Below are 72089 nucleotides of genomic sequence, written 5' to 3'. Positions count from 1 at the left end.
GCTGCCGAAATTCACCGATAAGTATTTCATTCGTCTAACACAGCTGTGGGAACGTAGAAACTCTTTCACGAAACGACACAGATATAAGATAAAAGCTCCATTGGTCAAGGTTACGACGAAAGGATAGAGTTACTATAAGACGCGGTAGCGGAAATGGTCTTCATGATAAACATCTCGCAAAGTATTGTTTCAGGAGTTCTGAGGTCATCTATTATCTGGCGCCATCTTTATTACCCGACCCAACGGTAGCCATTGTGTGATAATGGGGACAAAATCTCCTTCTGAAACAAAGAGAGCACAAAATGCAGACGGCGGCGGACTGGTTCTTCCTCTTTTTAATTTCTTTTCTTAGTCTTATGAACGGCTACTGTCGTCCATTTTAGTATCTTTTCCCGTCGCTCTACCGCCTGATCCTACGCTGTATCAAGCGCGCCGTACCACAACGATGATATGAAGAGCTGTAATCCAAAGCACTTTCCATTTCTTACCTGTCGAATTTTACAATATTGTCGAAGACTCTTTGGGTCGTGCTAGCGAGAAATACATCAGAGGCGGAAGGGGGTGGCAGTATGTGTAAGACAACGGTCACGTATTTATATTTGACAGTGAATGCCAGTTCTGTGGTAGCGTTTTCAGCATATCACCTTGCGAGGTTCCCCAACGAGCTACTTTTCATCCGATTTTTTCTTCTTTTCTCTTTTTCATCGGTCTTCTGGCTTGCATGATGCGGCCCGCCACAAATTCCTCTCCCGTAGCAACCTCTTCGTCTTAGGGTAGCACTTGCACCCTACGTGCTCAACTATTTGTCGGACGTGTATCTATCTCAGTATTCCCCTAGAGGTCCCCCCATAACGTCCTCGCCGGCCGCAGTGGCCGTGCGGTTCTAGGCGCTTCAGTCCGGCATCGCATGGCTGCTACCCTCGCAGGTTCGAATCCTGCCTCGGGCATGGGTGTGTGTGAGATGTCCTTAGGTTAGTTAGGTTTAAGTCGTTTCTAAGTCTAAGGGATTGATGACCTCAGATGTTAAGTCGCATAGTGCTTAGAGCCATTTGAACCATTTTAACCGTAACTGCCTCCAGTCCCTAAAAGATATTCCTTGACTCCTTAACACGTGTCCATGTGTCCTATCAACTTGCCCTTCTTCTTGTGAATGTTTACATGTTCTTCTAGTTGCCAATGCTGCGGATGACCTCATTACTTATCAGTCCACGTAATTTTCAACGTCTCTCCACAGCATCATAACTCAATCCCAGAGTCCAAGATTTAGTGCCATATAGTTCTCTGCATCAAACATACACTCCCAGAAATATCTTCCTCAAATTAAGGCAATTGTTTGACACCAGTATAATTCTTTTCGCCAGGAATTGTCCTCTTTGCCTATGCAATCTGTTTAATACGTCGTACTTACTTTGTCTGTCATGCGCTCTTACAAGGTAGTAGAATTACTTCATTTCGTCTACTTAGAGCTGCCCAATTCTGATGCTGATTCCATCTCTAAACTTATTTCTGTTACTCCTCATTGTTTTCACAATTCTTCTATTTGCTGTCAATCCATACACTGAACTAATTAGACTGTTTATTCTATTCGATTGTTCCTGTAATTTTTCTTCATGGCCATTGATTATAACAATCCTGTCAGAGAATCTTATCATAGATATCATTTCAACCAACATTTTAATACCTCTCCTGTCATTTTCCATTGCTTTTTGATGTGTGATTGAACAGTGCGGGTAGAAGACTACATGTCTGTCTATGCTTTCTAATCCAAGCAGTTCGTTCTTCCTTTTTTTATTTTTCTCTCTTTGTTCTTGTACGTGTTGCTCTTAACCCGTCTTTTCATGTAGTTTACATTTATTTTCCTGAGTGTTTCAATCCTCCTGCACCATTTTAAACTGTCCAAGTAGGTAGACAATCCTATGAAGGTGTCTTTTTTATTTTTTTATTAAGTCTTGCTTCTACTATCAGTCACAACGTCAGAAATGCCTCTGTGTTGACTTTTCTTTTCCTAAAGTCAAAGTGATCATCTAATATACGCTCAAATTTATTTCCCATTCTTGTGTATGCCCTTCTTGTTACCAAATTGTATGCGGGAGCTTTTAAGCTGGCTGTGTGTTTGTACCTTATTGCTTGATTGTTCTCTCATTTACGTGTCCTTGATATCATTGGGATTGAGGTATCAGACTGTCACGGAGTGCTATGGACTTACTGACAGACAACACCTTGACACCTCTGCATTTCCACATACCTGCTAGCAGATGGAAGAATAACAGTGTAGCCTGCCAGTTGGCGCCTAGGACTCTCACAGCAATTTGTCTCCGCACACGTACATTTTTTAAAATGCTCAACAAAGGAAGGCGGGTGGCATCGAGGATGCCGCTAAGCTGGTGGGTCTTAGAAGAACCCCGTACCGCTTAATTCAAGCATGTGCCGATGTCACATGCCTCCGTGATCACGCCATAGTAGGGCGCGAAACTGGAGGTCCGAAAAAGCGTAAGCTTCCTCGGGTGCTTCGGATCGCGTTCAAATTTGGTGCAATGTTTTTGAACGGACCGTCATGGTTCTGCCCTGTACTACAGAGCAAAAACTTTAGTCACACTTCACTCCAAAGGGGTACAATCAAAATGCGTTGGCCAGTGGTGGCCGACCGTAACCTTTGCAATGCAAGTGTTCTGAAACAATTTTCGATGAATCCATAAAAAAACACCTAAATCTGAATAGCCGGTCTGGGACTGAAACTACGCTCTTTCCGTGCTTAAGTCAAATTTATATAAACATACTGTCCAAATTAACTCACCCAACGTTAGTCTTTCATATCTCTTCATCTAAACAGCGGCAGTACAGTGCTGAAGTGCATTAATTCGTGTAACTCTCAACAAGCATGTACACAATATACGAACAGACTGTCAGATTTTGATATCAACGGTGATGGATGCTGATGTACTCGCTGAAAGATTTTGAAACTTTTCTTAAAAAAAAAAAAAATCAGACATTGAATAGCTTGATAATACAATGTATCGTATAGCGAGTGTTAAGAATAAATCGAAGTTAAATTATCAGATATTATTCTGTCCAACACGCCAACAGCCTTGCCACAGGGATAACATCTGTTCCCATCAAATCACGAACGTTAAGCTCTGTCAGGCTTGGCTAGCATTTGGACGGGTCACTGTCCGGGTCTACCGAGTGCTGTTGGCAAGCGTGGTAACTCAGCCCTTGTAAGGCCAATTGAGGAGCTGCTTGGGTGTGAGGTAGCGACACCGAAAACTGTGTGCTGACCACATGCCCCTCTGCATCAGCATCTGGCGACGCCTAAGGGCTGAGGGTGACACGGCGGTCGGTAGGTACCGTTGGGCCTTCAAGGCCTGTTCGGACGGTGTTTGTTATTCTGTCCAATGCAGCCGAGCAGTCAAGGTCTGACAACATACATCGCATTGACTTGTGCCGAAACGTAATTAGTAAGTTCCACCACGATGTTACTGATAATACTAATCTTGAAACTTAGCGTATTTTCGGAATAAACCATTTTTAATCGTGCTTTTAAGGTACAATTCGCAAGATTCAGGACTAGCTAAGACATCCAGCTTTCCCTAGGTTTTTATTTATAACTGTGGGTGAGACTTTGTACCCGTGGAATTTATTTATGGCCTATAAAGCTTCTTTGTATACAACGCTTGAAGTCATTATGTTCGGGGACATAAACGAAGAACTTGTTTGTTTGACTAAAATGGAGAGAGCGGAAAGCAAGTGATACTAAAGTCCACACCCGCAAAACGCAGCGTCTGGTCTTGCGCCTTGTTTAAGGCCATGGCATAATGTTAACTTACCGGAAATGTAAATGTTTGAACTGAAATGGTGAATTGTTAGGAATAAGTGGTTTGGGAATGCAAAAACTCGCTTGCTTGTGGCACGTTCAATCAAAATTTCCACTTCTATGATGTTACGGGGCGGTAAGTAACTTCCAGCCTCTGTGAGTGAAGTGTTCTGAGGAGCACGGTCTCCATCACAGATACATCGTACCTCCCTCCTGGAAGGAGTTTCCAAGCAGCGAATCGAAACCTAGCGTTCTCGAGTCCAAGTCTCGTCTCACGACATTCACTGGACTCTTGAGACCGCATAGTTCTCAGTCTTTTAGCCATAATGGTGTAGTTAGAAAGACTAGATTGTTTTCTATTCATTATTGTGCGTAAACAAAAATAAATCAAAACGTAATGAGTAGGCATCAAAATCACAAAACAAAGTAAATAATTTCGTTTTTCCTAGCAAGGAATATAATAAAACCAGTGGAAAGAAGCAAAGCAATGTCGTTACATGTTCACTACGCAAAGCAAAATCAGTAAGTAAATATATCCTAGGCAAGTAAACTTCCGAAAATATTTCTGTCACTGAGTTAAAAAACACTAACAATTCCATCTATTGGTTCTTTGGTGTACCACGAAAATAACGGCAACATCTATTGGTTCCTTGGCGAACCAACCCATCATGAGTAAACATCCAAACTACTCCACTGTAGCCGCGCGGGGCAGCCACGTGGTCCTAGGCGTCTTGTAATGGTTCGCGCGGCTCCCCCTTCCCCCACCCCCCCTCCTCCGTCGGAGGTTCTAGTCTTTCCTTGGGCATTGGTGTGTTTGTTGTCGTTAGTTTAAGTTAGATTAAGTAGTGTATAAGCCTAGGGACCGATGACCTCAACAGTTTGGTCCCCTAGGACCATACCACAAATTTCCATACTACAATTAACAGACGATTTCAGAACAAATTTTAAATTACGCTATCTTTTTTTTCTTCCAATTTTGGTGAAAAGAAGCCAGTATTTTGCCACAAGCTACGCTCAAGTTAACTGTGAAGAGCCCTTTGAAAATTCGTGTAGTTATTTTGGAGATTCGCATGTTAAAACAGACAGACACGACCATTTTACAGTTGTGATATTTGTATATAGAAGAATAAATACGTATAAAGACGAATAGAAACACGAAAATATAATGTGGACTAGCGCTGATGACGCCTTAGACGCTACAGGACAGCGGAGTGTGATGCTCTTGTTGGTGCATATTATATTAACATAATGTGCAAATACAGATATTATTAAATCTTTGTACTCTTCCAAAATATTTCAGTGACTTGTTAGATCTCTCCAAAACAGAAAAGAAAACAATCTGACAATATACAGATATTGCTGAGAAGCTGCTCAGTCACATACTACCTTGACACAAAAACCACTACTGAGAAACTACTTACCCTGTCCATTAGAGCGGTTGTTTTAAGAAATTGAAGCTTGTTCTTACACTGTTACAGATTTTATCAAAATCGATAGACACAGTGGCAGCGGACATGTCGTTTACTAGTGATTCAATCAAGGCGAAATTTTCTGGAAGATGAAAACTGTGTGCCAGACGCGGTCTCTAATCTAGGACTATTGCTTTTTGCGAGCATGTGCATTACGAATGAGCTACCCCACTCTCGTACAAATTCTGCGAACTTGCGCGATTAGCCAGCTTAGTCGGTAGAGTATTTGCACGCGAAAGGCGAAGGTCCCAGTTTCGGGTCCCGGTCCGCGAAAGAGCTATGATCCCTTCTGTTGATGACGGACACTACTTACAGCCTATCTCTCAGTGTTACGTCACCTTATAAACTACGTTTTTTCCTCACACCCGATTTTGCGTGTGTTCGTTTGTATGCACAAGTAGGGTTAACTCTGAACCATTCTATTTTACAAAGCGATAGAAATATCAATAACTTTTTATGGTTCTTCGAGATCGGGATCTTAGGAATATGTCTCAAAAATTTCAGCCATTTGCTGTGCGTTGTCGTCTTGGAACCCAGTGCTCGGTTTTCGTGTAAGAAATGGGAAAAACTTTATCACGTTCTCTAAGGCAGTCGCTCTCAAATTGTAGGGTGCGACTCCCAGGGGTGGGAGGTGGGTGGGAGGAACGGGTGGATGACGTGCAAGGTTGGCGCAATATATTTGAAAGAAAAAAATAGTATTCTGAGTAACAAACCGTTTCGTTTATCTTTTCTTCGAGCAAGGAACATGCCGTCGATCAAGAGTGAATTTTGCCCGAAATCGTTGTTACGCCAGACGGGTCGATGCTAAACGGATTTTTTGCCAGGAAACTAAATGTTTTATTGTGTATCCAGAAGAACTTCTTTAAAACGACGAATATCACTTCCAAGGCCCTTTTATCCTCTTACTAGATTTCGAACAAGATTGTTAGATACAAGAAACCACACGCAGTTGCAGAGACACTGGTTTTACCAACAGCGATTGAAACCGTCTCAGCAGTGTTTGGTGACTCAACAGTTGAAAAGTGTTGATATCCCTAAAGGCACAGTGCGTAGGAGAATTTTAAACATGACTGACGATTTACTGGAGCAGCTAATCGATAAATTGCGTAACAACTGTTTTGCACTTCAAGTGGAGTAAGTGACTGATATTCAGCAAGATGCTTGCGTTGCTTTCGTTGTGGGGTTAACATTCGAGAGGTACTGGTTTTCTGTGAGTCCATACTGAAAATAGTTACAGCTCAAAGCCTTTTTTTCGACAGTATCAATACTTTTATTTAATGAAAGTGGAATATGTAGGAATAGGTGCACCGGAGTATGCACAGATGTAGTTTTCTCAGTGTTTGGAATGCATGGGGGGTTGCAAGCGTAAGTTAAAGCTGTAGCCAATTGCATCATACAGCGGGAGCCTCTGGCGCTAAGTAACTTTGTCAAACCCTTGATCAACTTTTTCAAACGGTTACGCCTACAGTTAATATTATTAAGGCAAAATTATAAATTCTAAACTTTTTAAATTGCTGTGTGAGGAGACTGGGTGCTGAATACAACCAATAGCTCCTTTTTAATAGTTCTCGAAGGCTTTCAGGAAATAAAGTACTCAAAAGAATTCGTGGAGGTATGTACCGTATATGCAACTAAATGAAGGCAGTTTGTTTGTAGCCATATGCGTTTCGCTTCGTTTATTTGGAAAGCATCATCAGTGGCCTGAAACACGTTTCTTTTGATACATACAATAAAAGTACTATGTGATAGACGTAATACGCTGATACACTACACTTTGAGGTGTTTTTATCTTGCTTTTTAGAATAGGAGCAACATTTATAGCCCAAGTTTCGTATTGTGAATGTATCGGTCGGTGTTACTTACGATTTCCATGTGTGTGTTCCTTACGATGTATTTGTTGGTCTTCATACTCCAGCTGGCCAATTTCTGGCGTTGTTTCATACACGTGTCACATCGCATGTTTCACTTTCACTTCCATTTGGCGATCAACATATGTGTATTTTCGGTGTGTAGTGTTGCAAACTGTTGTGTGTCTGTCTGCCTTTTGCTTTATGTTTTTCATTTGTAGTGTGTGTGTGTGTGTGTGTGTGTGTGTGTGTGTGTGTGTGTGTGTGTGTGTGTGTGCGGGAGAGCGTGAATGTGTATTCTGCATAAATTCATGTTTTTAAGAAAATGAAAAAATAAAAAAAATGAGAAAATAAAAAAATACTAATAATAGATTTGCACACAGGAAACTACACACACCCACACACACAAACTTATAAAAAAATACATTTGCACACAGAAAATTACACACACACGCAAACACATTCTCATGTTTATATATATATAAAAAACAGCAGAATACGCACGCTCGCGTGCGTGCACAAACTCACACAGCAAATGGAAAACATTAAACAAAATGTTGCCCACACTAGTGTCACTCTTAGAGGACACATATAATTCGACACTCCCAATGGAGGTAAAGGCTTGTCTTCTTCATCTTCTTGTAACACTAAAATTTCACTGTTTCAGTGACGATTTTAATGAATTTAACTATAATAAAAATTCATTCAAAAATGCTCTGCAACATCGCGTATAAATATAAAAAAGCAAGAACAAGTTACTGAAATCTGTCGTGATACTTCACTGAAGAGGAATTTTGGGTATCTGTTGGCAAGGAATTCGCAAAGTTGAGCCAAAATACAGTGAAGACACTAGTTTCTTTTGCTGGAGCATACTTGTGCAAGACTGGCTATGAAGTCGAACTACGGCTCAAAATTCGAGTAACTGTTTCTGCTCCTACATCACGTCCTGAGTAATCTCCTCAGAAGGTAGCCCTTCCATCACATCGAAGTTCGTAATTTAAATTTTAAATCTTCTTGTAGTCCTTGTTTGCTGAACTGTAATTATTGTTCATTTCAAAGTTTTTAACTGAATGAAAATTTAATAAAGAATAAGATTTTGTAACGATTTTTGTTTAAAAAATTCTTGTATTTTGTTTTCTTTTGCGTAAGATCCTTGTAAATATAATTTAGTGAAATAAGGCAAATAAATTATTAAAAAATGACTATTTCTATGTTCGAAACAGGGTGGGGTCTGATACTATTTTTCCACGTGAAGGGGGGCCCCAGAGGAAAAATGTTTGGGAACTGTTTTTCCAAGGAACCGCCCATGAACCAATGTTGCCTCCATTAATCCCCTAATGCCCACCATAGGCCACATCAAATGCCAAAAGAGGCAACCGATTTGCTCCATTTATCTAAGCTGGGGTGTGTAGTATTCATTCGTCGACCCTGTGCTGTTGGGTAATGAGACTAAAATGATCCTTCAGTTGGGTATACAAATGGTCCATACCCCAACGGCTATCCAGACTACTTGACCCTACCATCCTATCGCCAACAGAACCCAAAGTTTGAGCCCCAAAGAGATCCCGGTTTTATCCGCGGCGCTTCGGAAAGTATTGGTAAACATGCTGCTGCGTGCGTACGGATTTGGGACGTCATTGCTTCCGACAAGCGGTTGACGAGACTAATTTTGCGAGGGGAATATTCGGTTGAAAAGCGAGACTTCCAGCTGAGAGACGAGCAAAGATGGTGGAGCTGGCTAGAGGTTATTACATGGTATTGTGAACTTGCTGATGCGTTGTCTGGGAGGTGTGTCAGACTAATGGCGTCCTGCAGAAATTAGCTGGGCAACGCTGTGTGAACACGGCTGCGGTGGGGCCCGCGGTGCGGCCCGACCTTACACATCACACGCACACAGCCCGCTCCAGACGCGGCGGGCCCAAAGTTCAGCGGGTCGGGCTGCCCGACAGAACCGGCTCCTCCTTTTCGCCTTTTCTCTTCCCTGCCGTGGGCCGTGCCACCAGACGTGTCATGGTTCTTTATGCACGCGTGGCATTCCGCTCAACGATGCCGCCGTCTCCAACCGCGGACCGGTGCAATGCGGAAGTGCCTGCGGTTTCCGATAACCCGTCACCAGCGTCTGAAGCAGCTGCAGGCCTGAATTCCCCGACTCCTCCCTATGATCTCACTGTCCGGTTACTGGACATATTTCGTAGACTTCTGGCAGTTAAAATGGCCACTCCAGGCAGCAAATAACGAAAATTAATTTACACTAATCAATTAAAAGTATGCGGATCCTTTAACGCACATTAATATCCGCCGGCCAAGGTGGTCTAGCGGTTCTAGGCGCTCAGTCCGGAACCGCGTGACTGCTACGGTCGCAGGTTCTAATCCTGCCTCGGGCATGGACTTGTGTGATGTCCTTAGGTTAGTTAGGTTTAAGTAGTTCTAAGTTCTAGGGGACTGAGAGCCACAGATGTCAAGTCCCATAGTGCTCAGAGCCATTTGAACCATTTGAACCACTAATATACGCTGTGTTCATCAATCACCTTTATGACCTCGATTTCCGATGAGGACACTTTCAGTGAGATGTCTGAATGGGAATGGCAAACAATTCTTCGAGAGGAGAAAGAAGAGAAGATGATGTCCGAAACAACAGACTCCACACATTCACATAATTTAATAGTTCTAGCTGGGCAATGAGTCCACCTTCTTCAGTGCGAATGCACAAATACGCCCGACTTCCGTTGGGAATATCCGAAGATCGAATATGGACGAAATGCACAGGGGGGCTGTGGATAGGTGGCGCTCGATAGGAGTGTGGATCGGCCATGAGGCGCGCCGAGATTACCCGTGCAGTTGTGATAACACTTGTGGCGGTTTTACGAATCTATAATTTTTGTCATCGATGGATTTAATTATTCTTAGCAAATAGATCATGAAAAGGAACCACAGAATACCACCCGCACACAACACTGACGTATGCTACCAGAAATATTTTTCTCCGTGATTCGTGCGTAGTTTAATTTTGGCCTCATACATCAGCAATGAAATCTTGTTCAACAATAAATACCATCAGCACTGTTCTTAGAAGATGCAGTCTGATTCGATTAATTTTTTTTTTTATATAAATAGAGTTCAGTACCACCGGTGCACATTTATTTCTTACACATCGGAATATGGTTTGCAGTCTCAGGTAATTTAAATTTGCCGCTGAGGTAAAAGTTAAGATGGCGGCCAACAAAAGACAGAGGATTTATTTTTTAATTAAGATTTTCCTTTGCTGAATAAATAGTTAATCATTTAAAATGATGCCACAAAAAAATTATTAATACTGTTTTGCAAATTAGTTTAACACAAACCCTTGATATTTCGACCAGAAGTACTGACGAAGTTGCTATATAATCGCAACTAACAATGGTTGCGCTTCTTGCAGCTATGATAAAACAATTAATACAAAATTATAATTAAAAGAGGAAGTCATTTTTCAATAATTAATCATAAATAGTTTTAACGCATTTGGCTCTATTTGTTTTTTACCAACAAATGAACATAAAACTACAATAATTTTACGTTAAATGTTTTTCATTCAACAGACCTCTAATCGATTCATGTCTTGCGTCGGCGACGTAAATCAGAAGAAGACGACAAAAGGGTACAAAACAAAAGAAAAGAATGACATAGATTAACAAAGAATGTGGGACAAATATTGTCTCTGTTTTACATAATTATCATCTTTTTAAGAAATAATTGCATAATTGAATGAATATTTTTGAGTTACGTAATTTTCCACACGTTCATATTTCACTCGTCACATTATAAGTAAAAATATATATACATTGTGAATGTTATACACTGTATTCCGGATGGCCCAGTGGTTACCGCACCTGCCTGGCAAGCAGGAAGTGCCGGGTTCGAATACCGGTCCGGTACACATTTTCACTCTTCGCTGTCGATTCCGCGTAATGTCCCGCTGCACCTGACAGCAGTGATTCTCTCTCTTTCCTTTCCTTTCCATTCTTCTCCTCTCCACCTTCAATTTACACATCCAGCCTGTTCCACTACTGTACCAGCACATATTGCTGTACAATGTGTTCACATCCTTTCGCATTTAGCAGTGTCTTAAGCGCAGTAAGGGGAACACATCCCCATAACGAAACCCACTCCTTCAGTATTTCACCGATGCCACTACATATGGTGGCAGGTAACGTTCTCCAAGCGTCCGTCTAACCCAAATACGTCTATCGGACTATACCACAGGGTATATCGTGATTCGTATTTCCATATCACTCGTTCCAGGTCATCCACTGTCCAGTGACGTCACTCGTTACACCGCCGCAAGTGCTTTTTAACTGCATCGAGTGTAGTGGCGGAAATGAGAACAGCGAGAAACAAAACTGGTGATCGCAAAACAGACGAAGTTAAGGAATACTGCTATCTAGCTAGCGAAGTAACCAGCTATGGACGGAGCAAGGAGGACATACAAAACGGACTAGCTCTGACATAGAGGGCATTCCTGACCAAGAGTAGACAACTTGTATCAGACATAGGTCTTCATCTGAGGAAGAAATTTCTGAGAATGTACGTCTGGGGCACAGCATTGTCTGATAGTGAAACAGGGACTGTGAATAAACCGTAACTGAAGATAATTGAAGAACTCGAGATGTGGTGCTGCAGAAGAATGTTGAAAATTTGGTGGACTGATAGGGTAAGGAATGAGGAGCTTCTGTGCAGAATGTCAAGGAAAGGAATATATGGAAAACAGTTACAGATAGAAGGTGTAGGATGATAGGACATCTGCTAAGACAGCAGCGAATCACTTCAGTGGTAGTAGAGGGAAATGTAGAGGGTAAGAACTCTGGGGGAAGACAGAAACTGAATTACATCCAGCAAGTAATTACTGAGAATGTAGGCTGCAAGTGCTATTCTTGAGATGAACAGGTTGGCGCAGGACAGGAATTCGTGGCGGATCGCATCAACCAGTCTGAAGACATAACTCAAAGAGTCGACTTGGGCAGATACAGATGGACTGAAATGTCTCTCACGCATTTATTACTCAAACGACATCCAGTGACTAGTCAACGTTCGAAGTCACTGATCCCACCAAACCGACCCATTCTGCTGTTACTGTTTTATATAGGGGTGTTTGCCTCTCTTGACATCTGATGGTCAATTCCGCACTACGTATGGGTGCCGGCTATTTTTGGTAAGTATTGTACTGTGCATATGGAATTTAGAAGGAAACTGTATGATTTAATTCTTGATTTGGCCATACATAGCGTGTGAAATTTAGATAAAAAATGTGTGTGAATTCCTAAGGGACGATAATGCTTAGGTCATCCGTCCCTAGACTTACACACTACATAAAATAACTTAAACTAAGCTATGATAAGAACAACACACAAACCCATGTCCGAGGGAGGACTCGAACCCTCGGCGAGAGTACGCAGAACTCACGTCTCTAGCAATTGCATCGGCTCCGAACCAGCCGGGCATCAAATGGAACTCAGTTTGGATGTCAGATACGAACAGTTCATTCCATGTTGCTTCAATTCTATATCAGAACTGGTCAGTAACAGTGGCTGCCGATTGACGTGCACCAGTCTCTAGGCATCCCTTGGTCAATGTTTCCAAACGGTGAGAGACCTGAGGAATGTGTCTGTTGGGGAAACAATCGAACAAGCAACAATCGAACAACAGGTCTATCGAGGTAGGTCAGGATAGTATGGGTACCATGCAGTGCTGTGTTATCCTGTCTGACGTGTAACCATAGTGCAACAGTATTGCGATTTCAACGCGCTGATTAGGGCGCACTAGTTATCAAATGTCTGACATATTTAATACGAATGCACGACTTGTTCAGGGAACATGTAATCCTATTATCAAGTTCTATAACCAAAGAAACGTGAGTTATATCACATAATAGCGAACAGAAACTGGATATCTGTCCAACTATTCTATGTAGCTTACATAGATTAAAAATATTACTTGCTAAGATGCAGTCAAAAATTTTCAGATGAGCGTGCCAAACCAATTCATGACTCTGTTCACTGAGTAATGAAAATTCTCTGCCGATAATGTACCAAAATTTTTGAACACCTATAGTTTGCGTTATAACAGTACCTACAAACCTTGTCACTCTTATGATGGAATATTCGCATCTTTTGTCGTTAGAGATAATATTATTACTTACTGGTACATCAATATAACCGACATAATACTTGGCCACCGAATGACTTAGTGTGATTAACTCTTGATCTGAGAACCCCTCCACCCAGTTGCGCTCACTGCAGGTGTACCAAATCGCAACGTATTCTTTTGTTCTGATTCACTACGACTTCATCTCGACCTCCCTGCCAACGATGCCCTTATGCTCATCTCCAATTCATCTCCTATGCTGTCTCATAGAGCATCACTTGCACCCAGCGTATTCAATTATTTGATGGATGTATTCCGAATTCTGTCTTTCCCTCCAGTCTACACTCCTGGAAATGGAAAAAAGAACACATTGACACCGGTGTGTCAGACCCACCATACTTGCTCCGGACACTGCGAGAGGGCTGTACAAGCAATGATCACATGCACGGCACAGCGGACACACCAGGAACCGCGGTGTTGGCCGTCGAATGGCGCTAGCTGCGCAGCATTTGTGCACCGCCGCCGTCAGTGTCAGCCAGTTTGCCGTGGCATACGGAGCTCCATCGCAATCTTTAACACTGGTAGCATGCCGCGACAGCGTGGACGTGAACCGTACGTGCAGTTGACGGACTTTGAGCGAGGGCGTATAGTGGGCATGCGGGAGGCCGGGTGGACGTCCCGCCGAATTGCTCAACACGTGGGGCGTGAGGTCTCCACAGTACATCGATGTTGTCGCCAGTGGTCGGCGGAAGGTGCACGTGCCCGTCGACCTGGGACCGGACCGCAGCGACGCACGGATGCACGCCAAGACCGTAGGATCCTACGCAGTGCCGTAGGGGACCGCACCGCCACTTCCCAGCAAATTAGGGACACTGTTGCTCCTGGGGTATCGGCGAGGACCATTCGCAACCGTCTCCATGAAGCTGGGCTACGGTCCCGCACACCGTTAGGCCGTCTTCCGCTCACGCCCCAACATCGTGCAGCCCGCCTCCAGTGGTGTCGCGACAGGCGTGAATGGAGGGACGAATGGAGACGTGTCGTCTTCAGCGATGAGAGTCGCTTCTGCCTTGGTGCCAATGATGGTCGTATGCGTGTTTGGCGCCGTGCAGGTGAGCGCCACAATCAGGACTGCATACGACCGAGGCACACAGGGCCAACACCCGGCATCATGGTGTGGGGAGCGATCTCCTACACTGGCCGTACACCACTGGTGATCGTCGAGGGGACACTGAATAGTGCACGGTACATCCAAACCGTCATCGAACCCATCGTTCTACCATTCCTAGACCGGCAAGGGAACTTGCAGTTCCAACAGGACAATGCACGTCCGCATGTATCCCGTGCCACCCAACGTGCTCTAGAAGGTGTAAGTCAACTACCCTGGCCAGCAAGATCTCCGGATCTGTCCCCCATTGAGCATGTTTGGGACTGGATGAAGCGTCGTCTCACGCGGTCTGCACGTCCAGCACGAAGGCTGGTCCAACTGAGGCGCCAGGTGGAAATGGCATGGCAAGCCGTTCCACAGGACTACATCCAGCATCTCTACGATCGTCTCCATGGGAGAATAGCAGCCTGCATTGCTGCGAAAGGTGGATATACACTGTACTAGTGCCGACATTGTGCAAGCTCTGTTGCCTGTGTCTATGTGCCTGTGGTTCTGTCAGTGTGATCATGTGATGTATCTGACCCCAGGAATGTGTCAATAAAGTTTCCCCTTCCTGGGACAATGATTTCACGGTGTTCTTATTTCAATTTCCAGGAGTGTATATCCTCTAAAGGTCTTCTAGTACGGTGGATGTTATTCCTGCCACTAGTTCTTTCATCCTGCCCATTTTCTCGTCAGTGTTCTCCATATGATCTCCTACTCACTCATCCTCCGGATAATCTCCTTACTTTTCAGAAGGCAGCTTAATTTTTGACAACTTTCTAAAGCACCATACATCATACGATTCGATTTCTTCCGTCCCATTTTCCCAAAGCGCTTGATTCTCCTCCACACAGCTCCGAACGTAGGTTCTCAGAAATTTCTTCGTCAAATTACGGCTTATGTTCGACACTTCTAACTTTTGGTCAGAAATGTCCTCTTTACCTTTACTAATCTCCCTTTTCAGTCTTCTTTGCTTCAATCGTCGTGAGTTATTTTTCTTACAAGATAGCAGAACTCCTTAAGTTCGTCTAATTCGTTGTCACCAAATTTTTGTGTTTAGCTTGTCGCTAACCTCATTTCTACTGCTGGTCATTTCTTTCTGTTTACTTCGATTTATTCTTAATCTACATTCTGTACTCGTTTGACTGTTCATCCCATTCAAAAGGTACTGTAACTCTTCGTCCCTTTCACTGAGGATAACAACGTAATTAGTGAATTTTTTCACTGGTAATTTTCCCCCCTATACTGTAATGCCGGTCGTGAAACTTTATTTTATGTATGTCATTGCTTCTTCTATGTACAAACTAACACTATGGATAAACGCTGCATCGCAGTCTGATACCATCTTTAAATCTATCAGTTGGTCATCCACTCTTATCGTCCCTTCTTGTTGTTGGCCCGGAGGTCGAGATGAAGTCGTAGTGAGTCAAAATAAAAGAATACGTTGCAATTTGGTACACCTGCAGTGAGCGCAACTGGGTGGAGGGGTTCTTAGATCAAGAGTTAATCACACTAAATCATTCGGTGGCCAAGGATTATGTCGGTTATATTGATTTTCCCTATAGTTTATATCTATTTCTTTGAGAATTTTTAATTGTCCACTGCATTTTCTAGATCGAAACTTTCTACGAACTCGTCTTGATTTTTCTTAAGTCTTGTTCCACTATCATGCTCAACGTTAGAACTGCATCTTTCGTGCTTTTACCTTTTCTAACTCAAAACTGATCCTCATCTAACAGATTCTGAACATCTATGCCAGTACATCTACCGTGAAGTTAGGTGACGCGTACCATTTCAAACTGGAATACGAGGGCTAATCACGAAGCTTTAATCATGTAATACTATTATTGTTTCTCTGTTTGCAGTTATCTGTCTGCAGTCCTGGTATACACTCAACAACCCATCCCCTTCCAGATCCGTATGGCACCGTTAAAAGATCCAATACACAATGGCTGATCCCGTTGCCAAAGTGGAGTATCGTACAATAGTTCATTTTCTTCATTTTACGGGAGAGAACGTTGCAACAATCCCTACTGAATTGGTGGAAGGGTACGCCAACAATGCAGCATCATATGACACAGTGGTTGGCTCGGTCGTAATCAACTTGGTCCCTACTATTCACTAGCGGTAGGCAGCAAGAAATAGAAGATTTAAAAGCCATCGTCATTAGGTTTTCATAAAAACATTTGACATAAAATAATTGTTAAGTAACTATCATAATAAGATTTAATTTGTTGTGACTCTACTTTATAATTTTTGTGGAGTTACTTCGCTATTTTACACATCACTATTACTGTGGAGACCATGGCGGTTGGAAAGCTTTACTATTAAACGAGATATAAAAGGGGGGGTTGGACATCTGCTAAGACATCAGGGAATAACTTCCATGGTACTAGAGGGAGCTGTAGAGGGTAAAAACTGTAGGAGAAGACAGAGACTGGATTACATCTAGCGATTAATTACTGAGGATGTAGGCTGCAAGTGCTACTCTGAGACGAAGAGGTTGGTACAGGAGAGGATTTCGTGGCGGCTAGCATCAGAAGACTGATGACTTAAAAAAAAAAAAAGGCCGTGGATGAGTGCTGCGGTTGTCACTGTGATAATGAGACAAAGGAACAGAGTGAGCAGCGAAAACATCTCTCTTCAACACTGCCGAAAAAGCCAAACTGATGCTAAATATTTGTTGAGGTTTGTGGATTATACCTATGAAACTCAAACCGTCATAGGTGTGTACTGCCTAAATCTGTTGACGAGGCAGCTGTCAAAATAATTGTCGTGGTGGCATGCTGCGCAAGGGGATTTTTTTTCTCCACGACAGCAGCCAGACTCGTTTTGTAGAGCGGTCACACATACTGTTCCTTAGGGGTGTCAAATTTTGTCACACCTGCTCATACAGTCCGCACGTGGCAACCGGTAATTCCTGCCTCTTTCCTCAAATGAAGAAATTACTATTGATCGAAATTTCCGTAATGATGACGAAATGATCGAGGTCTAGCGTTTCCTGTACAACCAAAATGCAGAGTTATACAACTAAATTCCCCACGTAGTCATCCGTTGAGGGGAAGAATGTTTCTCCTTGGAAGGTGAATAGACGGAGAAGACGTAACACCATCATCAAGATTCGTGGACTCAACTTACTTTCTCTTCATAAAAATAAGTGACTAGCTCAGCAGTTGCGAAGCTCAGACAGTCTTTGACACTGAATTTGTATTCAAGAAAACTGGAATTTAGATCGTCGTCTGACAGTTCCTATTTAGTTCTAAAATGTAAACTTTCGCTGCCGGAAATGTGACAGTTAATAAAATACTGCGAAATGTTATGCAGTGGTCGGTTGGATTTCGCATTAAAACCCAACGTTTCGTCCCCATCTACGGGAGATATTTCCAAGGCGGATCGTAGATTCTTTAATTTCCGATTCACACCCTGGTTCGCTACTAGCATTAGTAAAATTCCGTGTGCTCCTGCTCAGTAGCGTGACGTCACATGCTTTGACTACTCGTGCACAAATTGTTGTTGTCAGCTGGCGTCGTCCGCTGTTGTTTTTATCCCAAGATGGATGACTTGTACACAACTTCTCCTGCAGCACGATGCATATGTCATTCAGCTTCACGTCCTTGTCCTTCCCATTGAGATTTCTGGCCTGTATAACAATTTCTTTCGCTTCTCTATATGGCCTATCATTGTATCCACTTGTGGCTGCCAGAACTTGAGTCCTATTGAAGTGAATGTGGTGGTCTCCAGGCTGGAAGGCATGTTGCGAAGCAGCTGATCTGTCAATTTAATAACTTTTTCATAATTTGGGGGCACAGTCATAATATATTTCTTTAAAGTCAGTACCGCCATTACACTGTTTTCTTATTTGTAGTGTTACATTACACGATCATGATTTCGGCTTTTCGGTATTTTAAATACGACAGTATGCCATCTTAGGCACTGTGTAACATTAAAACACTTGATAATGGCACTTTAAAGCCGAAATCATGATCGTGTAATGTAACACTACAAATAAAAAAAGTCTAATGGTGGTACTGACTTTAAAGTGATCTGTCAATCTTTTCCCTTCAGGAGTTGTCTTTGTACTATTCCAGCCGTTTTTTTGTCGTTCTTCTGTAGTAACCACTTACACCTCCCCACAGCTATACGGAATTCTATAAATTCGTTCTTTTTCCAGCGACTTGCGACCGTCTTTGGCCAGTTTTAGGTGTGCTCGTATCTTCCAGGTGGCTTTGTAGATTACCACGATGTGCCGTATTCTCAAGATTTTTCCTTTGCGGCCAGTAACGTATTTAACGAAAGGCAGGAAACGTTCAATATCACAGGCGCTTGGGCATCGCCACGATTTTTGCGCGGCGGTCTTAACGCTCCTTTTAACTCATCGGACGAATAATTATTCTTGAGCAATGCTTTGGTGAGGTGTTTCAATTGCGCGTCAAGATATCCTATTTTGCGAATGTTCGCTGCTCTATCTGTCAAATTTTTTATGTTACCTCGCTTTAGTTGTTGGTGGTTGTTCGAATCCCGACGTAGGTAACGGTCTGTGTGCGTGATTTTCGGTAATGTGTTTGGCTTAAGCTACGATCTTCTTTCTTGAAACTAGCACATCCAGAATATTTTACCTTCTCCCTGCCCTCTCCAACTGAAACTTCGGATTAATCTCTCTGACAAGATTTTGAAAACGAACTAGTTCCTCTTTGCCATGGATTCAACGGAAAAGACTTATTAACTCTTTGGAACCATATATTCGATTTTTCGTTGGTAGTTTCCAATGTCGCTCCTCGAATTTTTTCCTTAAAGAAATTCTCTGTAACTTTGTTTAAAGAGCTCCAAACCACGGCTTCAGTCTATTCGTAGAACTCGTCGTTCCGTTTAAAAACTTGGACTTGAACTAATTCTGAATTCATATTTCAAATTTACGAGATTTAATGACAGCAGATGATCGGGGCATCCTTCGGATAGCCCACCACCTACTCCACTTGCAATAAAGCACAAAGACCGCCATGTTTCCTTTCTATATTGGACTGACGTTGACTGGACATCAAACAGCGCCTCTAAATAAATTTTGCTCACGGCTCAGTTAGGCAGCTCACTGGGCACCCACGTGCTCCTGTTCAGAATGGAAGGATTACTGGTTTTCGTTGCCTTCGTGTGCTGCCGGGCGCGGACTGCTTTCCGCTCCTCCATCAGCCAGCTGCCGTCGTGCGACAGGTGTTGGGCGAAGCATCGCTGCCCGCGGGACGGAATATTCAGGGCTGTGCTTCGAGGCGCCTCCATAAATTCTAGCCAGCGACCTTGACGACGGCGTGGCTTCACCTCGAAAAAACGTAGGACGGGGCGTTTCCAGTAATGGCACTTGGAAATTTCGTATTTTGATTGAAACTAAATGTCTTAGATATTTGTATTCTCGGGCAGTAAAATAATGTTTCGTCGTTCACCAACACAACAAAGACTCTGAGCAGAATCAACCTAAAAACCAAAAATTATCATGCAGGAACGGCAGTCTTTAACCAGAATTTCTCGTTTTCTGAGGACACTGGCTGCGCGGTCTTCTGCATCATTGTTACGAGAATTTCATAGAGTTCCAATGATTGCTGCACATAGTTCTCTATGATGTCCCGTTCTCATATCAGTGGTCATTTGCAATCTAAGACACTGCACGGAAAACACGTATAACGTTAGGCCACTCCCCGTGATATCCTACTCTTCGTTCCAGTAGAATAAGATACGCGGGGGGAGCTATTCTGAAGATTCGAATGTTTGGAGATACTGGCGAAAGACGTGAAGGAAAAATGTAAAACTTGCCTCGATAGCTCACTACGTAGGTGCGTTTTACGGGAACTGGAAGCTTCCAGTACGATGCCTTTGTCAAGTGGCCTTCAGCAAGGTAGTGTACTTACTGCCAGCCAGTGATGCTTTCAAATTCGACTACCTTGTCAACAGTGTCACTGAACTCTTGAGTGGATGAAATCAGTAGGGAGGTACCAGGCGTTAGGAATTAAAATAAAAGTTAATGAACAGTATCAACATTCGTTAATAACAGTAGTTTTTCTATTTCGGCTCAAGCGGTGCCCTGTTGAAGTAGATTCTTAAAGAATTCACAACGAAATTAATATCTAATAAAGATAAAAACGAATTGTAACTATATGGAACTAATAGTTACTTACTTGATAAAAAATGTGTCAGTAAACCTCTCTTCCGAAACTGCCCGCCGCCTGCCCCCCCCCCCCCCCACACACACACACCAAAAAAAAAAAAAAAAAAAAAAAAAAACGAACACTGGCTTTGTGTCTGCTCTGGCGGTTTTGGGACTGTTTCAACCACCAGGGAAGAATATTGCTGTCGTCTTTCAGAATATAAATTAGTAAATTTTGTTATTACTTCTCCATTAGCAGCAGTATCTCATGACAAATGTCGACTGTCACAGACTCTGACTTAACGCAATCCAATTCCTCGACATATGTAACGAAAAACCATTTTACGTGCGACTTCAGTATCTCGCTATGAAAGTTTGATTTAAACAACTAACTTTAGAGTGACAACATCCTAGCCAATATTATCGATCTAACCGGCGTTGTGTTTGCATCACTAGAAGCAGAATGCATAATGCTTTCACTGTACCGAGCGAGGTGGCGCAGTGGTTAGCACACTAGACTTGTATCCGACAGGACGACTATTCAGATGCGCGTACGGTCATCCTGATTTACATTTTCCGTGATTTCCCTAATTGCTTCAGAAAAATGCCCGATGGTGCATTTGAAAGGGTTCGGCCAACTTCCTTTCCCATCATTCCCTGATCCGATACGACCGATGACCTCATTGTTTGATCCCCTCCACAAAATCAACTAAACAATCAACCTCCATTCACTGCTTTGATGCCAACTGCTGGTGCATTGCCTTTAAAAGTGAAGTTCTGTTATACCTAGTTTTTATGAGTAAAGATGTCGAAATTAAGTCTGCAGATCGCTTTTCTTTATTTTGAAATTACCAATTTCGTTCCAGCGACCCACCTTCTGTTCATTTTCCACAGTTACAATGTAAACTGTTGATACAGAACTGCAAGTCATAACTGCGGTGACAATGAACTTGCAGTTCTGTATCGACAGTTCGCTATGTAACTGTAACAAATGATCTGAAGACAGGCAGCTGTCCCAAAACCGGTAATACGAAAATAAAGAAAAGAAATTTCTAGACTGTGATTGGACATTTTTGCACAAATTAAGTTCACTGGCACTTCCTAACAACGGGCATGTTTACTTTTGATTAATACTTTTTATGAACGGTAGGACTCGTAGAGTCCTAGAGCTACATGATTCAAATGGTTCAAATGGCTCTGAGCACTATGGGACTTAACAGCTGTGGTCATCAGTCCCCTAGAACTTAGAACTACTTAAACCTAACTAACCTAAGGACACCACACACATCCATGCCCCAGGCAGGATTCGAACCTGCGACCGTAGCAGTAGCGCGGTTCCGGACTGCGAGAGCTACATGACACAGATCATAAATAAAGAACGACAGTGGAACTCGAAATCTCGAATGTTATGGATGATGAGACAGGACCACTACCCATAATGGAAGAGCCAAAAAAATGCAGTACTTAAAGTGAAAAACGGGAAAAATAGGTTCAGATACGAAACTAGACGAAATACTTTACCCAAGAAGGAATGCAAGGAATATTGAACTAATGCAACAAGGTACATAACAACGACAAACGGCCAGAAAAGCTTCCTGCAGTGAAAATGATTCCTTTATTACAGAAACAGGGAACCGAGAAAGCCCGTAAGCAACGAGCGATTAGTCACACGCAGCCGAATTTATGTTAAGGATCACTAATGACGGACTGGAACGAGATAATGGAAGAAAATTTGGCTCAGGAACAGTTTGGTTTTAAAAGAAATGTAGGCACAAAGTATGCAACTTTTGGGAGAGAGGTTTACTGAAAAGCGAAGAATGTAGGCATGTATCATAGATATCGAAAACACTTTTGATAATGTGGCCAACAACTATAAAGAAGAAAGACGAGTGGACTGGAAAGCAGGAAATTTATAAAGATGTTATGTACAACGAAGCTGTGCAGCACTATATACACGAACTACACTACTGGCCATTAAAATTGCTACACCACGAAGATGACGTGCTACACCACGAAGATGACGTGCTACAGACGCGAAATTTAACCGACAGGAAGAATGTGCTGTGCTATGCAAATGATCAGCTTTTCAGAGCATTCACACATGGTTGGCGCCGGTGGCGACACCTACAACGTGCTGACATGAGGAAAGTTTCCAACCGATTTCTCATACACAAACAGCAGTTGACCGGCGTTGCCTAGTGAAACGTTGTTGTGATGCCTCGTGTAAGGAGGAGAAATGCGTACCATCACGTTTCCGAATTTGATAAAGGTTCGATTGTAGCCTATCGCGCTTGCGGTCTATCGTATACGCGACATTGCTGCTCGCGTTGGTCGAGATCCAATGACTGTTAGCAGAATATGGAATCGGTGGGTTCAGGAGGAAAATACGGAACGCCCTGCTGGATCCCAACGGCCTCGTATCACTAGCAGTCAAGATGACAGGCATCTTATCCGCATGGCTGTAACGGATCGTGCAGCCACGTCTCGATCCCTGAGTCAACAGATGGGAACGTTTACGAGACAACAACCCTCTGCACGAACAGTTCGACGACGATTGCAGCAGCATGGACTATCAGCTCGGAGACCATGGCCGCGGTTACCTTTGACGCTGCATGAGAGACAGGAGCGCCTGCGATGGTGTACTCAACGTGTACTGAACGACGAACCTGGGTGCACGAATAGCAAAACGTTATTTTTTCGGATGAATCCAGGTTCTGTTTACAGCATCATGGTGAGCGCATCCGTGTTTGCCGACACCGCGGTAGACGCACATTGGAAGCGTGTATTCGTCATCGCCATACTGGCGTACCACCCGGTGTGATGGTATAGGGTTCCATTGGTAACACGTCTCGGTCACCTCTTGTTCGCATTGACGGCACTTTGAACAGTGGACGCTACATTTCAGATGTGTTACCACCCGTGACTCCACCCTTCATTCGATTCCTGCGAAACCCTACATTTCAGCAGGATAATGCACGAGCGCATGTTGCAGATCCAATACCGGCCTTTCTGGATACGAAAATGTTCGACTGCTGCCCTAGCCAGCACATTCTCCAGATCTCTCACCAATTGAAAACGTCTGGTCAATGGTGGCCGAGCAATTGTCTCGTCACAATACGCCAGTCACTACTCTTGATGAACTGTGGTATCGTGTCGAAGCTGCATGGGCAGCTGTACCTGTACACGCCATCCAAGCTCTGGTTGACTCAATTCCCAGACGTATCAAGGCCGTTATTACGGCCAGTGGTGGTTGTTCTGGGTACTGATTTCTCAGGATCTATGCACTCAAATTGCGTGAAAATGTAATCACATGTCAGTTCCAGTATAATATATTTGTCCAATGAATACCCGTTTATCATCTGCATTTCTTCTTGGTGTAGCAATTTTAATGGCCAGTAGTGTATATCGCCTCACAAAACAATGAAGGAATGTAGAAGGGGAAGAGGAAACGAAATGGAACTTCAGGATGACAGAATAAGTGATGTTGAAATGGCTCTGAGCACTATGGGACTTAACATCTGAGGTCATCAGTCCCCTAGAACTTAGAATTACTTAAACCTAACTAACCTAAGGACATCACAGACATCCATGCCCGAGGCAGGATTCGAATCTGCGACCGTAGCGGTCGCACAGGTCCAGACTGAAGCGCCTAGAACCGCTCGGCCACTCGAGTAAGGGATGTTATTTCCTTGATTTCCTGACTGAAATTTACAAAATTTATCAGCATGCGTCCGTTTTCAGTATAATGTTATACCTCCTCGGTCTGGATTTAGTTGGAGAGGGCCTCATAAAGCCGTTGTATCCTCTCCAGGGGCAAGCTGTCCCACAACTGAAGATGTCCTACATACAGACAGACACTGCGATGGAGTTGACACTCGAAGTGGTCCGAAATACGTTTCATCACTGCAGATCTGGCGATCTCGCTAGCGACGAGAGTGCCCGAACGTCAGGCAGGCAGTTGATAGAGGTACGCACTATGTGTGAACGAGCGTTGCCCTGTTGAAAAGTAACACCACGATACTGGCGACACGTAACAGTTATGGCTTATGGCAATGTTCGTTTATTTGAAAAATACCGAGTTTCTCTGAGGTTCGGAGCCGATTTGATACAGTAGCCACTACCCTCTACGCCCCCCTTCCTCCCGCCCTCTCCGTTGTAGCTTTCTGGGTATGTCAGTTCAAAGGCGCGGAGCGTGTAGCACCTCCAGTAGGCACTACTCTGCTCAAACCAATCTTCGGACTGATGACAGTTTTACTATTTTCAGCATCCCAACAACTCAAGAATTCCAGACGCTCTTATACAGGGTGTTACAAAAAGGTACGGCCAAACTTTCAGGAAACATTCCTCGCACTCAAATATAGAATATGTTATGTGGACATGTGTCTGGAAACGCTTAATTTCCATGTTAGAGCTCATTTTAGCTTCGTCAGTATGTACTGTACTTCCTCGATTCACCGCCATGGTTTCATACGGGATACTCTACCTGTGCTGCTAGAACATGTGCCTTTACAAGTACGACACAACATGTGGTTCATGCACGATGGAGCTCCTGCACATTTCAGTCGAGGTGCTCGTACGCTTCTCAGCAACAGATTCGGTGACCGTAGGATTGGTAGAGGCGGACCAATTCCATGGCCTCCATGCTCTCCTGACCTCAACCCTCTTGACTTTCATTTATGGGGGCATTTGAAAGCTCTTGTCTACGCAACCTCGGTACCAAATGTAGAGACTCTTCGTGCTCCTATTGTGGACGGTTGTGATACAATACGCCATTCTCCAGGGCTGCATCAGCGCATCAGGGATTCGATGCGACGGTGGGTGGATGCATGTATCCTCACTAACGGAGGACATTTTGAAGATTTCCTGTAACAAAGTGTTTGAGGTCACGCTGGTACGTTCTGTTGCGGTGTGTTTCCATTCCATGATTAATGTGATTTGAAGAGAAGTAATAAAATGAGCTCTTATTTGGAAAGTAAGCGTTTCCGGACACATGTCCACATAACATATTTTCTTTCTTTGTGTGTGAGGAATGTTTCCTGAAAGTTTGGCCGTACCTTTTTGTAACACCCTGTAGATTTGACATCTGACAATACCTTCACAACTACTCTTTTGACAGAGTATTGAATATAATGGACCTAATACGAACGAGCAAATATATGTTAGACTTCTAGTGCGGTCAGTCAGTTTTTAAGACCACGAATTTCGTCCCTACCCTCTGATAAATGGATCGCTCACAGAGGCATATCTCATTTCCATACGGGCATAGCACAGGTAACACAACAGCTCGAGCGCGCTGCGTTATATATAGTACGGATGCATCCCCACCTCTCAAAACTGACTCGTTACGTACACCAGGCATTAATTACATCGGAGTTCCGCCGGCAACCTTTCGAAGCGTTGGCATTCCGAGAGACTCCGTGCCGTAAGCAGATCTCGGGCGCTATTATCTGTACGTAGCGTTACTCTGGGGAATCTCGTAATAATGGCCAGATTACGTGCCAAGCTCTCAGCCATCAGGCGGTGTGGAAATATTGCACAGAATCCTCTCCAGTGACGAGTTTCATCTTCATACCAACGTCCCTGGCTACATACCAAACTACTCTTTTGCGAAACAGATCAAACTCTTCGGACTCCTACGGTTGTATAGTAAAGGAAGAAAATGGACTTTTTTGGAGCCGATACAGGACGCTGTGTTCTTTCCGGAAAACAGCCCATTTCCCGCTCTTACACAATTTCCACGTGGTACGTAACTCTTGGTGAAACTACGGATTCAAAATAATCGTGTATTTTCGAAAAAATAATTAATTCTTCTTCTTTCGTATAACCAGACAACAGTCACTGACTTTACTTTTCACTTCACACCACTTTTCGTCAATATGCTTTTTTTTTTATTTATTTGTGGGAAATCTACTCTAGAGCTGTGCAGGGCATTGTACTAACATCTTTTCTTTCAGAACTCGTGAAGTAACTCTTTATGAAGGGAGGCTGACTAAGTTTTTCAGTGAAACAAGTAGGAAGTTTCAAGAGACAAAACATCGTCGCCTTGATCCCGATGTTAGCTGATAGTTTGTGTAGTGTTACATTGTAAAATAATGTGTGTATAGTGTTTGAAGCGTGTATGGTCATCGGTACTAAGAAATGAATGAACTGTGTAACGCTAGCTTTTTACATTGTTTAATTACTTCTTCGTAAAAAAGGTATTGTACAATAGGGATACAACGATTGATATTGTGCTCTTTTAAAAAGACTGGACTTGTATTCAGAGGATGTAAAAACTGCCATCTCCATATGGAAATCTAGTATTCTTTTACAACTGACCCAAAGATCTCCCCCCCGTCGGAGGTTCGAGTCCTCCCTCGAGCATGAGTGTGTGTGTTGTCCTTAGCGTAAGTTAGTTTAATTTAGATTACGTAGTACGTAAGCCTAGGGACCGATGACCTTAGTAGTTTGGTCCCATAAGACCTTACCACAAATTTCCGAACATTTTGATCCAGAGACGAAGAAAACTACTACTACTATTTCTGCTACTACAGCTATAGTTATAAGTTTCAGCTGATGTAGCGAAGAAGTGTGCTAACACTGATCTGAAGTTGTCAGTCAGTCACAGCTGAAAACTGTGATTGTAAAAGTAAAACTAATGACTTTTAAGTAAAGTTGTGGATACTATTCACATTTCAAGTAAAGTAACTTGTTTTCATACAAGGAAACGTGCGAATTGTTTTTCTGTTGAAGAGAAATTAATATATAAATATCTTTTTTTGCTAAATTATTTCATTACCGTTCGACTAAATGTCCGAGGAGACAGCAGATTTTAAAAATGCCTGTAACAAGCGAAAACGAATGCAACTTTAGTATTAAATATTAATGTTTCATCAAAACAAAGCTGTACGGATTACTAATATTGCTGAGACGATTCTTTGGTTGTCATTATACTGCTTCTTTCAAGGGAGCTGATAAAATGAAATGTGTGTTCGTTCATTTTTTCAGTTTCCACGGACATGTCTAACCTGATGCAAGAAATGCTTGGCGAACACAATACCTCAGGTGATCGTTTGACTAAGTCTTTGGTCTTGGTCGTCTGTGTGTGAACGAACCTCACCAATTCCATTAGAAAAAAAATATTGAAATTTTTCAAGTAAGAACCTGTCGATTTGTCATGCGCTTGTTTTATAAGCTTCACAGTAGCTCTCAAACTTCAGCTGGAAAGGTTACTATAAAGGCATTACGCATCACGAGGTGCCTAATTCACAATGTACCAGGATCCGTGTTCCAAATCATACCACCTACTGAATCGCGCGGGAAGACCGCAGTGCTGTAATTATAAAAATCCTGGCTCATAGAAAGAGATAGTGACAGTCTTTTTTTTCGCTGTACGCGAATGTAATGTGGACGAAAAAATGACACTAGGATACACAATAATGGCGGACAAGTGCTTTGCCGACTGAGCTACCCAAGTACGAATCACGACGCTTCCTCACAGCATTACTTCGGGAAGTACTTCACCTCCTTCCTGGCTGCGAAAGGCAAAGGTCTCGAGTTCGAGTGTCGATCCGACACACAGTTTTAATATGCCCGGAAATTTCATATGAGCGCACACTCCACTGCTAAGTGAAAAATTCATTTTGGATACATCTCCAAGGTTGTGACGAATCCTTGTCATCGCACTATGATTTCTTCCAGGAATACTGCTACTGCAAGTTTCCCAGATCTTCTGTGAAGTTTGGAAGGTAAGACACGACGTACTGGCGGAAGTAAAGCTGTGAAGATTGGTTAGGAGAAGTACTTGGGTAGCGCTTCGGTAGTGCTCTTGCCTGCTAGAGATAAAGCTCCTGAATTCAGTTCTCGGCCCGGCAGACAGTTTTAACCTACCAGGAAGTTTCATATAATCGTCCAGTTTGCAACAGAGGGAAAACTCATTCCAGCCTTAGATGTAGATTGTGACGTTGAAAGTAGTTGCTACACCCAAATTCGATCTGTAAATTCCTTATCGATCACCACCGCAGTGTCGATTTTTAACGTCATCGGTTACAAAAGTGGAAGTAAATGGAAGATACTGACAAGAATATCTTATTTGGTGTCAAATTCATTGTTTTACAGTCCATAGGAGCAGTGCTCAGCATTCAGGAACGAGATCCATTAACTACCACTACCTTAGATGCGCGGTTAAAAGTTCACTCACGAACTCAAGTACTTATGCTTCCCAGTCAATAAGTGGCACTCCTTTCACCTAGGTTAACGAAGGAATGAAGTGAGTAACACTGTTTCCAATGCAATATGGAGTAGCTGTTCTCGGAGCGTTTGCTGGCAGGATTCCTCCGACATTAAACAGAAGCCGAGTGTCGCATAGTAAGCAGTGTTCGTCAAAGTGGCGCTAATTTTATGCACTGGCGTCTAGCGATTTCAGCAATAATCTGCGGCAGATGTTGGATGATACTAAAGACTGGAAATGCCAAGAGGCGACGCAGCCACTTTGAAAGTAATAACAGACCAAGATGGAGCTTCGGTCGGAAAGGTTAGCCGCCCACTCAGAAGTAAATCAAATCGCTCGCCGCCAGTATCAGAATAGCATGCAAACGGTAGGATCCGGCGTGTTTGCGTAACGCACGCCTCAGACACAGAAGACTTAATAGACATTCTCTTTTTTGATGGATGACGCGGTGCTTCGCAGTAATCTGTCCGCAATTACCTGCTATACACACTGCCTTCAAGTTCGTACATAAAATGCGGAGTTCGGATGACGACCGTGGAATAATGTCTACCATCTGTTCTTGCTGCTGTCTTCAGTAACACAGGAAATAACATGAGGAAAGCCGATTGCTCTTCTGGTATTACTTAGTACAAACTGTTGGAAGCAGAGTAAGACAAATCTGGGTCGTTCTCTGTGAAAATAAGTACAAGGAAGGGTTCTTAGTACACCAACAAACTGCAAAAGTCGAGTTGGTTTCTTTGAAATTTTAGGGTAAATATATTACTTTTCCAAGAAACGAATGAAGATATAATGTGAAATATCAGTAAGATGATAACATTAACATTATTGTTAACGCCAAGAGGTCGAGATTGAAAAATAAATATCTTATTGACAGTCAAAGATTATAACTCTTTTCGTCATTAAGAACTGTTCACGACATTAATATTCTCCTCTCAGACAATTTTCACTATAACATATCAGTTTTGGACAATTGACAATACACAGGGAGGCGATTGATAACGATAGGCAATGTGCAGAAGGGCAATAGATGACCTGTTTAATGAAATGAGATCTTTGGTGCAAGGTTTTACTTCACACAGGAGGTCTTTCGAATTTGGCTAATATGTTTATCTTTTAGTCTTTATATGTGCTGACTGCGACATGAAAAATCTAGATACTGCATTTACATGATAACTACACTACTGGCCATTAAGATTACTACACCAAGAAGAAATACAAACGATAATCGGGTATTCAGTGGACAAGTATATTATACTAGAACTGTCATGTGATTAAATTTTCACGCAATTTAGGTGCATAGATCCTGAGAACTCAGTACCAAGAACAACCATCTCTGGACGTAGTAACGGCCTTGATACGCCTGGGCATTGTCAAACAGAGCTTGGGTGGCGTGTAAAGGTACAGCTGCCCATGCAGCTTCAACACGATACCACAGTTCATCAAGAGTAGTGACTGGCGTATTGTGACGTGCCAGTTGCTCGCCCACCATTGACCAGACATTTTCAATTGGTGAGAGATCTGGAGAATGTTCTGCCAGGGCAGCAGTCGAACATTTTCTGTACCCAGAAATGCCCGTACAGGACTTGCAACACGTGGTCGTGCATTATCCTGCTGAAATGTAGCGTTTCGCAGGGATCGAATGAAGTGTAGAGCAACGGGTCGTAACACATCTGAAATGTAATGTCCACTGTTCAAAATGTCGTCAATGTGAACAAGAGATGAGCGATACCATCACGCCGGGTAATACGACAGTATGGCGATGACGAATACACGCTTCCAATGTGCGTTCACCGCGATATCGTCAAACACAGATGCGACCATCATGATGCTGTAAACAGAACCTGGATTCATCCGAAAAAATGACGTTTTGCCATTCGTGCACCCAGGTTCGTCGTTGAGTACACCATCGCAGGCGCTCCTTTCTGTGATGCAGCGTCAAGGGCAACCGGAGCCATGGTCTCCAAGCTGATAGTCCATGCTGCTGCAAACGTCGTCGATCCGTTCGTGCAGATGGTTGTTGTCTTGCAAACGTTCCCATCTGTTGACTCAGGAATCGAGACGTGGCTGCACGATTCGTTACAGCCATGCGGATAAGATGCCTGTCATCTCGACTGCTAGTGATACGACGCCGTTGGGATCCAGCAAGGCGTTCCGTATTACCCTCCTGAACCCACCGATTCCATATTCTGCTAACAGTCACTGGATCTCGACCAACGTGACCAGCAATTTCGCGATACGATAAACCGCAATGGCGATAGGCTACAATCCGACCTTTATCAAAGTCGGAAACGTGATGGTACGCATTTCTGCTCCTTACACGAGGCATCACAAAAGCGTTTCACCAGGCAACGCTGGTCAACTGCTGTTTGTGTATGAGAAATCGGTTGGGAACTTTCCTCATGTCAGCACGTTGTAGGTGTTGCCACCGCCGCGAACCTTGTGTGAATGCTCTGGCAAGCCAATCATTTGCATATCACAGCATCTTTTTCCTGTCGGTTAAATTTAGTGTCTGTAGCACGTCATCTTCGTGGTGTAGCAAATTTAATGGCCAGTAGTGTATTTCAAAATCGACCAATTGTTTCGTGATTAACGCAGATAGCTGAATGGAGATAATCTATGGTACAAGGGGCATTCTACAATTAATGCAACACATTTTGTTCTCGGTCTAATTCTGTTGAAAAATTGCAGAATTGGCTGTGGGATATCGTGGAATATTACCGCTTCATATCCTATAGTCATATAAAATTCCGACAGGCGGTGGCGCTATACAAAGCCTTCAAAATGGCATCTGTAATGGAGGTCAATTCCATACAGGAGTTGTCACTGAATATCCTTTGGCATAGAAACCCTTTCCGAACGTCTGCGGTGACCTGGCAGTGAACAAATGCACGGCGAGTCGTTGGTCGAGGCGTCTGTCATCATCGCGACGTCGCATTAACCTGTCCGATCTCCCACGTGCCAGCTGGCCGCACACAGGTGTGACTCCTGCAACGTTGGCATGTGAGGACACTCTCATTCGATGTGCTCAACGGATCACAATCTAACACTCTCTCTGCTCAACTGGACGTCTCTTTTGGTAGTGCTGACACATCGTTCACCTGTTGGTTTACTCAAGGGAGTGTGCCAGCTGGGTTCTTTGCCGCATAACGGAAGACCATAAAGAACAACAAAAGAATTGCTTGGGCGTTACGAGGCTGCTGATGACAATATTAGGTCGAGCGTCGTCACAGGTGATGAAACATGGGTTTATAACACGAACCGGAAACAAAACTGTAATCCTTGGATTGGCACCACACTGCCGCTGCTTCGAAGAAAAAGTTCAAAGCCGCGCCCTCAGCAGGTAAAGTCACTGCGAGGGTCTTCTTGCGCTTTGAAGGGTTATTCTGTTCGATGTCCTCTCTCACACCACAACGATCAACCCGGACGTGTATGCTACACTCAGGAAACTGAACAAACTTGTTCAGAATGTTCGTCGCCGCAAAAGTGCAAACGAAACTTCTGCTTCTCCTTGACAACTCAAGGCCCCACGTAAGTTTGAGCACCCAAAAGGCGCTCACAAATCATCATACGGCTTTTCTTTCTCATCACCATAGAGCCAGGGTCTCGCACCTTCCGTCTGTTTGGCCCAATGGAGGATGCACTCCGCGTAAAACAGTACGAGGATGATATAGAGGTTATTAATGCAACAGGACGACGACTCCCACGTCAATTGGTAGAGTTGTACCATGAGGGCATCCAGACCCTCCCGGTAATGTGGCGTAAGGACGTCGCATTAAACCAGAGTTGTGAAAACTTGGGTGTGTTGGAATTGTGAATAAAACCAACCTGCTTTTAGAAAAAAAGACATGTATTGCATTACTTATTGAACGACCCACGTACAAAGCATTGTCCTATTGTAATGTTTCTCACAAAAATTCAAATGCAAAGTAATAAATTTTTTCATGTATTTCAGGTTCTAAGTTTTAGTTTGTTTTCATTAATTTACGACAGTGACTCATCGGTCAACTACCAGGTTGCACTTCCACAGATTTTCCGTTCCATCACCGCTCGCCGGCTAGAGTGGCCGAGTGGTTCTAGGCGCTTCAGTTTGGAACCGCGCGACCGCTACGGTGGCAGGTTCGAATCCTGCTTCGGGCATGGATGTGTGTGATGTCCTTAGGTTAGTTAGGTTTAAGTAGTTCTAAGTTGTAGGGGACTGATGACCTCAGAAGTTAAGTCCCATAGTGCTCAGAGCCATTTGAACCATTTCAACCATCATCGCTCAATCCCTGATTTTTATGTCACATACCTTTATTTTTACCTCTGCCAATGTTTCTTAATGTGGAAAACAGCGAGCTGCACCGTCGTTCGGATGCTATGGTAAACACGTACGTCCGCCGATAACTAACTGTCGGAGGAGGGCAACAGCTTATCATTTCTAATAATCGCATGCCTAATCAAATAGTGTAAGTATTCAAACCAGCTTTCCTTTATATTTATCTTAAAGATATGTAGTGAAGGCATGTTATCTGATTTAAGACTTTTGAACTGAAAGAAAATTCTAAATACGGAAGAAACATCCAATATTTTTCTTTCGTTTCAGACGCAAATGTCAAATTTTTAATCTTTGTTGACGATGATAAGGATAGGTGGACAGAGGCTACTGTCAGAACAGCACAATTGAAAAGAAGTCAATGTGCGAAAACGAACAAACGTTTCTCTTCCCTGTGGAATTTCGGGGGCGATAACTTAAAAATATGGCCGTGCGGTTAAAGGCACTGCAGTCTGGAACCGCAAGACCGCTACGGTTGCAGGTTCGAATCCTGCCTCGGGCATGGATGTTTGTGATGTCCTTAGGTTAGTTAGGTTTAACTAGTTCTAAGTTCTAGGGGACTAATGACCTCAGAAGTTGAGTCCCATAGTGCTCAGAGCCATTTGAACTTAAAAATAATTTCTAAAAAGTGTTATACCTTTGATTAGAGTTCTCATGATCAACTTGAAATCGTAACAGAGTTGCGTAAATCACTTCCTTCCCCCGTCTTCGTTCAAACATTGCTCCCATTTTTTTAATGAACTAAGTAAAGAAAAGACGGCGAACAGTGATGTCTCTCCTCCTCTAACATTTCCTGTCGTAAGTTTGAGGTAGAATATCATCGTCTGCTGGACCGTGTAAAAATGAGCATGGATAACTTTTTATCGTGCAGTTACCAGTTTTCGAAACGTGTATAAAATATAGACTGCGAAACAAAAATGACTGGAATATCAGAAGTGTCCGATAGAGAGCTATCTGTCTCCCTAACTGCTGTGAAGGCTTACACCATAATAACGTACATTAGATTCCAGTTTTTTCGTGATATGTACTAAACGGCGAAACCAGTACGTCCATTTGATTAATGGGAACAAACTGCAGACCAAAAAGGAACACAGCTGTTGCTGATAGACACAGTAATCCACCGTTTCTCTGTTAGTTCGTTCTAGAGGCTTAGACCGTGACTACGCTTAAAAGGTTTTGTTCTGATTTCGGTACTTTATCCAACAGGCGCAGAGTATGGTTGTCATAGCGAGTGAAACACACTAGAAAAAACAGTTTGACGTTACTTTCTGTTTTCGAGACATAAAACCCCACTGTCCTCCATTACTTACGTCAGTTTCTAAGACAATTGCTTCTCTGACGTTATACTCAGTATCATGCGTTGTCGTAGTGGACCAAAGCTATGGCTGCACTTTACACACAACTATAATCCTGCTGGCATTGTACATCAATGAGCTTTTAACTGTTAAAAAAGCATAATGAGTTACTGAAACTTACATTATTTTATTTCCAGCAATTGAACTCTCTCTCTCCAGGTGCCTAACTTAGAATTTATACCGTCAGGAGAACTCTGAGGGGCGAAACAGAGGTATAAGTTCTGTATTTTTCATAAAAAGAAGAAGGAAGAGAAGATTCTACGCCAGCATAATCAACAATTGTGTCTCTAACAGACGAATCGCAATCTGGGACTGGACAGTAGTAGGATATGAAGCAAAGAAGAAACAATTCCAGCTCTCACAGTGAGAAATTTAAGGAAACCATGAGAAATCTAACCTTTGATATCCGTAAGAGGTTTGAACACTGCTCCCGCCTAACGCCAACACAGTGTCGTGACCAGCGTGCCTCGTCGTAAATGTTTCGTCATTTCGTCGCAGCTCAGAAGTGAGTTAACGGCATTAAGTTCCTAAAAACAAGGGTCACCGGGGGATGAAACTGGCCTCCGAAACGCGTCGTGACTGCTAAATGTAAAATTTGGTGGCTAGTAGCAAAATGTTTTTGCTACCTGAAAAATACGCAGCGAGAAATTTAATGATGTGTCAGCAGTTTAGTATACGTGGAATTAAATCAAGTACATGATACACGACAAACACGACATCATAGCTAAGATAGAACAGATATGATTTGTAGAGAACCAAATGAATTGTTTGTACGTGGACTCATAGGCATCATGCACGACATCCACCGCGACCGCATCGGTAACGTCGTGGACAATGGTAGCACCTCACTGCAACTACACAGGACACTGAACCTTCTGATTCGCTCCTAGACTGGCGTGAGTCATTAAACTCGTAGCGTGACATACGATTCGCAGGCTGGCATTCTCTGCTCTCCCAACGCGCTTGGTTGCCTATCGGCAGTAGGAGATGGTGGTGGTGGTGGTGGTGGGTAGTGTTTAACGTCCCGTCGACAACGAGGTCATTAGAGACGGAGCGGAAGCTCTGGTTAGGGAAGGATTTTGAAGGAAATCGGCCGTGCCCTTTCAAAGGAACCATCCCGGCATTTGCCTGAAACGATTTAGGGAAATCACGGAAAACCTAAATCAGGATGGCCGGAGACGGGATTGAACCGTCGTCCTCCCGAATGCGAGTCCAGTGTGCTAACCACTGCGCCACCTCGCTCGGTATCGGCAGTAGGAGAAAGGAGACAGAAGACCAGTTATTAATTTCTTTATAGTGCTAAGGGATATTCATCTCAGTAGGAGGTATGAGTAATGTGCATTAGTTGCTTTAAAACTGTATGTTAAAGGGAAGGGAACTGAATTACTTAGAGTTATGTTATGAGGGAGCTACAAGGAAAACTTTAATTTCGCAAAACCTATTTCAGGTGAGGCAGAGAAAGAAAGAAAGGGACCAGGAGACAACCGAGCATGATGCCTGCTTCAGAGAGCTTTATCGAAGTAATAATTACGAAGCCTGAATCTTGAATCACTCTGTAAAGTGCTGTCGAGTAATTCTAGGGGCAATAAATGTTGGATTGGAGAAGAAAATGAATGAATGTACAGTTAACAATTGTTTACTCATTCTATAAAGAGTTTAATAAGAGCACACTCATACCAGACGGCGTTTGGTTTAGTTGGTTGGTTGGTTGTTTCGGGGAAGGAGACCAGACAGCGAGGTCATCGGTCTCATCGGATTAGGGAAGAACGGGGAAGGAAGTCGGCCGTGCCCTTCGAAAGGAACCATCCCGGCATTTGCCTGGAGCGATTTAGGGAAATCACGGAAAACCTAAATCAGGATGGCCGGACGCGGGATTGACCCGTCGTCCTCCCGAATGCGAGTCCAGTGTCTAACCACTGCGCCACCTCGCTCGGTTTGGTTTAGTTATCTGCATTGTTGAGGCCCAGATAGAGTTGATGGAATTACTAACTGATGAAGCCTGTGACTCAAAGATTAATCTAATCTGTCTGATGTCTTATTAGCGATTCATCTCACTTCACGCACCAAGAAGTTTAATAATTGTTACGATTTGCACCATCATAGCATCATATAGATCAAAAAGTCTTTTTAATTTTTTTTATCAGCAGTATCTCTCAACCGATCCATCAGGCAGAGAATCGGATGCAAATCAAACGTGAGCTGTGAAAAATGTAGAAAATAAACTGACTGTGCCTGAAAGGCTGAAGAAGTTAAAAGTTCAAGCGAACACGAAGAGGAAGCAAGGAAACATTGTCAGAAGGAACAGGTAGTGATAGAACAGGTCAGACAAATGTTGAGATGAAATCTAGGCATTCAATAATAGTAAAAATCATGCTGAAATGAACATTTTATAGCGAAAAAATCTGAGAACAGACAAGCACTAAACTATGCAAATTGAGGTACGATGGATATTGGGTACAGTTTGCGTAACTATAGAGATTATACAAGTAGAGAACTAAAATACACAATTTTGTGATAAGACGGATATATGACACGGTTGAAACTTACCGTTACGGGTGGTTAACCTGTACGTCGTAGAAACACTGAATTAAGTGAAACAGAAATCATTAAGAGGAGCACAGTGGAACAAATGCAACTGCTAAGATTCACAGGCGAGATAACCATTGCGACTGAAAGTGAGGAATACTTGTAATAGCCACAATTGATAGTCTACTCAGCCCTTATTATGGGCTAAGCATAAACACAGCTAAGGTAAAATGGGTGAATAGAAGTATAAACGAGAAATGTGACGTAGTAACCAGCTAGCTGAAGACGCCATAACAAGGAGATGAAAGGATTGTCCGCAGAGAGCTAGATTAGAGAAGACTGCTAAAACCAGAATACATTAGAAATGTTCACAGATTTATCCCTGTAAGTACCACAGCAGTACATAGTAGAAAATCCTTCTTCAAAAGGCCATTGCGGTATACTGATTCATTTCTATTTACTCACACGAATGAACCAGTTCTGCATCCGGTACCACAAGCGTCTTTGCTCGTTTACCAATTGAAGGTGTAAAGTCTGTTAAGGAGTCTTGGAATCATATTGACAGTTTATTTATAAATGTCCGATTAGATCACATATGCTGTGCAGCTCACGAATACCGGCTTCGGCTTTCTGCCATGAACGTTGCTGAAGTGATGATGGCAGTACAAAGAAAGAAATCTTTGTGAACTGTATACCATATGTGATCTTGACGGAAATTTATATATAGTCTCTGCTAGAATGAATGTATGCATGTAAAATCCAGTCAAAATTTGAAAAGAGAGTATGAACGGTAGTGAAATGTGATAAGATAGGTGTGAAAACAGTCGACGTTTTAGTTTCCTTAGGTGATCATCTGTTGGACATGAAATACGAGCACCAGCACGCTCATGCAATATACGTGTTATGTCCCTGTGAACTAGGGGCATCTAGACCAACTGAGTTCCACAATACCGTTACAGCTTGAGTACTTCGAAGAGTTAAACTATGATCACCTTTATCATATCAGAAAATATAAGAGCAGGTGGAAAACGAAAGTCATACAAAAATGAAGAGTTTAATTATCATATGTTGACTCCAGTTTGAGAAAGGCATGTGGAAGGAATGGTTGTATATGAATGTTAAACTTGAACCGTTGGGAAAACTGGAGATCAAGTAACATTAAGCATTCAGTCTTCAGAGCTGTAAAAGATAATTTGATATAAGTTGACAGATAACTTATGAAATGAGGTGACACAGGATAAAATAAGTAGGGAAAGAAGTGCAGCCAGTTTCCGAATACCCGAGTGCGGATTAGCCTATTTACGGCTTACCCGTAATTATCTCGGCGATTTCTGAAAAAAGAGGAAACAAATTATAATGAATATTTGTTTTTAGAATGTGCTGTTATGCATTTTTATCATGTTTCATCACGCAAACCGAGGTAATGAAATACGTTGATTTTTTAGAGGAGTGTGCAGAAAAAGTTCCGTTTGACTATTCGGGAAAAATGAGAACCATTGTAAGAACAAAAAGTGATGAAATACAGAAACAGAAGGAAATGGGTATGATTTTCCAGAAAGTGAAATGAGACCGAAAGATACGAGCTACAGTATATTTTGGCGTAATTTTGTAGATAAGATGTATCTTTAGAAAGAGTGATGAATAAATACTTCGGTGCGCTTTTGAACGTAAATAAAGTTAATAGTAATGTTGGATAAGCAAAACATTTACTTTGAATTACAAGTGTTTTTAGGTTGTCCGTGCAGTCGTGGGTCCTCGTCAGCCCAGATAATCGGGAGTTTTCTCTATATCATGTAGATGTAGAAGTAGAGATAGATGTAGATATAGATAAAAGGTTGCGGTCAGAGGAAGGGATAAGTTAGCGGAACGCCTGCTGCGGCATCGTGATAGGGTGCTATGGAAGAGTAAAATGCAACTTCCCAGCACTACATCACTGTAATTAGACCAGAATGCCATTGGGCTTCAGAATCCTTTCGTAAAATACAGCTGAACAGTTAGATGCAATGGGAAATCTTCGGAACAAAATACCTAAACAGAAACTGTAAATTAAGAAGTAATAAAGAAATTCATGAGAGAATAGATCGAATATTAGATACGATGAAGATGAGAAGGGCTGTATCCTTTGCAGACACAGAAAGAGTTTTAAATTTTGTTGACAGAAATACGAAAAAATAAATGACGTGGATCAAATAAACTTAAAGCAGACTGGAGGGAAATTTAAATAATGGAGGAAGAACTGGAAACAAGAGGTAAGTTCAGAAAAAAGTAAAAAGTTTCAAGGACTTTCACGGACAAGTAAAGAGAAAGACAGGTGCAGTATGGATAGAGGAAAGAGGTAACCAACATCGGTAAAGAATGAAAAATTGCTGGACAGAAAGAAAGAAAAGAGAGAAGAAAGGAGACTTAAATTATTTCATGTGGGACTCATTCGATCAAGCCAATGAAGGAAAAAGTGGAGGACGGGATAACTCCAGTGGAATAATTTACAGTTTCAAAAACCGCGGAGCTTTTAATGAATTCCAACAGACGATTAAGCGCCTAGCTTTCTGTCAAGCGCAGCAGGGCACGGCTCGGCTACTACGCCTGCCCATCAAAGGCGCTCGCTCGCAGTTGTGCCTGCAGGAGCTGAAGACATCCGGAAAGTGGCCACCAGCCTCCAGCAAGGTCGCAGCCGCGATGGGCGACCGCGTCCGCCGCCCGCGACTAATCCCGATCGTCCACCTGGCGCGCCCTTGCAGGCCCCAGATTTGAGTCCATAATTCACGTCTTGCTGGGGGACGGAGGCTCCGGTTCGCATCTTCGTCCCCCCCCCCCCCTCGTCCTCCTAACCCAGGTGTGTGCCTCGGCCGAGCCGGCACTGTGTGCGACAGCGGCGCGCTCTGGTGGCGGGGTGGTGGGGGCGAGATCGGGGTGAGGGCCACGCCTCGGCTCCTCGCGCCGCCCTGCCGCAGGAGCTCAGCCAGCTATATATACCGCCGTCCGACACCGGGCAGGCACAGTCGCTAGCCACAGCATCCTCTGCAGTCTCAGGCAGGACACCGCCAACTCTCACAACCAACACCATGAAGCTGGTGAGTATGCCGAGCTCTACGGTCACTCTCGGTTTGCCTTCTTTCCACATCTTCGTCAAACTTCTTTCAAGTTTAAACTCCCCAATAGATTCATACTGTATGCAGGAACGGGATTCGAACCGGGAACCCTTGCTTTTCCAGTTGATGAGTAACATTGTGAGCATGAGTCTAAACCTTTCTCCTGGCGAACGGGACTCGATATGTGCCTCTGATGGTACGAATCATACGATACAATCAACATCATCAGCTCGGATGAGCAATGTAGAATCATACCAAGATCTATGGTTGAGGTAGCACCTACACAATGGATGTGACTCTGTAGATTCAAAAACAAAAGAAGACAGTGGAAATTGTGGAGTCCTGTGGTGGTTCATTTCTCTGGACTCCACTCTTTGTCCAGTGCATTTTCAGCTTGTCACGTGTAACTATAAACATTGCGATTCATTTGCACCGATACTGATACTGGAATAACTGTACGATAGTAACAACGCCACGATCTCTGTAGCATGAGATACGTCGAACCCCACTACAATTTGGATTGGCCAATTAAGAAAGCTGCTCATTTTCCTTGATGTCGAACCGTTTTATTATTTCGAAATTTTGAGTTAAAAGGAGTCATTGACAAGTGGGGCCCTTGAGGTGTACGGTTCCAAACTGAGATAATGGTCCTGTTTACAGACTTCAACTTATCTGCTTATGATGGACCACATAACCGACTTTTTCAGTATTTTAGAACTTAACATTATATTACGTAGATGAGGTGGAAAAGACAGTTCTATACTCCACCTGCCGGCCGGAGCGGCCGAACGGTTCTAGGCGCTACAGTTTGGAACCACACGACCACTATGGTCGCAGATTAGAATCCTGCCTCGGGCATGGACGTGTGTAATGTCCTTAGGTTAGTTAGGTTTAAGTAGTTCTAAGTTCTAGGGGACTCATGACCTCAGAAGTTAAGTCCCATAGTGCTTAGAGCCATTTTACACTCCACCTTCTGAACAGTGTAGGAAGATAACATTGTCTATTAAAGAATTCACTCTTATTTGTAGTTTATGATTTCCTCAATTCTACCTCGGTATGTATGTAATAACAAATTCCTCGAGCTCTTCAATAACAGCAGTTTTCCGATATTTGGTTTTTACAACATAAGTTACAGAAATCAGCAAAAATGACCCTCTACAATTGAAGACTTCTGAGCATTCTTTGGGTAGCTTGATGCCAGTAACTGAATCCTTTTTCTTCTTTTGCACTCCATTCATAAAAGAATTGTCAGGAAAATAACGTAATTCGTGCTTTCATATGCATCATATTACACCCGTTTGTTCGTTAAGAACTAAACTGAAAATTACATTGAAATGTATTTCCCAAAAATTTAAAATTATTTCAATGGCTGCAAATGAATGTTCACAGCTCACACGGCAAAAAAATAAATAAATAAATAATAAATAAATAAATAAATAACGGAATACAACTGAGATTAGATGCAGGCTCGAAAGTTCTACCACAAAATCTGCACAAGAGCCGGCCGGTGTGGTCGAGCGGTTCTAGGCACTTCAGTCTGGAACCGCGCGACCGCTACGGTCGCAGGTTAGAATCCTGCCTCGGGCATGGATGTGTGTGATGTCCATGGGTTAGTTAGGTTTAAGTAGTTCTACGTTCTAGGGGACTGATGGCCTCAGATGTTAAGTCCCATAGTGCTCAGAGCAATTTCAATCTGCACAAGGAAGTAGGGAATACCTTCAGTCTGAAGACAGTAATAGAAGTTTCGATCTATCAGTGTAATACCATGGAATACTACAGTTTGCTATTACTCTACGCAAATAGTTAAATATTGATAAAAAAATAACAAGAGTTTTTAGTCATTGTGGTGTGCCTGTTGCGGTGAATTCTGGATTAAAGATAGATTACAAGAAGCAATTTTCATGGAGAATTATAGATTTCTTGCTTTGGAGAAATCTATATTTGTTTTTTCTGCAAGGACGAAACGCTGCCTTAGCGTTCCCAGGCGGTCCCTCAGCCTTTGCGTGATGACCCTCCCGCTATTCAGGCCTGACCTCCGCGGGACCTATTACGCTGTCTGATAGACTGTTTGGAGGATCTTAGTTCATCCTGTGTCCGTATTACGTTCCAACGGCCTCTCTTTACAAATTACCCACAAAGACTAGGCATTAATTGCGACCTGCACAATAACCTGAGAATTACTGTTCATTTTTTTCCTTTCCGCTGCCCTTTAGTCTCTAGTTGGTAGACGCTGCCTGAACGATGACTGCGGCCTGCTCTCTCTGTCAACAATAGAAACAAGAGCTTTTCTCTCCTGCGGCTATTCGATGTACGGAACAAAAGCACAATTGGACTGAGTGGAGCATTCATTGTTGAGTCACGTTTCAGTCCTACGAAACGGGTTAGTCTTTGTTTCAGTAAACTGAACGTTTCTTGTGAAATTACACAAAAGATTTCAGTAGAAACGTGATTTTGGTTGTGAACGCCACCGACGAGTCGGGTAGCAAGGAAAGCGAGAACATAGAAAATGAGCAGGAAAGTAGAAGTCCTGCTCTGTGATCACTGAAAAGAAACACTGAATTTTTGCCACCATCAGCCAATTTTGCGACAAATCAGCGACTGATTCAGACTGTAATAAAATTGGTACGCTGCCATATATGCTTCATTATTAAAAATTGCTTGTACTGTAGCCTGTTGAATTTTATGAAAGGGAATAGGCGATAATTCAGTTTTATCACTGTGAAATTTGCATATCATACTGCAAACCACAACTTCTTTTGTATGGGAGTGTTAGGTTCTTATCCTTCATAAACATTGGATAAAAACTGCTGGAAATAACTTGAAACACTGGTGGCTCAGAAAGTCTTTTTCATCCCAATGCATCTTGTGATGGCAATATTAAAACAAAAATATCGAAAAAGGTCCGTAAATAACTAACTTTACAGCTCTATTTCAGCAAGAGCCTTGTGCAAACATCGATTCGACCACTGAGGTTAAAATTTTCAATGATTTCTGAGGTGGTTGCTTCGCTAAACTCATCATTGTCGAGTTATCCAATTGTGATTTCAACATCGGAATGTCGCGACATCATCATAAGAAAAAATGTGAACATATTGCCGGCCGGAGTGGCCGTGCGGTTCTAGGCGCTACAGTCTGGATTCGCGTGACCGCTACGGTCGCAGATTCGAATCCTGCCTCGGGCATGGATGTGTGTGATGTCCTTAGGTTAGTTAGGTTTAAGTAGTTCTAGGTTCTAGGGGACTGATGACCACAGCAGTTAAGTCCCATAGTGCTCAGAGCCATTTGAACCGTTTTTTTGTGAACGTATTTCCTTCAACGCCTAACCTTGTATATACGGACTTAAATGATAACGCTTTCTTCTACGGGGTGGTTAGGATTTAGCTTGACGCTCATTATCTCAACTACGTGCGTGTTCTTCGAGTAAGTTTTAGTGGAATTATTCTCACAATTTACCACAATTGTACCTGTTTTCCTTTTACTTATTATTCTTTCGCTTAGTAATAACTGTCGCACGGCACGACATCTTAATTTCATTTTCTGAAGATTTTCGCCATCATTACGTGTGTAGATATATCTTTTGGGAAGCTTAAGTAGGTATTCACTGCCTGAGAAATTTAAATTTTCCTGTAGACCAGAAAATGTTCTCTCATTTTCTTCTTTTTATATTTCCACCGCTATTTTTGCAATTTCTCCCATACATCTTCTTGTGCACTGTGCTATTTTTCTCATAAACTTCGTTACTACCGTTGGTAACGTTGTTTCTTCCTTTCCCTTTCTTTAGAAACCGCATGTCGCTTCCTTATGACAACATAGAAGTAGACACGAGTTTGTATATTATCACCATATTTGAGCTTTAATTAATATTCTTAGACGGACATCATTGCGTGGTCTATGCACTTGACACATGAAACCCATTCCATAACGTTATTCGAACTGCAGTTGCCGGCCGTTGTGACCGAGCGGTCCTCGGCGCTTCAGTCCGGAACCACGCTGCTGCTACGGTCGCAGGTTCGAATCCTGTCTCGGGCATGGATGTGTGTGACGTCCTTAGATTAGTTAGGTTTAAGTAGTTGTAGGTTCTAGGGGACTGATGACCTCAGCTGTTGAGTCCCATAGTGCTCAGAGCCATTTGAACCAATTACTGAATAAATAGCCATATATATGACCATGCAATGAAACATAGACTCAAGCAACATGTGCTGAGAAAGAATAAACAAAAAAGCAAGAAAAAAGCAAAGAAGAAATGTTAAGCACTACATTGTGCACAGCGATGGATTACTGAGGTAGCAGAGAATCGGGGCTTGATAAAAATATTGTGGAAGTAGATAACAGAAAACATCTTCGTCGATTCACATCACATATTCGCAGTATAATTGTTTTAGCATTTCTTTTCTCTTTTCGTTTTTGTAATACCTTACGTCCTGTGCCTTGCACTGTGTAAGACTAGTAGCTTATTTTCTTTCTCATCTCAACACTTCACTCATTATTGGGAGTTGCGGACCCTGTTCTTGAAGAAAGCAGGTGTTAAGTAGTTCTAAGTTCTAGGGGACTGATGACGTCAGATGTCAAGTCCCATAGTGCTGAGAGCAATTTGAACCATTTGAACTGGAGTTTATGGAGTTGAATAACATAAAATTTCAGGAAAGGAACTTCTTTCCTGCAACTGTAAATTTACTTAACTCTGCATTATGTTGTACACTTTTATTGAATGGAAGACCACTGTTGCAACTCATAACATTTTCTTTAAGCTCGCTGATGCCATAGTTGAATGCGCAATTGTATTCTCAGGCCATAAAATTCGTCTCAGGAAGGCTGGCTGGTTGTCTGGTGAAACGCTGTTTCTAAAGTTGATGTAAAGGTGGTGTAGCGCCTCGTGGTAGGAGCAGTGGTGTTCGACCCCCGGTGAGGCCCCTGCGCCCTGTGTTGTTGCAGATCCTGGCAGTGCTGTCCCTGGCCGTGGCGTGCCGTGCCGCCCCCCAGGTGCCCTTCGTGCCACGACCCGTGGTCCCGGGTGCCTTCGTGCCCATCGTCAGCCAGAACTTCGACCTCAACGGAGTCGACGGCTCCTACACATTCAGGTGAGTACTTTTCTGTCCGAGTGCCAATCCCGTGGAAGGTACACGAGAAAAGACACATTCGCGGATGTAAACAACTCAGAGATGTATAACCAAACGGAAGTTAATCCGGAGTAATTCCTGCATTCTTTACTCTGTTGATACTTTGCTTTCCGGGCACACACTATCACACGTTACGAGGTTCTCTCAAAACGAATGTGAAATTCGTGCTCCGACCTCGACTTCTCATTTCACAGTTCTACAAGGAAATAAATGGCCTTAACACGAAAACAGTGACGATATTATTTCAGAATTTAAGTCTCTCAAATCTAATCTATGATTCTGTATTGTAATGTCATCCCACTCGTCATTGTCACTGTGATGACAAGCGGCACAAAGAATAACCACATTAATTTACTAGAGCCTGAAGGTTTACCAATCTTACATCAATGCTAGAAGGAGGAAATTGAGCCGCGCGGAGTGGCCCGGCGGGTTTGAAGTGCCATGTTACAAATTGCGCGGCCACTCGCGCCAGAGGTTCGAGTCCTCCCTTGGGCATGGGTGTGTGTGTTGCCCTTAGAACGTTTTAGTTTAAGTTAGTTTAAGTAGTGTATTAGTCTACGGACCGATGGCCTCAGCAGTTTGGTCCCTTAGAAATTGCCGGCCGGGGTGGCCGAGCGGTTCTAGGCGATACAGTCTGGAACCGCTCGACCGCTACGGTCGCAGGTTCGAATCCTGCCTCGGACATGGATGTGTGTGCTGTCCTTAGGTTATTTAGGTTTAAGTAGTTCTAAGTCTAGGGGACTGATGCCCTCAGAAGTTCAGTCCCATAGTGCTCATAGCCCTTTTGAACTATTTGAACCTTAGAAATTCACACTCATTTGAACATTCGAGGAAATTGACGCACAGCTCAGATTGAGAGTTCTCCTGTAACAGAACTAAGGATGCACTTTCTTTACGAAATACTGAACTCATTGTTTCTTGTACCTTCCGGAAATTTATCAGGTAACCTAGTAGGTGAGCCACGATACGCACAATTTCAGGCCATGAAAGAAATGAAAAAGGTCACCATCGCAAGATTGCTGTTTAAAATGGAACTTTTATGTATCCATGACAGGCACAGAGTAGTTCATTTAGCTGAAGAGAAATGATTCTGTGCCGTCGACGGCTGGCAGTCCCCACCTGCGGAAGTTATGCTGCAGAGTAGCAAATCTTTCCAGTTGAGAGCACAATAGGACACTTGCATGGTGACGAGGATGAAATGATGATGAGGACAACACAACATGCATACCCCGAGGGAGGACAATCTCCGACCCGGCCGGAAGTCGAACACTGGTCGCTACGGTCGCAGGTTCGAATCCTGCTTCGGGCATGGATGTTTTTGATGTCCTTAGGTTAGTTAGGTTTAACTAGTTCTAAGTTCTAGGGGACTAATGACCTCAGCAGTTGAGTCCCATAGTGCTCAGAGCCATTTGAACCATTTGAACACTGGTCCGCTACATGGCACTCAGACGCACTGAGCACTCAGCTAAGTGAGCGGACATCATTTAGCTTTTTTCTGTTTTTCTACATAAACTCTCTAGAAGATGATACAACATCAGCAAGCATTACCAGTTCCAAAAGACGCGTAATGCATGTAAGTGTAATCTAAGGCGTAAGGAAATGGAGGAGCATGAATTCAAAAATATGAGATTGTACTGGTACTATACGGCACGCGTACTAAGTTACGTACTGCCGTTATAGCGCCGTAAAACTTGCATTACATACGGATTGTTGAGTCAGATGAGGAGCTACTGAAGAACTACCGAATTTCAGTAATGGCGCAATTCGGAACATGCATACGAACGACTTAAGCATTACAAATATTTAAGTTATAATCTAACGATAACCAAGCTAACCGAATTCTGCAGCTCGAAACTTATTAGCGAGATAGAGAAGGTGGAACAGATCAAACTAGCTCGTGTACAAGTAGATACGTGTTTACTAATACTGTATTCGAGAATAGAGGTATGCTGCACCATTATTTGGAATTTGAGGAGGGTAGGATCTGGGCGAAGTAATTAGTAGGAGCGGCGCTAAGACCACCACATTAATTTTTGGTCGTGTACGATGGCGCTCACAGAATTGGAAAGAAAATCGCTACACTCTCCTTGTAATAAGCTGTTCAATAAATGTTAAGACAAGTGTTTCGTAGTAGGCAGTTGTTGTACTGTCTTTACCGTCTAGTTCTTCTTGGTATCATAAGGACAAGATAGTGGGGCCAGGACGTCTACAGACTCACTCAGACACCTTTCCTCGGTTCATACGCGGATAGTAAAGGTAGCCAGTAATTACAGCACGAAGCACTCTCTGGGATGCGCTGTAAAGTGGCTTGCACGATATTTACGCAGATGACGCAAGCTATGCGGATGTGGCTCGACTCGAACCTACGCTACTCCGACATCCAGTCGACACACCTCGACGGCTTTCGCTAGCGGTTGGGCCCTTACGAACGCACGACGCGAAAGGGCGTGTGGCGGCCCGCCTGCTCGTTGTATGAGGTGCCGGCAGCAGGTCCCTCACGCCCACGGCGGCGCCGCTGCTGCGAGTCAAGGTTTCTCCGCGGCAGATGGTCGATGTGCGGTCTGACCCAGCCCCGAGTCGCCCAGTAGCGGGTTACGCAAAACCGCGTCTACCAGGAAAGCGTGAACTCCCGTCGGCAGTATTCTTCTAATCTCGGAGGCACTGTCGTGAGCTACTGGCCAACTCAACGTCCGGGAGCTCAAACGTAATGCTGTATTTCAAACAGTATGTCGTCCACCATCTGAACCAACACCATATACGAAAGTATCCGTCATGCAAATCAAACTTGCGCTTTTCTCACGTAACATCCCGAAAGCCACCGTTCAAGGCCGCCAGAAAAACGCAGCATTTGATTCAGTTAAACAACAACACGTACTAAGGAAAATACGTTTATTTGGGGTATCGAAAGACATCTGTGACTGGATTGAGAATTTATTGGTATGAGGACGCAGGAAGCTATCTTAGCTGGAGGTTAATCGACAGAGGTATAATTAACATCACACGTGCACTTGAAAGTGTCCCTTTCTGTTGATGTTACGGTTTAGTGAGCTGGCAGGCAATATTAATACTTGCCAACTTTGATTCCATACGGAACCGTTGTGCACGGGACTGAATGAGAATACAGCAATAAGTCGCAATCCCATAGATTTTTTTAAATTCCTGCGAATCTAGATTTTATCTACTAATAATTACAGCTACTAATACCCATCTTCAGTGCATTTGCCACTTTTTTCAATAAACTCACTGCAATACATGTCATCATATGACTTTACTGGTCCACTGGCAGAAAACTCAAGACGAATAATAAAAAAAACAGTGTGGTTGCGACTGATTGCTGTTTTGCTATTGTTCCTCATAATATTAATAGTAGCCTTGGACCTTCTGTAGACGGTACAGTTATACGTTATAAGCAGTGTCTGAAAAACAGCTGCACAAATATTCAGTAACATCACAAAAAGGTTTCAAATTGGTGCAAATGTTGGAAACTTCCTTTAAATGTTCGTAAATTTAAAATTGTGCGCTTCAAAAACCGAAAAACACTTACTGTCCAATGACTATAACATCAGTGAGTCAACTCTTACTTCGATGTAAGAATTTTTAGGGAGGAATTGGCATGAAATTTAATACTGGGACAATAAGTTCCTATCAAAATCTAGTATATAGCCTAGAGTATGTGTATTTCCTAAGTGTATATACAGAAAACTCCTCGTATACAGTATTCTTGGATTGGTTGTGGGGTAGAAAGAGTCCAATTTAGGGAAAAAGCGCGAGGGGATTCTCAGTTCTGGCATTCGTCTGATAGCCAAGGAGAACATCCCAAAAACTTTGGTCAGGGCTAGGGGATTGGAAATACAAGGTACTTTCAGAATGTAAATGTATTAGGTTTTTATATTTTACTTAGGAAACGTGTATTTGAAAAGAAAAGAATTACGGGATACTGTTGATATACTTGTTGGCTATTTTTCCACATAATCGTCATCCCGTCAATGAATGTGGTATGTCATGGCACAAGCTCCTTTACACCGTCCTCTAAGGACTCGTCCGCCAAATTCTTCACCCACTTCAGAACCTCTTTCTGCCCCTGTTCGTTGTTTGAAAATTTAATTCAACTCATGTTCCCCTTCAGGGAAGTGAAAAACACCAGGGAAATACCCAAATGAGTCGAAGAGCATCTTGATGGCGGCCAGGGCTGTGCAACAAGTACTATCCTCTGGTCAGCATTCCCCTCCTTCTGTTTTGTGTGCTACTTTTGAGATTTGTAGGGTCTCACAATATCGTTGTAGATTGCACGGTCTGTTTGTCTCAGGCGTGTAATGAGGCACCCACGTTTGATCGCCAGTTGCATTACAGCTCAGAAAATCCTCAACTTCAAATTCAAGTTGCTCAAGAAACTCGTAAGCGCTACTGACCCGATTTTACTTCTGCTGCTGAGTCAACTGTTTTGGGACCCATCTTGTACACATTTTCCGGTATCCCAGTGTTTCAGTGAGTGTCTCGTGTAAGAGAGCTGCGGAGAGTTGTATAAACATAGCAAAAATTTCATCACGAACACGTTTCTCGATTTTTTGCACAAACTCGTCAGCCGAAATGGAAGATCATCCACTCCTCTGTTCGTCATGAACATTTGTTCTGCCTCCAATACATTCCCGGCACCACTTAAACACTCTCGTTCTATTCATAACACTTTCACCATAAGCCTTTTGACTCGCGAGAAAACTTCGGTCAGTGGCGGCAGGAAGCGGATCATAACACGTGGATCATGCTTGGCTGTATTTTTTACTATCTTTCACGCAACTGGTTGCTACCACGTGAGCTTACGTAACAACGCGTTCCTTCAATGCTCGCTCTGGTCAGGGGACTCCCCCTTTACCACTCAGTATTGGCAACCCTCAAAGCATAAAGAAAACCACAGCCCGTTATGGTCACAGTTAACTTATTTTCTAAACATGCTTTGTGCTTCAGTTTATTTCTCGAACAATACGGTCCATTGTTCAACCAAAAAATTAAAATTGGGTGTTTATGCGCGCGCAATATTTTGCATATTCATTATTCCCTACACATGGAAGCTGGGCAGGATGTCGTAGAGCAACACCATCTTCTATTCAGTGAAATATCCCATTTAGATGAGAGTGGGGTAGGAGGGGTTTCGGTTGCGAAAACTTGGAAGGTTAGTTCCAGTTCCGACACTGGCCTGATGGGCAAAGGAAACCTCACGAAAACCTTTGTCTGAACTAATGGACTGGAACTGAAGTAAGCGATGTTGACGATTGTCCAAGAGTATAATCAGAAATGTGTGTGTGTGTGTGTGTGTGTGTGTGTGTGTGTGTGTGTGTGTGCGTGTGCGTGACGACCGTGTGGCGTCAGAAGTGTGATGGAGCCACTGTGCGTGTTTCAGCTACGAGAGCGCTGACGGCAGCGCGCGGCAGGAGAGTGGAGTGGTCAACGCTCCTGGAACTCCTCTGGAAGCTCAGGCCGTCCAGGGTTCCTACACCTACGTTGGCACCGACGGCGTCCCCGTGCAGGTAAGGCTCACAGCTGGTCGCCGCTGCTTCTTTGCGATGCAGTGCCACCGGACAACTTTCCATAACTGACGCTGGAATTCTTCTAAGCCGTTTATGGCGACAAACACGTCAAGGAAACGAATCGTTATAGACGAAAGAAACTCCGAGCCGGTCGGAGATTCGAGGCTTAGTTCGGAGCGCAGACGCCGCTAAAGGCACATATGGGTCACAGTCGAGCATACAAACGCATACTTTCAAAATATTAACTTTCGCTCTTACCAGTCTGTCGTCTTTCACTCGTTCAACGTTACTCTTATCTCTTCACCCCAGCATGACTGCTGTATTCATAATCGCTGATAAATTTACGTAATTCTACAGATTTTCCTCTCTACTCATTCTTCCAGGGCGCATTTAGTCTTTTTCTTCGGGTGCCTTATTACAAAACTGTGCTAGTCTTTCTCTCCCTCGACAGACACATTTCCTCACCTCTAGAGTTCGTACTTTACGTAGGAGCGAACCATACTTCTATAACTAAAATTATACAGATGGGAAAAAATTCGTGGACAGTACTTCGATGAACACATGGCCCATAAATGAATGTTTACTTAATTACTGACATAAACTACACCTTACAGCAAGAAAGTAGGTTTATAGCAGCTGTACAAAGTGACGACTACTAGTGTCAACGTATGCATAACAACATGGCATTAAACGTTGACGTAGCTCTCGGATATACCAACTACCAACCACTTTCAGTTTCATTTTCTATCAGTGCTTCTAACATCAACGTGTTTATGTAACCCCATAATGGCAAACTCTACCGTGGACAAGTCATTTACGATTCTGAATCATTTTAAGAAAATACTGAAATTACTGATGCCACCCTTTTACTTTGATGCACGATCTAAGCACACCAGCAAGAATTTATTTATTCTTTTGCAATCACAGTCACTGGCTACGCTAACGCTCGATAAATCTATACCTTTACGCAGCAGTGCGGATGTCATCTAATGTACATATTTTTTCAGTTGTGTCTGATCTGTCGGACAGGTCTCCTTGACATTTGTTTCAGTGTGGATGCACTAATATCGTCAGAATCCCTAAGGGAATCAATAATTTGCGAGTACGGGGCTATTGGAAAAGGAACACATTTCAGCGTGCGATAAGATGGAAATCTGAGTCGGTCGGTCAAGGCAACCGCAAATCCGGGTTCGATTCCCGATCCGGCACTAATTTTCAACTTCCACCGTTGGATTACCACCTTGCCCCGTGGAGCAGAAAGTCACAAATTCCCACCCGGCCCTTCCTTTTCATTCCAGATTCTGTGTGACCTTAACTAAGATTCTTTGTTTAAATTCTTTGATTTTGCCAAGTTACAATCAAACAGTCCGCTTCCACAACAACACAGATATCAGGACACGCTACAAATCAGACTATCCAAAAATTGCGTGAAAGGAAAGGAAATACTGTCAGTGATATGTTCTCTGTTTGCGCAGATATGACGTCACACATCCCAACATCACTATGTTACATGTTAAATACGACGTTCTGGTGTGGACAGGTTTCGACCGACCTATTTTTGACGGCAGCTCGAAATTGTCGAATTTGTTGGCTTATTTATTTTGAAACATATGTAGTTAACAGACAAATAGCTCACAATAGTCAGTTTCTGAAATATTACCTACTACTTGTACATTATTGTAAAAGATTCAGTTTGGATACAACTGTCGATACTTCCCGTTTGATCATAATTGCAAAACACTCAGCGATCTCCAGAACGTGTAAAATACGAACCATAAAAGGAATTACGGTTATTCTCATATCATCACATTCATCGGCTTCGCCAACACACAACCTAACGTAATCTACCCATCAGTGTAATTTGTGCGCAGAACTATTGGTAGATCCTGGTCCACCAGATTATCCGTGCCCTTGGAATTTAATTTTATATCATTCCCTCTATTATTTGTTTTCCTTGAACCCTTCTCAGTGCTACACAGCCTTGTGAGTTATTGCGCTCATCAGTCCGAAGACTAGCTCGATGCCGGTTTTCACACTATTCTATCCTCTCCAGTCCTTCCTACCTCTGCACAACACTCCAGAGAAATACCTTTATGTAGTAGGTATGAGCCTTCAGCTGAAGATGTCGTCCTACTACATAAAAATACAGTGACAGGTGTCGCCCCTTGGTCTATCGGGAGAGGCGTATACGGGGACTAGAGAAACACCTTCAGGAAAGACGTTCTTGTTATTGCCTGTATGAATTTTTGAATTCCACATAGTTCATCAATAGCCATTTATTTTACTCTCAACATTGGAAAAAAACATCTACTACTGGATCATTTCCTAATCTAACTCCCTCAGCACTGCCTGATGTCATTCGACTGCATCCTATTAGCATTGTTCTACTTTTGTTAATTACCTGGTATACTTATGCTTATCTGTCTGCCTTTCTACATCTACATCCATACTCCGTAAGCCACCTGACGGTGTGTGGCGAAGGGTACCTTGAGTACCTCTATCGGTTCTCCCTTCTATTCCAGTCTCGTATTGTTCGTGGAAAGAAGGATTGTCGGTATACCTCTGTGGGCTCTAATCTCTCTGATTTTAACTTCATGGTCTCTTCGCGAGATATACGTGGGAGGGAGCAATATACTGCTTGACTCCTCGGTGAAGGTATGTTCTCGAAACTTCAACAAAAGCCCGTACCGAGCTACTGAGCGTCTCTCACTGAAGTTTATCTGTCATCTCCGTAACGCTTTCGCGATTACTAAATGATACTGTAACGAAGCGCGCTGCTCTCCGTTGGATCATCTCTATCTCTTCTATCAACCCTATCTGGTACGGATCCCACACTGCTGATCAGTATTCAAGCAGTGGACGAACAAGCGTACTGTATCCTACTTCCTCTGTTTTCAGATTGCACTTTTTTAGAATTCTTCCAGTGAATCTCAGTCTGGCATCTGCTTTACCGACGACCAATTTTATATGATCATTTCCTTTTAAATCACTCCTAATGCGTACTCCCAGATAATTTATGGCGTTAACTACTTCCAGTTGCTGACCTGCTATATTGTAGCTAAATGATAAGGGATCTTTCTTTCTATGTATTCGCAGCACATTACACTTGTCTACATTGAGATTCAATTGCCATTGCCTGCACCATGCGTCAATTCGCTGCAGATCCTCCTGCATTTCAGTACAATTTTCAATTGTTACAACCTCTCGATATGACACAGCATCATATGAGTGCGGTTTCGTGTTGCAGGTGAACTACGTGGCTGACGAGAACGGCTTCCAGCCGGTCGGCAACGTGGTCGCCCCCGCCATCAGCCGCGCCGTGGCCGCTCAGGTGGCGCAGGCCCGCGCCGAGGGCCCCATCCTGCCCGGAGTGCCCACGCCGATCCCCTTCCGCGGAAGGCCCTTCTGAGGACCTACGCCCTTCGCCAAACTGCACAGGACTCGCCCGCCGCGGCGCCCGGGAACCGAGGGACCTTCGCCCAGGAGCGGTCTGCAACCTGACAAGTACCTCAACCACACCAGCCCCCACTGTTGCGCCCATCTCAGACTCCCCAATTAACACTGGAGGCGATCCGAGAAGTGCTCAACAGAGGTCTGGTTGCCTCTCATCCGTACTTGCCCCTTCCGTCCAATCTGTCACATCTCGCACTGCTAGCAAGACACCTTGCAGCGTTTGTGTTTCACCATTCATATCTCTGACCAGTTTCACGTACTGGTCACCCATTTACCTCTCTTCTCCTCCTCATTACGAGCTTCCTTCGTAAACGAGCCCGAAGTCGCACCTCCGTGACGTGGGGGAATTACAGATGCGAGTATAGTGATTTCACCAGTCCGAGCCTCGCGGCGTGAAGCAACATCTGCACAATTACAAATCGCAGATCGTTCGGAATGACAGGCTATCGCGCTTCTTCCACAGCATGGTATGTATAACCTAATGCGAATGACGCAAGACCGGAGTCATCTCTTGCATATTTCAACCCGGATGTTCTCTGCAAGTGTCGACAGTCACGCAATCTCATTGCTGAACTGAAGTACAGGCATTTTATCTGAAACAGTCCCTGTCAAACCGTCGAAAAGAACTTGCATTCGCCGCGTTGCAACGCACCATCCTCCTCCTCATAATGCTACTCTCTCTTCACACATTAGTCGCATCTGTAACTCTGTAGAACCACTCGTCTTCGTTCCTAGAAGCGCTGGAGGTGCGAACTTGTGGCGACGAGGTATGCGGACCGAATCTTGGTGACAACTCAATCCTCTTGGTTCCCTACCCGACTTGCTCCACCGTACAACTGACATGGCTTTGATTTGGAAATGACTCGACGGTCACTGTGACGATTTTGTAATTTAATGTATTTAAATATAGTTTGTGTATTAATTGTAGAGCAATAAAACTCCACAGTTATTCATAAAAAACATTGTGTTAGTTTTTTCCTACAACCATCCCACTATTTATCCCTCCTTTGTTGCAACCACATACATAATTGGGCACTTTCCTAAATTGTTTCTGTGATACGGCTTCTGCAACATACACGAGGTTCTGTTCAGTCTTTTGGTCGGCCTGCAATCCAGTGATTTTTGCTGGTACTATCATAACGGCCTGTCTTAGCGTTTTTAACGCACTAAAGATATCACAGGATAGAGTAGCATGGAGAGCTGCATCAAACCAGTCTCTGGACTGAAGACCACAACAACAACAACAACAAGGATATTAATAATAAAAATAACTGTAAAACACGGATTGAAATATCATCTATGGTGCAGGTCATGTGTAACAACGGTAAGTAATAAATAAATAAAAGATTGCAATTCAGATTCTGTGAAATTCCCGAGTTTTCGCTCGAACTGCGGTCTAGCTAAGTTTGATGGTATTATTTCCATGATAGGTCTTGACACTCCAATTCCTTCTCGCGATAAAAATTACAGTCACTTCATTACGATATATTCCGCTTGTTCTAAATTTAATTCTTGGTTAACAATCTTCATTATTTCATCTGACTGCTGGCGTCTTGTTTTCAAATTAATTGAAAATCTGGCAAAGTTTTGATCTGTTATTCCAACACGAGAGTAGGAAGGATAGTTTATTTGTAACCTACTCGATGAAATAAGCTACTCGATGAGTCATTACCATCGCTCATGAACAAATAAAGGATTATACTGGATTAATTCAAGTAATATCTTTCGGAGGGAAACATTTTCGTCGTTGTCTGTTACCTTTAGTTAAAAATCAGCATCAGCGTTTATACATCCACACAAAACCGGTGCTCTGTGAGAAATCGTATTACAAATTTTCAAACACATTAGAATTTTGTGCATTGTTAGGATTTAATCCTACTTCCACCAGTGTTTCAAGAAATGGTCAAATTTTAAGTACAGCCATAGCTTATTGTTGCGGCCACTTCGAAGCTTCACGCGGATCCCTTGCATTCGCGCCGTGCGAATCAAATGTCACGTGATTATTCGAACAAGCTCGATACTGCATCGAACGCTACAGCCTATGGGGAAATTTTGAGCCCTTTGAATTCGAGTATCGTTTGCCCAGGGCTAGCTGTTATGTGACTGGAACTCAAGGAAAACGATAGGACGTGCAACCAGCAGTATTCAGTCTACAGAAAGAACCTCAATATTGAAGTCATATAGAGATAAAGTTAAAAAAGTCTAGCCAAGCATTGTTCGACTCGGATGTTACTCAGGCAGTCGGGATCAAACGTTTTAATTCTGTCACTATTATCTAAGCAATACCGTCGCAAATCGTATGTGCCAAGTGTCAGACTGAACCAACGTAAATTCGAAGATAAATCCCTTGGAATTTGGTGATAATGACATTAAGTCACACAACGGATGGTGCGGTTGCGATTCTGTAGGAGCCTACAGCACCAACATATTCCCTATGGAGTCACATCTCACATGAAGGCGCAATGTATTACTCGGATACACATACTATCAGAAAGAACTCATCGGGAACGAAACATCGTAATCATTTTGATCATATGGCAAATTAATAGGTGCGGGGAACGTGAAAAAAGTGAATAAACTAGGAATCAGTTCTAGCAGCTTAACATTTTTGGTGTAGAATTCCCCCTCCACACCGAAAAGATTCGTTGCATCTTATACAAACAAAAATTCGTTAAGATCCCTTCAGCTTTTTTATGCATAATCCCCCTTATGATGAACAAGAACTTCAATTTAGATCGAATATCATATGTAACATGATAATTACGTATTTTGTGATGCCTTACTATCCCGAGATATTTTACAAATTGTCCTTCATCTCCTTCTGGATGCTGCTGAACAGAATGTTATGCAGTCTGTCGTTATCTGAAATAATTGTCACTGTGTGACTTAAACTCTTTTATTTGAGCCTCTTTCAATCGAGCATTCGTTTCCTGAGAAATGGAGTATGAGATCACAATATTTGGCCGCTCATATTGAATTGGAGATAGCACGTTTGATGACGTAACGATCACGTGCCTTCTGCTCCTTGTTTTTAAGTATTATTTTGTTTAAACAGAACTTGCGTTTTCTAACGAAGTCCGATAATTTTGTTTTTACGGTATTTCTACACGTGTGTGGTAATACTAGTTAACCTATGCGTCACCCGTCGCTGAGGATGTTGCACGGTGTAACGCCTCCAAATGGACTTAGCAATTTCTCTACAAAATCATTTTTTATGAATACTGCATTTGACACTGATAGTTATTAGTTTCATCATTTTCTCCAACATGAGTTATTTTTATGTGAAAATCAAAGGAAGGGTGTGATTGATGTAGTATAAGTGAACTGTATAAAGTCTATGGTGGACAATAAAAAGCTGCTTCTCTTCAGTATCTTGAGCCACATGTAAGCATAATCTATAATTCACTAGTATAATCTCATTACTTGAATTATAATTAATTTAGATAATAACTTGATTTATTTCAAGGACTTTGACACTATATCCTATTTATAAATAGCACTATGTTGATTAGACCACTAGAACGGACGCCAACAGTCACAGATCGAAGCTTCTTAAAGTATAAAACATGTTCTAAAATTAAATTGACTTTTTATGAAGCAGATAATAATCAGAACTTTTATAAGTCAATGTTTATCCAGCATGATAGATTAAAGTTCCCACGCATAGTCAGTTATTGAAGTACTCCTAACAATGTATTTTATGCCCCTGTAGGACTATCTCGATAAAAATTATACAGAGTTTTCATTCAGGCTTCCAATGAAAATAGTAAGTTGAGGAATCATTTTAAATATTAGGAGTTCTGTGTCAGACTGAAACCAAATTAGGTACTTTGAACCTACGTATCGAGGCTGATATTTGTTACATTCCTGGCCTCAAATATTTTTAATACAAATTCAAACTTAAATCAAACAAAATTTTGTTTCACCATTCTCCTGCTTATGGAAATGATATAACAGTCTGTACTAAATATGGACCATTACCTAAGGAGAATAATTTAACACAAAACATCAAAAGTAAATTATCATATTTAAATGACTTCATCATCCTGCTAGAAAAAGGCAGTTCCACACAATTCTTGGAGTGCTTCCTCTCCACAATTATGGTCACCTGACATTGTCAACAGGAGAGTGATCTCTAAATTTGAATAATGTAATCTTCTTACTAGAGAAGTTTTCTTGGCCAGATTCCAATAATTATTCGATAATTATATTAAATTGCAAAAATATATTAAAATGTAACTTTATAATGAGGTTAAATTTTGAATTCTGACCACAGTTCCAGGACTGGTTAAAATTACAGTTGATATATATGTATGTAAAAGAATTTTTTGTGTTGCATCAAATTAAGCTATACTTTGTTTTTCATATTCTATGGCCATCGACTGAGACAAGCTGTGTGGGAACTGTGAAAAGCAAATAAAAAAAAGCTCTAAAATTCCAAGGAAGGAAAGAAGAAAGCAAAATTTTAATAAAATTATTTTTCAAGGAATTATAAATGAAACTTCGTTACAACGTCAAAGGTAAGGCAATAGCTGTTTGTATTTATCTTTGCTTCTTGTAATTTCATATCAGCATTGTAAATGATTCATCACCCATATTAAGTTTCAAAATATTTTTAAATGGAAATTATGATGAGTAATTATGTTAGACATCGATTTGTTAACCAGAACATGGCTGATTTCGAGCATTTCATGAGGAACATGGAGCCACATTGTTAGTTTGTTTCTTCAGAACGCGCATTTCCATTACCATTTCTGGCAAAGAGCTAATAATGTTTACTAATTGTTGTACTAATCTAACTTAGTGGAAACTAATTAATTAATATTAATCAACTGGATTATGGTGAGAATAGGAAAAATGACAACCGTAAAATCAATGGAAGATAGTGATAACTATTCACTAGCTGATGGCAGTGAATTTACTGATCCGGTGGCAGTTAGTCTGGAGCCTTCATTTTATGAAATGAAACCAGAAGTGGAAGGTATGGGAATAATTCTGTGAACATGCATTAATGTGAATTCGTTTGCGGAATTATACCAAGAAGTACAAACAGTGAGAAAAACAAATTTTGAACCATAGTTTGATATCACATTGACAAAATAAGATTTCAGTCTACTCTAGACACATTTAAGTCAAACTAGACAGATTCAAGTCCAGGATGGACATGTCAGAATCTATATTGCATGCCACTCCAGACGTAACTAAAAATTTAAGTGATGACATGGTTTCGATGCAATGAGAACTGATTAATTTCAAGGTCACTGTGCTGCAGCTGTCAGATCATGTTAAACACTCGACTGCTGAACAGAAAAAGAAATAAAAAGAATGTTACGAAAATCAGAGCCAGCAATTTGCAGAAGATTTTTTGAAGTGGATTGGTCAAAAGGATAAGCAAATCAATAAAAAGCTGGACTCTATATTGAAGGTAGTGGTACAGTGTGAAGTGAAGCTTTATTTGAGAGAGAAGCTTCAGGGCAAGTAATTCAAAGGGAAATAAATCAGACAAAAGAACAACTAGTAAGGAGGTTTCCAAATTACATGATAACGTAAGTACACAGATTAACGAAGTGAGAAAAGAATTATCTACTGAACAAGAGATAGTTTCTGAAACACTATCCCTTACTGTTAGGGTAGGTGACACAATGTTAACAATCAGTTTTAAGAAATAAAGAGAGACAAAATGGACTGCAGCAGCTGATCACCTAATTATGTAACATATGAGACAGCAACCGCTCTGTCCTTATCATCAGTCATATCAGATGGAAGTTTGCTCAGACAAAGGCAATTAAATTTTTTTCCCCGATAAAAAGTGAACATAACCCATAGTCTCCGAAAAAATAACTTAAAGGTGTTCTACCCAAAATATCGACTGAGAATAGGAAAATACTTGTAAAATTCGCAACATCTTACAATAACGGAGACACAGCGGTGCAGGTGACGGAAACTGCTGAATATTGCCAAATGTACGAGCAGTTTGAGAGTGCTTTCCTGGAAAAATAGGATCAACACTTTTGCAAGTGAGATTGAGGAAATAACTATTTAACCCTGCACTATATAAAAGCTAGAGGGTACTTTGAGGAAATATTTTGAGCCTTATTTGAACAAAACTCGACAGTGGGATGAGACAGTTTCATACTGTGATATACTGAGATTTTAGAAAACTCGAGTACCATTTGATATCAGAGAAAAGGTTGTACATTTCCCAGTACATTTAACGCCAACACTAGATTTGATTGATCCATTATGTAGGACTCGAAGATGGGTGATAAAAATGACAACTTCCAGCCTAATCAATCAGGCAACCATTAAAATGTGAGTAATCTAATCAATGATCAATGCATTAATTTTATGCCACAGCCAGTAGAAAATATGACAGAGAACCATACAAAAAGTAGCCACAATTCTCCACACTTTGGAAAAAGAAGACATCAGGCTAATAGCACTATCCTGGGTATCACCCAAACAATATACAACAGAATCATATGAATATGTGGGACCACAATCAATACAATAGATGGAATCCAAATACAGCTCAAACCTCACCATGTTATATGAAATTAGGCAATTAAAGCAATTACGAGATGCAACCTGATACGACTGTCATAGTAACATAACCAGAATCAAGCAATAAATGTAATCGAAGTAGAGAAACTCGACAGTGTCAGGTATGAGAAATTAAAAGTGAATCCATTTCTCCCTCAAAAGTCAGTCACGGGACAGGGAGAGAGCAACAGAAGAGAAACGATTCATCTGTCGCAATACAATAAAGTTATAAACCTTACAGAGGAGTTATGTTCCGACCCTGCGACATGTGAGGAACTGTATGAAGAGTTAGCACAAGCTGCAATCAAAGCATTGATCAGAAATATCCAAACTACTGTTATTTTAGACAATGGAGATTCAGTTACTGTAATGTTCACTAGTTTATGCACAAGAGTTAATGAGCTGTCTGAGGTACTGACTTTACCTGTACATAATTGTATGATTGTGGGTGTTTTCAGCACTAAGTCGCAAGATATTTAGATACAAGCGCAAGTTAACATAAACATATGAAATGGAGCCATGAGTTGCACATTCCAGTAATAAAAAATGTAAGTGCTGTTTACATTCTACGGTTTCATTTTTTGCAAGGGTTGAATTAAAAATAAATATACAAAATGTAAATGCGAGAAATGGAACCATGAGATGCAAATTACTGGTTATAAAAAATTTAAATGTTGATTAAATTATAGCGATTAGGTTTTTGCAAGAGAGAAATGCATGAAACCTCTTATGTACGAAAGGGAACGAAAGTGTAATGGGCTTATAAAGAACAAAAGTCAGACATGACAAGTTTTGTCAGAAAGTCAAGGTCAAAGTTATTGGAAACAAAATGCAGCAAATTAGCAGCCAATTGTCTCATAGGATAGAAGCAAATCAACAACTTCATTATAGTGAAATGCAATCAAAAGATGAAACAAAAGATTTCTGAATCACAGTGTCTAGATATGTCACAGCAAGCACAACTGGTTTACTTATTAAACATGTGTATAAATGTACTTGCTGAGTAACCCGGAATTATTAAAGATTATAAATATCACACTGAAGTAATACCATGTGACACATACTGTCACACAACATAACCAAAAGGGGAAGAAGTAAAGAAACATATCCATAAGATGTTACAGCGAGACATATAGAACCATGATTTTCACCATACAGCAGCTCACTGCTGGCAGTAGCATAGACAGATGATAATATTCACCTAGTGCTTGATATCAAGGCAGTAAATCGAATCATAGTTCCAGTGTGCATGAGTCCAGAAAACCTGGAAGAGCAAATCCAAAAATTTTTAACCAGCATATATTTGCATGCTTCTTGTCAGTAATGATTCACGAAAACATACTGCTTTTCTATTTCTAGAAGAAGTTATCAGTTCTGAGTATTAATTTTCAGATTAAATGTAAGTGCAGGTTTTCCTATAACAGCTCTTGATATAGTTTTAGGAGCTGAAATTCTGGACCATGTATCTCACATATGGAAGATATGCTCATATCAATGTCTACATGGGAGGAACATCTTAGTCTTACAGAGAGATAACTGAAACCATTCCGGGAGGCAGGAGTAATAGCCAGTGTCCAGAAGTCCAAGTTTGGCACAGACCACTCAGATTAATAGGTCATATAATTTCACCCAAGGGGATGCTGCCTGACTGGAAGAAAACCAGTCCCATCAACAATTTTCCTACACCACACACAAAAAAATCAGCTGTAAATGTATCTAGGACTGGCACAGTTTTTCAGGCCTTTTGTGAGAGATTGGTTGATAAACAGTGAATTAATATTAAAATTACTAAAAAAGAACACACCTAGGTTTTCATCAGAGTAGTGTCAAGCAGATGTTGGAACCACTAAGCATACATTTGTCAACATAAAATTTCTTTATCATCCCATTATGACAAAGGACTTCTGAATAGCAGTTGAAGCATCATGCTCACGTCTAGGCTCTTATCTATTTGAGACTAATGAATCAGATGGTAAATCCAGTATTCATGTAATAGGATTTGCTAGCCCAATCTTACCTGAATATGAGATGATGCACTCTGCCAACGAATTAAAAGCCTTAGCAGTAGTATGGGATTTTAAAAAGTTACATTATTATGTATATGCAAATATTGCTAAAGTGTATTAAGCTTTCTCCTCATCTATGAGGTACTGTATGTACACTTTGCCCAGGGGTTTTCGTCACTGCCGGAGTATGACTTCGAGGTAATTAATGTTAACAGGAAAACCACATTGTGGGATATGCATTACTGTTACTTCGTCAAAGGTTACCGAAAGTTTCAGAGCTGGTAGAACAGAAATCAACTCACAGACAATATTGTTTAGACATGTGCAAGGGCCGCTGTGTCCGAGCTGTTCTAGGCGCTTCAGTTCCGAACCGCCATGCTACAACGGTCGCAGTTTCGCATTCTGCCTTGGGGATGGATGTGTGTGATGTCTTTACATTAGTTAAGTTTAAGTAGTTCTAGGTCTAGGGGACTGATGACCTCAGATGTTAATTCCCATAGTGCTTAAAGCCATCTGAACCATTTGAATACGTGCAAGAATACAGAAATTTTTGAGGCTGCCAGTTAAATGTGGCATAAGCTTAAACATTTACTGCCTCAAAACCACACTGATGACCTATATAACTATCTGTTATTTTATAGGCGTAACGTACAATATATATACTTTTTCTCTATACCTTTTTTTGGCTTAGAAAATTCAATGTTGTACATGGACAAGTTGTGGGGGAACTTAGGTGTCACAAAATGTGTAAGGAAGATTGACCAATATGACCTATATTGCTACTTTCCAAGCATTTGTCAACAGGTACATCAGCTTCGCCAAGTGGAGTGGCCATGCAGTTTGAGGCTCCATGTCATGGATTTTCGGGCCCCTCCTGCCACAGGTTCAAGTCCTCCCTCAGGCCTGGGTGTGTGTGTTGTCCTTTGCATAACTTAGTTTAAGTTAGTTTAAGTAGTGTGTAAGTCTAGGGACCGATGACCTTAGCGGTATGGTCCCTTAGGAATTCACACACATTTGAACATTTGAGTATCAGCTTCTGAGGGCTTGTATAATCAGTCAGAAAGCCAAAACTATAAATAGGAGCTGTCATGCTGAATTAAACTCCATACTACACACAAAACCCTTCCAAATCGTGTCCATTGATATGGCAGACCCTTTACATCAAGTCTGGGGTGGAGTGAAGTATTTAGTTGCAGTACTTGAAATCTTCTTAATATATATGCAAGGAAAACAGATACTGACCCATCATAGAAAAAATAGCTAGTGATTATATACTTCAAATAGGGAAAGCTAATGCTATCCTCTGAGATAATGCTCCCAACTTTACCAGCACTAAGTGAAACTCATTCCTTGAAGAATAGCAGATTAAGTAAATTTTAATATCACATATTCACCCAGAACCAAGCATAGTTTAAAGATATTCAGGAATTCAGTAGTTTTATTTATACATATACTGCAAATCAACAAAATGGATGAAGTATTTTGGACTATTAGAGCCAACAGTAAATAGCCTTCCATACACTTCTATCTGATGAACTTATGCTCCAAGATAAAGAATCTAATAAATGGATAAACCCACATCCTGCTATTCTGAGAACACAGCACTGTTCAGAAGAGGTAGTAAGGTAAACGATAATATCACTAAAAAAAGTGAATATATTTGGAAAATCAGCTATGATAAAAAGCTATTAAATCTACAACAATTATTGGGGGAAAAAGATACTGATAAGGACACACCCAGGACCACCTCTGTTGTAAACAAAAAATCGTAAATGGAAAATGCTGTATTCTGGTCACTTTAAGATAGTAAAGATACTGCGACCTGGAAGTTTCTTATTGGCTCATATAAAATAAAGTCAAAGAACTACATTCTAAGATAAAAAACAATACATCACGGAAGAATTATCCAAATGCGACGGAAAGCCGTAGATGTGATGTACAAGCACAGACAGACGAATGATTACAATTTCAGAAAAAATTGAACGATCTATTCGACAGAAAGACTTTCATAAATAGAGCAACTCAATAACGTGTTGGTCCACTTCTGGCAGTTATGCAAGCAGTTATTCTCTTGTCATTGATTGATGGAGTTGTAGGATGTCCGCCTGAAGGGTATGGTGCCACATTCTCTTCAGTTGGTGCGTTATATAGTCAACATCTCAACCTGATTGGAGGGTCGTGCCTATAATGCTCGAAACCTTCTGAGCACGAAGACAAACGACAGAAACTCTCACCGAGTGTTGCCGGGCATTGTCTTGCATAAATGTAAGCTGAGGATGGCTTGCCATGATAGGCAACAAAACGGGGCGTAGAATATTGGACACGGTGAGAGTCTCTGCTGCTCGTCATCGTGCTTGCCAGATCCTACGCTGGTCAGCAGCGTTGCCAGATGTCTCCCTAATTAAACCGTCTGGAGCATTATGGCCATAATCCTCCAACCAGCTCGGATTTTGACGATCTATCCCGCCGTTTGCAGTGAATGTGACTCTGTATCCCTTAGGAGAACATCCGACAATTCTATCAATCGATGACAAGCATCAGAGGAGGAACAACGCACTATTGGATTGCTTCGTTTGTAAAGCTTTTTTTCTCGAATAAATCGTCTGATATTTCTGAAATCACAATTGTATGTATATGTACACCACATCCTCCGATTTTCGTCCCATTTGGGTAATTCCCTCATGGTGCCACATTTTTTGTCTTGTAGTGTATGTGTACACCAGGATTTGAAAAAGTATACACTCATACATTGCGAATGGTTAACACATGTTGTACAACTATCGCTCGAATATACAAGTTTTTACCTTGTGTGACATTTATGTATCTTTGAAATACTGGGACAAAACACCTACAAGACAAGTTCGAGAAAGAAATGTCAGTACGTGAACAATATAAAGTAATATGTTTATGTTAGTATACGTTATGTGAGTCGTCATTTGTGTCGTAACTGACAATCAACCATAATGAGAAACACAAGCCATACGTGTCTCTTACCAACCAACCGACTGTAATTGGTGGTAGTAATAAGAGTAAAGACAAGCAAACAAGAAGAAGAAAATTGATTTATGTTATTGGGTACAGTAGCGCAGTTACACACAATGAGAAGCAGCGTATGGAAGAAAAGAGTACTGGTAAATTCAGAGTCTGTCATTCAAAACTCAGACTGGATTATGCAATTCAAGAAATGATGCATGTAATTAATATGTCAAGAGTTGTAAGGAGATATGATGTTTATATTTGGAAGCTGCTTTGTTTTAGTCAGAATCCTTATCTATAAAAGATTTCCGTCACTCATGATGAAGCCTATACGGAATGTAAAGCGTTTGGGTGGAAACCAAAGAATAATACATATGTCAAAATCTATGATATTTTACACACACACACACACACACACACGCACACATGCACACACAGACAGACAGACAGACATAAACCCACACACACAGTCTCTCACTCTCTCTCTCTCTCACACACACACACACACACACACACACACACACACACACACACACCGAACATGAATAATCTGCTATGCTATTGACGTTCACACGTAAGACAAAAGTAGCTACGTCAGCTACCTTCAGTGCCTTCAGCTGTCTCAGCATTTTGGCAGTTATTTTTCTTATGTCTTCGTGGAGTAATACACTCGAAGATCCATATTTTCGAAGCAACAGCAATAATGACCTTGCTTTTCTGTTTACATGTAACTAATATGCAAAATTGTGGAAGTATCTGTACAGTACTGGCTAAAGACACCCTCGAACAGTCACATAAATCACTAGAAGCGACAGCATTTGTTCAGTGTGTGCCGTGAAAATACTGTAAACCATCAAGTTGTAATCCACGCAATGCGTGTGAGACCCGTGTGCGTGCAAACAGAACAGTGTTTATGTTCAAACCCGAGCTAAACGCAGGACAAAATCATGGACCCAATGAATAGGTAACAGTACTTTTGTTCAGTAAGGTCAACATTCAGAACGCTACTGGAAGCGATACTACTGGAAGCTAGTATTCCTGCACTGAACTGTAATTTTCCACTTTCCTTATCTGAACCAGTGTGTGATGTATCTGTGTAAAGGCTCCAGTGAAAGACTTGAGATCAGGCTCAAGAACTGCTAACACAAATATGCCCACGCGAGTTTCCTGCGAAGTGCAGGGACGACTCCAGCCTCCGTGATTCACGCATGCGACAAAGCTGTTGAGACGGGTCGCTAACGCAGTGTGTGTAGTGGGAAATGGAAACGAGCCGATATTCATCTTTAGTGCAATGTTACAGGGTACAAACAGTGCAGTTAGTGCTGACCGATAAACAAAGTAAGTATAGTGGTAACAGCCGGCCGAAGTGGCCGAGCAGTTCTAGGCGCTACAGTCTGGAACCGCGCGACCGCTACAATCGCAGGTTCAAATCCTGCCTCGGGCATGGATGTATGTGATGTCCTTTGATTAGTTAGGGTTAAGTACTCCTAAGTTCTAGGGGACTGATGACCTCAGAAGTTAACTCCCATAGTGCTCAGAGCCATTTGAACCATTTTTATAGAGGAACCTCGCTTAATGAGCACCTCCCATAACGCGTAATTCGTAAAAGGAGCAAAACCGATTGTACAAAAAAAAAAAAAAAATCTCACTTAACGACCGATGCTTCGCATAACGGCTGACGACGATTTAGTGTGACGTCACCAACCGTTTGCGCGCGGTGGGGGGAAACGTTCAACAATGCCAGCGGCTTATGAACAATGCTAACATCTTTCTGCTAACATCTTAGCGCAACTTGTGATCACACATTTTTCTAAACTTGTGTTCACATAGTAGAAATATCCTCGGAGATGGAGCCATAGGAAGACGAGCATAAAAATGATCTTAGAAGTGAAATGTAAAATCGCTGAAAAACGCGAACGTAGTGTGAGAGATACTGATTTAGCATCCACAGACAATCGATCTACATCGACTATTTGCACTATCATCAAGAACAAGGACAAGATTAAGGAGATAGATGCTTCAAAGAGAGTAATAAGAGTATCTAAAGTTTCTAAACAAAGGTTTCGTGTTCTGGACGATGTCGTAAGGTTGCTTCTTATGTGGATAAATGAAAAGCAATTGCAATGCGGCACTATCAATCAGAACATAATTTGTAAAAAGGCAGGAATGATTTTCGCCAGCGTTATAAGCGAACGAAGGAGTGTTCAAGGGAAGCTGTGGATGGTTCGAGTTAAGAGAAGAACCGACATGCACAGAGTTGTGGGGCATGGCGGACCAGCCAGCTCCGACACAAAGGCAGCAGAGAACTTCATCAGTACCATCAAGACGTTCGTAGATTCTGTCGGAACAGGTTTTGTCACGCGACGGTTCTATTCTGGAAAACGATGTCGAAGCGTACCTTTATAACAACAGAGGAGAATGCGTTGCCCGGTCACATGCCAATGAAAGACCGTCTAGCACTGCTATTCTGTGCCAGTACAAAAGCCGATTTAAAAAATAGACCGCTGCTTGTTCACCATTCAGGAATACGACAAGGCTTTAAGAAGTATAAGTCCAGAAGAGCTGGTTAAAAAGTGATGTGGAGGTCCAACAACAAGATCTGGATGACACGTGAACTTTCTTGTGATTTGCTTAATGAAGTGCTTGGTCGTTTAGTGAAAAAATATTTGCTTGAAATGAATCTGCCACTCCGTGCCCCTCTTGTTGTGGACAACGTTCTTGGCCATTCTCTGGGCCTACAAGACCACCCACTTGAAGAATTTTAGTTCATCAAGATCCTATTTCTTCTTCACAAACGCCACTCCAGTACTCCAGCTTATGGACCAGCAGATCATTTCTAACTTTAAAAAGTTCCTAGTATTTCTTTGATTTGACTGACGCTACCTATCTCAGTCTCAGAGAGTTTTGAATACATCACTTCAATAACGTTGCCTGTGTCAAGATGATAGAAAAGATGTGGGAAGGGCTTACCAAGAGAAATGTTACTCTGAAGCATTTGGGTCAGTACCTGTGGAGCCTGCAGTCAACGAGAGAGTGTCTTTGGCCAAGAACATGGGACTAGAAATGTATAACAGTGGTATCGATGAGCTTGTGGAAGATCACTGCCAACAAATGATCACCGAAGAGCTTAAATGGAGTCGCAGTGTGTTTCACAGCAGGAAGTTGTGGAGCGGAGTACTTCAGAGGAGGAGGAGGAGGGGGCGGTAACAACAAAGCTGCAATCTTCTGGCGCAATAAGAGAAATGCTGAAAGCATGGGAATTGATTGCATCATATAGTGAAGATCATCATCCCAATAAAGCGGTGGCTAGGCACACTACAAATTTATTTGACGATAATGCTGTGTCGCATTTTCGCCAAGTGTTGAATGACTATAGATAGCTTCTTAGTAAAAAAGAATTTGTTATTTATTGTGAATAATAAAGTACTTAACACTGTAAGCGTAATTTTCTTCGAATAAATGACATGAGTAAAATAAAACTTTTAGTACTTTTTCTGCAATGAAACGCATTATTGTATTTTACATAAATTTATGTGGGATAAATTATTTCGCTTAACGATTGCTTCGCACTATGACTAAGATCTTGGGAAGAATTATGCTCGCAATGCTAGGTTACACTGTATGTGAACGAAATGTAAACAGGCATACCAAACAACAAAATTAAGACTAACCGTACGACGAACAGAAATCTGTATATTTAACTAAAATTCATATATAATTAATAAATTTATTTGCAATGCTTATTATAAAGTTATCTACGTGCTAACAGATTCCTATTCCTAGAAGAAGCAGAGCAAATATTGTGTAATACATCGCTAATACGATTGTACAACCGTTTCACGTAGCCCTATTTGATGAGATGCACGATATCTGCAACACAACCAACCTTCCCTGATACTTAGAACCGTCTACCAAAACACCACTCTACTCATCTGCGTTCGTTCCTAACTTCCAAGGAACCAGGCATCCATAAACGATACAGTGTCCCTGACGGGTTCCAGCTCACTTTGCTATGGCACCAAAACAATGTCTGCAGCCATCAAACACCATTTCTTGATAATCCCTCTCATCTGTGGAGACCAGATGACCAACAAAACTCGTATTGTACCACAAATATAAACAACATTTAAAACTAGTATCAGATTTTCACTCTGCAGCGGAGTGTGTGCTGATATGAAAATTCCTGGCAAATTAAAGCTGTGTGCCGGATCGAGACTCGAACTCGGGACCTTTGCCATTTGTGGGCAAGTGCTCTACCAAATGAGGTACCCAAGCACGACTCCACGCCCCGTCCTCACAGCTTTGCTTAGAGCACTTGCCCGCGAAAAGCAAAGGTCCCGAGTCCGAGTCTCGGTCCGGCACACAGTTTTAATCTGCAAGGAAGTTTCAACATTTAAAACATTTGTAACAGACAAGCTATTCACGATGCATATGTATAAATGACAATAGAACTGCACACAAAACTGCTACATTTGTGTATGTACTGTGTTCACAACAATAACTGTTCTCGTGGCAACGTATTTAAATCTGTTAAATATATAATCATGAATGACATTATGAAACGAAAATCATATGTTGCTACCAAAGAACGTATGCAAAATCGAAGACAGTCTCTAATCACAACAAAATTTGTACCTTGGTTATTGAATACAAGTTACGAATAATGTAATCTGTTGAAGAAACTCTACCCCACTACTATAATTAAATAACTGTCATATCTAAAAGACTTAGAAATATCACATGAACTATATTTATGGTACGATATTATATAAACTGAATACAGGGAAAAACGTTAATTCTGAAGGCTCTGTTCATGTTTTCTGCTCAGGTTTTCCTTGGACTACACCTATATGCATGTAGAAGGGAGGGGGGGGGGATGGAATGTTAGTTTCATTCCTGAGCTTTGCAGTAACTTCCACATTTAACTGAAGCAGTACAGGCGCTAACTGTCTCATATGACAATCACCAAGTTGGTCATAACTTCTTAAAGAAAAAACATGCAACCAAGCTTATATAATGTTATGGTACCTTCCTGGAACTATATTAAAGTAACATTCCATGAATTACAGTAATCCATTTATGTTTTTCATAGTATTAATGACAGGCAAAATATTTACGATATACTGCTCATCTTAGCAACTGTTGACAACAATCTAAATTATATGTGACAGCAAGATGACAGTTGTAAGTAAAATAACAAAATGTATATTACTCTCATCATTCAAGGGGACAATTTAATGTTATTTTATATGTAACCCCCTCGCAATAGACAAGAATTTAAATTCATATCGAATTCTATATATGTAACATACTAATTACGAACTACTCGGTATTTATTACTAAATAAATATATGTGTGTTGTGATGTATTACTACCATGTCAAACATGTGGAAGAACGATACAGTAGAAACCAGCTTTCATGTAAATTGTATCTGCCAAGATCATCGATGCACTGAGATAGTTCCACAACTGTCCTCCGTGGATGCTAAATAGAATAGACGTAAGTGTTACGTAGTCTGCCGTTACCTGAAATAATAATCATTGTGTGACTTAAACTCTTTTATTTCAGTCTTGATCATTCCAACATTCGTTTCATGATTAATAGAATATGAAATCATAACATTTGGGCGTTCAAAGTGAGCTGGACCGGCATATTTGATGCTTTTTGGTCTGTACTAAATATGGAACTTCAACGAATGGGAATAATGTAACAGAAACCATCAAAAGTCAAATACCAAATTTAAATGATATCATCATCCTGTTAGGCAAGGAATTTCGTTCCATATAATTATAGGAGTGTTTCCTTTTGACAAATATTTTCAATTACTTAAGTATATTAAAAGGTAATCATACCATGAAGGGAACGCATCATGTAATGGCAGTTGTGGGGGCGGCGGATAGTCGTCTTCGGTTCATTGGCAGAATTTTGGGAAGATGTGGTTCATCTGTAAAGGAGACCGCTTATAAAACACTAATACGACCTATTCTTGAGTACTGCTCGAGCGTTTGGGATCCCTATCAGGTCGGATTGAGGGAGGACATAGAAGCAATTCAGATTGTTACTGGTAGGTTTGATCATCACGCGAGTGTTATGGAAATGCTCCAGGAACTGACTGCAGTACAATTTTCCTGCCGCCAACTTACTTTTCGCGGAGAGACCACAAAGATAAGACAAGAGAGATTAGGGTACGTACATAGGCATATAGGCATTCATTTTTCCTTCGTTCTGTTTGGGAGTGGAACAGGAAGAGAAGATGCTAGTTGTGGTACGAGGTACCTTCCGCCACGCAACGTATGGACGCAACGTATGGTGGATTGCGGAGTATGTATGTAGATGTAGATCTCATTTACAAGGCAGTATTTCCCTAATTGATCTTATGATCAGCAATAACTGTGGGAGCTGATGCTCTGCAAGTTAACGAAATAAGTAGGGTCGATGTATCCCGAATAATCAACGACA

The 72089-nt window shown here is 42.0% G+C and overlaps 1 protein-coding gene across 1 annotated transcript; it reads left to right on the top strand.

Annotated features, from left to right (window-relative positions):
* Nucleotides 1–39901: 39901 nt before the first annotated feature.
* Nucleotides 39902–55064, top strand: LOC124711920 (endocuticle structural glycoprotein SgAbd-9). Its single transcript, XM_047242175.1, has 4 exons — nt 39902–39994; nt 44945–45090; nt 50525–50651; nt 53899–55064. Exons 1-4 carry the CDS (start codon nt 39986–39988, stop codon nt 54058–54060), a joined length of 444 nt encoding a protein of 147 aa, XP_047098131.1. The 5' UTR covers nt 39902–39985; the 3' UTR covers nt 54061–55064.
* Nucleotides 55065–72089: the final 17025 nt, after the last annotated feature.

This window comes from Schistocerca piceifrons, chromosome 8, assembly GCF_021461385.2.
Source record: "Schistocerca piceifrons isolate TAMUIC-IGC-003096 chromosome 8, iqSchPice1.1, whole genome shotgun sequence".
Lineage (NCBI taxonomy): Eukaryota > Metazoa > Arthropoda > Insecta > Orthoptera > Acrididae > Schistocerca > Schistocerca piceifrons.
Note: the sequence above shows the minus strand (reverse complement) of the source record. Positions and strands in the feature narration are given on the sequence as shown.

Excerpts from the sequence above, each read along its gene's own strand:
- LOC124711920 (XM_047242175.1), top strand. Across the intron at positions 45,091-50,524 it reads GACGGCTCCTACACATTCAG|CTACGAGAGCGCTGACGGCA; the intron begins GTGAGTACTTTT and ends TGCGTGTTTCAG. Across the intron at positions 50,652-53,898 it reads CCGACGGCGTCCCCGTGCAG|GTGAACTACGTGGCTGACGA; the intron begins GTAAGGCTCACA and ends TTCGTGTTGCAG.